Source organism: Benincasa hispida, chromosome 8 (assembly GCF_009727055.1).
Source record: "Benincasa hispida cultivar B227 chromosome 8, ASM972705v1, whole genome shotgun sequence".
NCBI classification, from domain to species: domain Eukaryota; kingdom Viridiplantae; phylum Streptophyta; class Magnoliopsida; order Cucurbitales; family Cucurbitaceae; genus Benincasa; species Benincasa hispida.
This window is the reverse complement of record NC_052356.1, coordinates 24,441,583-24,513,671: the sequence shown is the minus strand read 5'-3', so window position 1 is coordinate 24,513,671 and position 72,089 is coordinate 24,441,583. Positions and strand designations below refer to the sequence as shown.

At 33.4% G+C, this 72,089-nt stretch overlaps 4 protein-coding genes and 1 non-coding gene across 7 annotated transcripts; 2 read left to right on the top strand and 3 right to left on the bottom strand.

The window, feature by feature from the left end:
• The first annotated feature begins 33,849 nt into the window (after positions 1–33,849).
• Positions 33,850–37,161, top strand: LOC120083696 (SNF1-related protein kinase regulatory subunit beta-2-like). Its single transcript, XM_039039536.1, has 4 exons — positions 33,850–34,651; positions 35,243–35,421; positions 35,514–35,676; positions 36,404–37,161. The coding sequence occupies exons 1-4, from the start codon at positions 34,406–34,408 to the stop codon at positions 36,728–36,730; spliced, it is 915 nt and encodes a 304-aa protein (XP_038895464.1). The 5' UTR covers positions 33,850–34,405; the 3' UTR covers positions 36,731–37,161.
• Positions 37,162–43,575: 6,414 nt separating this feature from the next.
• On the top strand, positions 43,576–46,184 carry LOC120083784 (WAT1-related protein At1g09380-like). The gene is made up of 7 exons (XM_039039654.1): positions 43,576–43,831; positions 44,459–44,521; positions 44,604–44,720; positions 44,831–45,080; positions 45,178–45,339; positions 45,572–45,723; positions 45,850–46,184. The coding sequence occupies exons 1-7, from the start codon at positions 43,650–43,652 to the stop codon at positions 46,034–46,036; spliced, it is 1,113 nt and encodes a 370-aa protein (XP_038895582.1). The 5' UTR covers positions 43,576–43,649; the 3' UTR covers positions 46,037–46,184.
• LOC120083783 (ABC transporter I family member 20) lies at positions 45,235–51,323 on the bottom strand. Of its 3 annotated transcripts, none has more exons than XM_039039653.1 (8): positions 50,928–51,321; positions 50,717–50,850; positions 49,857–49,976; positions 49,505–49,600; positions 49,152–49,304; positions 48,985–49,062; positions 48,659–48,894; positions 45,235–45,369 (listed from the first exon to the last, which is right to left on the bottom strand). In XM_039039653.1, the coding sequence occupies exons 1-8, from the start codon at positions 51,085–51,087 to the stop codon at positions 45,366–45,368; spliced, it is 981 nt and encodes a 326-aa protein (XP_038895581.1). In that variant the 5' UTR covers positions 51,088–51,321; the 3' UTR covers positions 45,235–45,365. The 3 variants fall into 3 exon arrangements, with proteins under 3 accessions (XP_038895581.1, XP_038895579.1, XP_038895580.1); XM_039039651.1 differs by lacking the exon at positions 45,235–45,369 and adding an exon at positions 45,698–45,892 and having other exon boundaries at positions 50,928–51,323; XM_039039652.1 differs by lacking the exon at positions 45,235–45,369 and adding an exon at positions 46,193–46,256 and having other exon boundaries at positions 50,928–51,322.
• Positions 51,310–51,383, bottom strand: TRNAI-AAU. Its single transcript has one exon. It is a non-coding gene; the product is annotated as a tRNA-Ile (tRNA).
• Positions 51,384–54,603: 3,220 nt separating this feature from the next.
• Positions 54,604–56,281, bottom strand: LOC120082626 (galactinol synthase 2-like). The gene is made up of 4 exons (XM_039037879.1): positions 55,911–56,281; positions 55,471–55,791; positions 55,239–55,373; positions 54,604–55,140 (listed from the first exon to the last, which is right to left on the bottom strand). Exons 1-4 carry the CDS (start codon positions 56,199–56,201, stop codon positions 54,922–54,924), a joined length of 966 nt encoding a protein of 321 aa, XP_038893807.1. The 5' UTR covers positions 56,202–56,281; the 3' UTR covers positions 54,604–54,921.
• Between the last annotated feature and the right edge of the window lie 15,808 nt (positions 56,282–72,089).

The window sequence follows — 72,089 nt, the reverse complement described above, 5'->3', positions numbered from 1 at the left end:
AATTTGTTCATGGTCCAAAGTCAACAAAGGTAATTTGAAGTATGTTGGAGTCCCGATATGGAGGAGATGATGTTGGTCGCAAAAAGTACGTCGTTGGTAAATGGCTACAATTCTAGATGATGGGCGAAAACCAGTAGTTGAGCAGATACCTAAATATGAAAATTTGGTGGCCAACGTTCTGGTTGAGGGCATGAAAATGTGGGAAATTCTCCAAGTAAATGTGCTAATTGAGAAATTTCCCTCATCTTGGAGTGACTACAGAAATCATCTGAAACCTAAAAAGAAGGATCTGACACTCCAAGAGCTGATCAGTCACATGTTCATGAAAGAAGCCAACAGGCTAAAAGATAAGCTAATTTCTGGAAATTTAAATTGAATTAATGCTAACTTGGTTGAATCTTCTGCTGTTAACAAAGACATGTCTAAAAATCATAAGAAGCAGTATGGAAAGAATAATTCTTCTCAGAAGAAGGGACGTCACAAAACTATTGGTGGGAAGATTGAAAAGAAAAATTGATTTGCTATGTCTGTGGCAAACTTGGGCACAAAAATCTTACCAATGCAATCAAAGGAAAGGAAGGTCAAATCAGCAACCCATACCACAAGCTAATCTTGTTGAACAAGATGATGTAATCGTTGCTGTTGTGGAAGAAAACCTAGTGAAAAACAAAATTGACTGGATACTTGACACTAGAGCTTCGAGACATTTATGTTCAAACTGAGAGCTCTTCCATGACTACGAGAACAATGCTGACGAAGAATGTGTGTTCATGGGTAACTCAGCCACAACAGATGTGCTTGGAAGGGAAGGTTCTTTTAAAGTTAACCTCTGGAAAAACTTTATCATTAAGTAATGTATTATATGTACCTTCCTTGCATAGGAATTTGGTATTTGGGTGTCTGTTGAATTGGGTTGGGCTTAAGGTTGTCCTAGAAGCTGACAAGGTTGTCCTCACAAAAAAAGGGAGAATTTATTGGTAAGGGATATCTTGTTGATGGTCTTTTTATACTAAATATTGTCATTGTTACAAATATGATGAATGCATGTGTTTCTAATTCTGCTTACATAGTTGAGTCTCTTGATATGTGGCATGGTAGACTAGGTCATATGAATATTGAATCAGTTAAGAAACTTAAGGATTTAAAATTGATAAATGCATCTGAAACACATGAAACTAGTAAATGTCCTGTTTGTATAGAAACAAAGTTCATTAAGAAACTTTTTAAACCTGTCACATCTAGAAGTACATAATTACTAGAACTTATTCACTCTGATTTGGCTTATTTCAAAAACACCACAAGTAGAGGTGGAAAAAAATACTACATTTCTTTTGTTGATGATTTTTCTAGATATACTAAAATCAATCTTCTAAAGACAAAAGATGAAATTGGTAGTATGTTTTTGAAATATAAAGCAAAAGTAGATAATCAATTAGATAAGAAGATTAAAAAGTTAAGATCAGACAGAGGTGGTGAATACAGTGATAATACACTTAAAGAATTTTGTGAATCAAATGACATTATTCATAAATTTACTACACCTTATTCACCACAACAAAATGGTATAGCATAACTAAAAATAAAACTCTTAAGGAAATGATGAATGCTATGTTGTTAAGTTCTGAATTGTTTGATAACATGTGGGGGGAAGCTGTGCTTTCTGCTTGTTTTATTCTTAACAGAGTACCACACAAGAAACTAGATAAGACACCTTACGAACTCTGGAAAGAATATGCACCCAATCTCTCTTATCTAACGGTATGGGTATGTTTGGCTAAGGTACCATATCCTGCATTCAAGAAACCTATAGTAGGATCTAAAACTTTTGATTATGTGTTTATTGGTTATGCACAAGATAGTGTTGCATACAGATTTATGTGCTTGAATGATAGATCCGTATGTGAATATAGGGATGCAGAATTTTTTTAGCATATTTTTCCATTGAAAAAGGGAAACACTTAATCTGTTCGAACAACTAATTGTGAGAATGATTTTATTTTCATGCCTTCCTTATCTAATAGTATGCATGATATAGCTTCTAGTAGTATGTCTGACATTGTAGATGTTAACACCACAAATAGAATGCATGACTAACCTAGAAGAAGTAAGAGATAGAGAACTGAGCAAAATTTTGGTCCTAATTTTTAACTACATTTTTAGTTGAGAGGCCAAATGATATTGATATTCAGTTTGCATATATGTATCTAATAGATGAGGATCCTAACACTTACCAAGAAGCCTTAAGTTATTTAGACTCTAGCTTATGGAAGGAAGCTATTAAGAGTGAATTGGATTCTCTAATCATGAATCAAATTTGAAACTTAGTAGATCTTCCAAAAGGAAGTAAACCTATTAAGTATAAGTGAATTTTCAAAAGGAAAATGAGGCCAGATAGTTCAATTGAAAAATACAATGCTAGATTGGTAGTAGTAGGGTATAAACAAAAATGAGGTATTGACTACTTTGACACGTATTCTCCTGTAACAAAAATGGCTACTATTAGAGGCTTGATTGCACTGGGTGCTATCCATAGACTTCTAATTCACCAAATGGATGTAAAAACAGCATTCCTCAATGGTGATCTAGAAGAAAAAAATCTATATGATACAGCCTGAAGGCTTTACAGTTGCCGGTCAGGAAAACAAATCTCTTTATGGTCTTAAACAAGCTCCCAAACAATAATATGAAAAATTCAATGATACTTTGATAAACAATGGGTTTAAGGTAAACTTCTTAGATACATATGTTTATTCAAAGTTGTTTGGAGCTGATTGTGTGATTATATGTTTATATGTTGATGATATGTTCATCTTTAGAACAAACATAGAGACAATATGTAATACCAAATTGTTATTATTTTCTCATTCGAAATGAAAGATTTGGGGGAAGCTGTCGTAATACTCGGTGTTAAGATAAGAAAAACTGAAAATGGTTGTTCTCTGTGTCAATCACACTACATTGAAAAATTACTAAAGAATTTTGACTGTTTTGATGATCATTCTACAAGAACTTCTTATGATGCTAGTATAAGTCTTAAGAAAAATAAAGGTGATTGTGTATCTCAGTCTAAAAATGCAAAGATCATAGGTAGTGTTATGTGTTTAATGAACTATACTAGACCTGATATTGCATATGTTATGAATAAATGAGTAGATATACAAATAATCCTGATAAGGATCATTGGAGTGCTCTTTATCGTCTGTTAAGATATCTTAAGAGAACCATGAACTTTGCTTGCATTTTAACAAATTCCCGGTTGTAATAGAAGGTTATTGTGATGCAAACTGGGTATCTGATATTGATGAGGTCAGTTCTACAAATGGATATGTATTATTTCTTGGAGAAGGAGCAATATCATGGAAGTCTGCAAAAACAAGCTTGCATAGCTAGATCCACTATGGAATCTGAATTTATTACTCTAGAACTTGAAGGAATGAAATATCATGCAACGGAAGACTACAGAATCAATAAGAACTTAAACTACATTTAATTTGAGTTTTGAGCATGTTGTACATATGACATTCAAAAGAGGGTTTGAAACACATATTACCTTTGAAGATTCCTCCACAAAATCAGTTGAAAACTGTTGGCGTTGATGCCCTAAAGTCTCGTGTTCTGTAGTTTGTAAACAGCTTGTACGAACGCTTGTGATGTATAATATATGATATTTACTTCATCTCTTCATTTTGCTCATCTAAATGTTTTATTTGCTTTACCACAAACCAATAAACTAAAATCTCTGGTTATCTTTATGTATCTTAAGCATGTATGCGGTGACGTACAAGTGGATCATGTCTTAAGTGATAACCAAAATGGTCTGTAGCATATGGATATAGGAGGGAAACCTTATCCTAGTAATTCTACAGATGCGGCCCGCTTTATGGAATAGTTACAAGTATTGTGACTTATCACATATGGTCTGATCCTGATCATTCGTGTAGGGGACATCCTATACAAAGAGTTTGTATAAGACCTAACCACGAAGTGTTAACATCTCGTTATAACACCGTTCATGACAGAGACTTCACTTCACTAAAATGACTATAGGTAACATGACCTCAATCTTGAGAGAGTTGGGAACTCCTACCATTGAGGGCGGTCATTTTATTTGCATGGTGCGAGTGGCCAGGCCGCCAACTCAAACCTACCACTTTGGGGATTCGTCTGATTTGGGAGCTAGGAACTCAGTTACACAAGATGAAATTCACTCCTTCCCTGAAGATGGGGTAAGTAGATAGATAGCTCTCTTAAGGGCTGATTCCAGAGGTTGAACGATGTGGCACCATATGCCTTCTCATGGCCCAAGAAGTGTTCACACATAGTTGGACTATGTTGTATTGTTCATTAGAGGGATCAGTGGTACTTAAGAAGTGAGATGTAACTACAGGGGTAAAACAGTAAATTGGCCCAGTTGTACTTACGAGCATCTGTGAAGCGTTTTCATACTTATAATTGGTTATATCCGATGGACACAGAAATATATCTATGGTAAGAAGAGTTTAGTTGTCGTTCTTTAGTGGAATGCCTGGCAGTTAAAGGATGGTGGATCTTATGGCTAAAGAGTTTAGTCAGCTATTCACGTACCATTGGAGCTTCGAGCCATAGGTCCATAAGGTCCCCTTGGTAGGTTGGATACAAGTTGAGAATCAGTTTTTGGGTCAGTTTGAAATGTTCAAATTGATGAGAGGAAGTTCGATTATATATGATATAATTGAACTAGTTAATTATATATGATATGATTGACTAAATGTATGAGATACATTTTTTCGAGGAAATTGGATATAAATATGATTTATATCAAGTAGAGGAGAAAACACTATAGTTGATATATGATATCAAACTAGAGGTTAAGAATATAATATGATTATATTCATTATTTTATTAGTTGGGCGGTTATGAGATAATTGGCCGAAGTTTTCTCCGAATTCGTGCGAAAGTGGGAAGTTGAATTCAGTTCTAGTCACTAAAGAATAAAATGAAAATAGTTTTCATTTTGCAAATGACAGGAAAAAATCGTTCAAGGTGTGAAAGTATTGTATCGCTTAGTGTTAATCGCCTATACGATAGTGCCCGCCTACTAAACGATCGCACACCCATGTTTACTTAACAATCGCCCCCGATTATCTAACCGTTCGCTTACCTTTGCTAGACGATCGCTTAGCACGCCAAGCGTATCTAAACGATTTCTTACCTTTTGATAGACGATCGTTTAGCATTTATTACACGATCGTGTACCCCAACCTAAACGATCGTTTAGCATTTATTACACGATCGTGTACTCTAACCCCGTTGCCTTGTGTTCGTGCACTGCTGTTCGTGTAGATGACTGTGGTGCTGCTAGGCAATTGCTTGCTGGATGAGTAGGATCGAGAGGAGTTCATTCACGTTGGAGTGAGTTCTTGTGAAGAAAGTATTCAACTGGTACGTTCTCTCGATCTTTTGTTTTTATCTTTTATAGCATGTCAGTAATTAGTGTTTTCAATACATATCTGTATGTTAGAATGTATGTGTGAAAATTCTGTCACAATGAAATTGGAAAGATCCAATTCCACTCATAGGTACTCTTGTATAAGACTTCCTTCAATTGGTATCAGAGCCAGGTTTCTGATATTCCAATTTCATGGATGTAAAGAATTGCTTCTCTCTCTTCTTCATCATCTCCTTTAACCCTCCCATGGCGAACCTTCCACTATGGTCTCACCCATTGCTACTGTTGTCGCCCAATGAAGAATGTCGATAGTTGTCACCTTTTCTATTGTCGTCATGCTTCTCTAGGTAAGACACAATGGAGAAGCTCCTTTATTTAGATCTGAAGTTTCCTTTGTTCTAAGAAGGGAGAGACCATTTGTAAATGCTTTGAGGGATCAATCAAAGCTCAAAGTGGCCTTCATTTTTTTTTTTAAAAAAAAAAATACCCTAAACGCTCTTATTCGAGTCGATGATTTATGTTTATTTCAATAATGATGGATTTCCTGTATTTTCCTAACTGGTATTTTTCGTGTATTTTTCTTTTCTTATATTCTTAGTGTCTATCTAGTCTTCCATTCACTTTGTAAAGATATGCTGATTATGCTGATTTATTCAATAAAATACACAAAACAACATGGTATCAAAACCATGCACTAGGATTTTTGCACCACTAGCGATCTAGCCTCCATAAATTTGCAACTGTTTTAGTAGATATGCACTTGCCGATAAACCCCAACCTAGATCTTCTGTTTTCCCTCTACTCTACTAGGGTTTTCTGTCATGCCTTTGTACTACCAAACATCTTCATTTTCCGGATCTAAATATCTTAAATCCCAAATCTGAAAATCATCCTCCACCATGTCTCACCTCGTCTAGCATGCTTTGTGAAATACCGTGTATGTGTCTTTCAACTTGACTTAGTTAGTATGGTTAGTTCATCTAGTTTGACTACATTTGGTTTAATTAAAATTTGTTTGGTTTGGGTTGGTTCTGGTTTGTTTCAATTGTTTCTGCATTGGTTTTAATGGCCACCATTTATGAATCTCGTCCCTGCACGAATTGCTTCATGGGTTTCGTTTGCATGCCGAAATTCACTCTGCTCAATCTGTTTTTTCATGGGTTGCAGCCTTTGGTTTTTGTTTGTGGGTCTCTATTTTGTTTTCATATTTTCATTTGTGGGTCTCAGTTTTATTTTCAGATTTGCATTTGTGGGTCTTTGTTTACAGCTTAGAAGTTTTCATTCATCGTGCATCTACCGACAATGGAAGTAAACATGTTAGTAACAGAACCTTCTTAAAAAAGGTCTAGGGGATAAGCTACATAAGCAATATATTGATTTTCTTCTCCAGGAATAGGCTTGATTCCATAGCATTGTCCTTCGTAACGATCAAGATTGGTAAGCCCATCGGTCCACTTAGTTTTCCATGTACCAGTAGAAGATTCAACAGCTACGATCCCTTTGTAGGTGTTACGAATGTTGTAAAGTGCTATAAATGATACTGATTATCCATGTATTAGACATGCGAGTGGAGATATTCTATACAAAAGAGTTTGTATAAGACCGGACCACGAATTATTTAGTCTCGTTATATAACACCGTTCATAATTGAGACTTTCATTTCACTAGGATAACCATAGGTAACATGACCTTAATCCTGAATGAGTTGTGAACTTCTGTCTATAAGGGCAGTCCTTTGATTTGTATGGGTGAGAGTGACCAGATCGTTGACTCAACAAGCCTACCACTTTGGGGATTCGTCTGATTAGGGAGTTAGGAACTCAACTACACAAGATGAAATTCACTCATTCCCTAAAGTAGGGGTAAGTAGATAAATTGCTCCCTTAAGAGCTGATTTTGGGTCTTGAACAATGTGGTGCCACACTCTCTCTTGGCCGAGAGGGGTTTAGTCATAGTAGGACTATAATCTATTGTTCATTAGAGAGATCAGTGGTACTTAAGGAGTTAGATGTAACTATAGGGGCAAAACGGTAATTTGGCCCAACTATACTTACGAGCGATTTGTGAAGGGTCATCATATTGTTGATTGGTTATATCCAATAGACACGAAAATATATATGTAGTGTGAAGAGTGCAGCTGTCGGTCTTTAGTGGAGTGCCCGACAGTTAATAGATGGTGGATAATATGATTAAAGAGTTTAATCAGTTATTCACGTACCGTTGGAGCTTCAAGCTACAGGTCCATAAGGTCACCTTGGTAACTCGATGAATTTAAGTTGAGAGTCAGTTTTTGGATTAATTTGAATGTTCAAATTAATAAGAGGGAATTTATATATGATATAATTAAATTAATTAAATTATATATGATATAATAAATTATATAATATTATTTGATACATTATTGTTTATTTGGAGGAACTAATATTTGAATATGATTCAAATATATTTTCTATGAATTAGATTCATAGTTATTAAATTTAATATAAATATGATTTATATTAAATGCCATAAAATAGAGAAAAAGAACTATGATTTATATTGTATATATTGTATATGATGCAATATTAAAACTATAGTTTATAAATATAATATGATAAGTTAGTTATCATATTTATTTATGATTTATTAATTATTTGATAATTAACCCTTTTTCTTTCTAACCACCTCTTAGTGGATAGTTATTTGGTTTTATGGAAAAGTGGGATAAATGAAAATGGTTTTCTAATTATTTCATAAGATAATAATTAACAATCGAGTAGCTACACGATTGCTTCTTGAGAGACTAAACGATCGAGTAAGCTTGTCTATGCGATAGACTAGTTCGTCTACACGACAGTACTATTCCTTCTTGATCTTCTTCCTCTTCCACATCAAACTTCCCCTCTAACCAAAATTAGCCAGAGCCCATGATTCTTGGATTCTCACATTGAGAATACCAAGGTCACCAAGTGGTAGTGTCCGGTTGGTTCGAGGATCGAGTTGTTGCTTGTTGCTTGTTCGAGGAATGTTTGAGTTGTTCGACACATTCGTGAATGAGATAGATTGAGGGATTACTTGAAGAAGGGTTCTTCAAAGGTATAGTCTCTTGATCCTTTGTTTTTATTTCAAAGCATGCTGTAATTTAAGATTTATGCATAATATATTCTTGTATGACTGTAAATGTATGCATTCAATCACAATGGGATTTGGACGATCTACTTCTGCTCAAAGATTCTCTGTAAACAGAGTTCCTTCAGGTTATGGTTTGTTTCATTTGTTTCTGCATTGGTTTTAATGGCCAACATTTATGAATCTTGTCCCTACACCAATTGCTTCATGGGTTTCGTTTGCACGTCAAAATTCGCTCTACTCAATCTGTTTTTTTTCATGGGTTGCAACCTCTGGTTTTTGTTTGTGGGTTTCTGTTTTGTTTTCATATTTGCATTTGTGGGTCTCAATTTTATTTTTAGATTTTCATTTTTGGATCTCTGTTTACAGCTTAGAAGTTTTCGTTCATCGTGCGTCTACCGACAATGGAAGTAAACATGTTAGTAGCAAAACCTTCTTCAAAAAGGTCCAGGGGATAAGCTACATAAGCAATATATTGATTTTCTTCTCTAGGAACAGGCTCGATTCCATAGCATCGTCCTTTGTAACGATCAAGACTGGTAAGCCCATCGGTCCACACAGTTTTCCATATACTAGTAAAAGATTCAGCAGCTACAGCTGCCCCTACTTCCTCAAGCCTTCGTTACATGATTTCTTCTTCATATAGATAGATATAGAATCTATGGAGCAATTACTTAGAAGTAAATTTTGTGCAACAGCCCTTCCTATCTGATAGAAAAGGATCCCATGATCCTAAATCGATCTTACCTGGGATTGCAAATCCCAAGTTTATCTATGAAAAACAGATAATTATATTAGTGTCTATAATTGATTCTTCTGCGTAATACTAATCGATAGGGCCTTATTGGTAAGTGCTACAAGATATCTTACATTGGAACCCATGATTATGAAACCGAATCCATTAGTATGGAACATTTTCTTTTCCAAGTAAAATCCCCTAGTATATGAAAAGATCCTTCTTTCTTTTAGGGTGAGTATTAATAATAAGGGCTCACCTTCGCCTTTTGGATCGTCCTCTGGCCTAGAAGTTTTTGTTTTCCATGGATCTCTATTTCCAGCCTAGAAGTTTCCGTTCTTTATGAGTTTTTGTTTCCAACACAAAAGTTGTTTGTGTTTATGCTTTGTTTCCAACCTAAATATACATGATTTGATCTAGAAGCTTTCTTCAATTTTCATAATTTGCCACCTTATGTTTCGCTCAGTCACTTCACAAACTCGAGTTGGTCGCGATCCAAACTCAAGTTGGTCACGATCCTACCATATCGACCAACTTGAGTTTGAGAGAGAGTATTAATGTAAATTATGATTTATGTTTATTCCAGATATGAATTTTCTGTATTTTTCTAATTAGTATTTTCTTTTCTTGAATTCTTTGTGTCTATTTCTGTCTTCCATTCACCTTTGTAAAGGTATGGTCATTATATTAATTTATTCGATAAGTATACCCATAAATCTCTGAAAAAAATTTCTACATTTCTCTAGAATTCAATTTTTTATTTTTGGGAATTTCGGAACCACCACAAAGTAGAATTTCTCTTGCCATTTCTTTTCAATTCTATTGAATTTCTTTCTGGAATCTTGCAAAACAGACCCAAATCGACAACAAAAACAATTTGGATGATGAAATCATTCTTCAGTTGTGTGGAACTGAAGAAATAGGCGTAGAGAAAATTAAGATCCAAATGGAACAGACAACCAATTTCTCAAAGTGCATTTAGTTTAAATTTGCAAATGCCTAATTAATAAGGAAATATTCCATGGATTCTCAATCATTTAACGACCACGTCATTTTTTCATTAGTCAACTAATGGTCTAAGAAGTTTGAAGATCATTGAATTATTTGTCATACCTCAAAGATTAGAGTATTCATTTTAAACCTTCCATAACTAAATTAATATAAATTTTAAACATGAGTGACAAAAAGTGCATCTCTCACCTACTTTTAAAAGTTAAGTTTCACCTTTAAATTTTAAATTATTCCATTTTTTTATGAAAAAAATGAATAAAAATCGATATAGCATTTGATATATGTAATAAAAATTTAACGCATGACATTATTTAGAGCATCATTCACATAAATTTACCTAACACAATGTTATGCGTTGAAATGAATAGTAACAATATTAATCTTTTATATAATTGAAATTGAATGATAAATGAAATTATGTATATATTTAATAAATATTTAGTGTTAATTTATGTCACTCACACTACTACTAATAAATAAATAAATAAATAAAAACTTAAAGTTTAGAAATAAATTGTAATCTATTAGCTAAAGTTGATATATATTTTTATATAATTGAAGGTAAAAGAGAGGGTTGAAAGACAATTCATGATATTTAGAAAGAAAAAGAAATGAAAAAGTGTGGAAATGCTTGGAATTGAGTTGAATAACATTAGAATGAACTTTAAACTTTGAACAAGCATGACAAGAAAATTACAATTAATTAAAACAGGCCTTCTTGGATTTGGAATTAAGCATTGAATGAATTTGGCATTAATAGATGTTTTGAGGGAAAGAGAGAGAAATTAGAAATAATGACACTTTTCATAGAAAGCAATCATGCACCAAACATGAAAATGAGTTTTCAACCACCACCTCACATTTTTTGGACCATATTACTTCTTATCAAATCTTCAATTTATGAAATATGCCACTCATAATTATCATTAGTAATAACTCAATTAAATTAAGGGTTGATATATACAAAGTTTACTCTTTGTTAAATAATTAGTAACTTTAATTATTTAAATGATTGAACTATGTCACTCATAATTTCAGCTTTTATTTATCTTATCTTCTCTTACTTACTCAATCTTTAAAAGTTTTCATCATTTATTTGTAAATATTAATTCTAGATTTTTATAATTTTCCCTTTAATTATAATTAATAAATTTTAATTTTGTCTCTTCAACTTCGAATTATATTAAAAGATATTCTTAAAATAGTTTTTTTAATTAAAATAAAATGAGAATTGACGAAAGTGTTAATGTATAAACATTAAAGTGCATATATGATATTATTTACAACATCGTTCACTTAACATAGCAATTATTGATGTATTCAATTCGATTATATAAACAGATTTTCTATTAAAATAAAATGGGTTAACCTTAATCTTATGTTTCTATATAGTTATGAAAAATATCACATCTGTTATAAAATGGAAGGAAAGAAGAACAAGAATAAGAACACAGTAGAAAATGGAGAGAAAGAAGTAGAAGCAAAGGTATTACTATATTGTTGTGTGCAATAAGATATCTCTACGACCTCTATTTGTAGAGTTGTGAGAATAGTGGTTATAAGAACAAAAAAATAAAGAGAATATATGTCTCGTTAAAACCTTATTAGGAAAATTCTAATAAGAAAAAATCTTAGTGAAGAAAAAATAGTACATTATTCATATAATTTAATTAAAAATCTTGTCAAAAAAATCTAGTGAGGAAAAACCATAGTCAAGGAAAAAAAAAGTGCACATATTTACTCCCTCTCGTAAAAACATCATTTAAGATTTTGGGCTTGCATTCTAGCATTGCAATAGACGATGTCTTCGTAAATAGTTATGCTAGATGATATATCGAGAAATTTGTTGAACAATGATATCTTCATTTTCTCCAAGAACAGTGATATGCTTTGTTTATCTCTTTGAATATATTCTCCTTTGATTTAAGCTATAAATATTGTATTGTAGACGATTTCATCCTCAAGATTTCAACATGATTTGAAGTGTTTGTTATAGTCAGCTTCATTTACTATCATAATAGAACACATCTTGAATGTTCTAATTAGGTTGCTTAAGATTTAACTTTATATATATCATCTCAACAACTAATTAGATAAAAATTAGATCTATTATAGTAAAATAAGTCATTATAAACTGATTCTCAAAGATAACATAGTATATATTTAACTTCATCTCCAATAATTTTTTTTGTTAGAGAAATACTATATATGCTTATAGAAAATAAGATACAGTTCATGTATTATATTAGTAAAGATACTTTAAGTGCACTTAATGTACTAAATATGGTACTTCAGAAATCAAAAGTTATTCATTGTCTTTTCAAAGTTGGATGATGTATTTTATTCACATTAAATGAATGAACTATCATTTAAATGGTCAATAGACGTCTTATGCCCACATAAAATATTTTCTGTATAAGTGAATTGATAAAATTTCATATGCTAATTAATACTTAATGTGTAAATGTAAAATTTTGTTTTATGAGATCTTTAATTTGAATTTCTTTTCTAAGATATTGTCTTTCAGAACTCTTCAAGTCATCAACATATATATAAGTAATAACAAATTTGATAGTGATTTTTTTTTTTTTTTAATAAAGATACATGGACAAATAATGCTACTTTTTTCATACCTCTCTTTCTACAAATATTCAAACGATTATATCGTCATGAATGTCTTAATTCATATAAGAATCTTTGTGATAATTTTCTATCATTTGATTTGTATGATTCTAGTATCTTTAATTCTCTGGAGATTTTCATATAACAATAGTTATCAAGAGATCCATATAATATGTAGTGACGACATCAATAAAATGCATATTAAACTTTTCATACACAGTCATTTCAATTAGATATCTAAATTATATTACATCTGCCACAAAAGATCATCTCTTCTCATAATTAATACTGGATATTTACAAGAATTCTTGTGCAACATATCTCGCTTAAGATCCCACATGTTTGATATCTTCTGGTGTTTTGGACTACTAGTCTAAAATTCTCATGTTTTGACAATGAGTTTAATTATGTTTGAATTGCTTATTTTCATATAAGCAAATCCTTTTCATGTTGACATTGTTTTCGAAAAACTCAGGTTCAAAATTTATATTTAATATACCTTAAGTAACTTTATAGGTAGAAATGTTGTCAATTTCCATTTTTCACATTATTCTAGTTCCGTCATTTTCAAGTCAGGACACAATTGTCAAATTTGGATTATTATCCTTAGCGTTTTTCCCTTTAATATTCTCATAAATAGTCATGTTAAGGATTTCTTCTAGAATATCTATATAATTTAAGTTATTAACTATTTTTCTTTTGGATGTTTTTTTCTTTGAAACTCATTGGTCTACCATTCTTTAGATATGTTGTGGACTTATTAGTAGTAACAACATATTGAGTTGGGATATTAATTCTAGATGATACATTTGTATTTGGTATATATAACTTAATAGTCTTTTAGCATTCACAAATGTTTTGTAAATGCATCTAACATTTGATTTGATATCTTGCAAATGAGCTTTCTTTTGAACTTCTGGTTCTTATTTATTTGCATGAGTATCTAAATGAGATATTAACAACACATCTTGTTAGAACAGATGTCTGGAATAGATGTCACTAAGTGTTGTTGCGTCGTGGAGAAACCACTGTCCTGAAAGTAATTACGCCGTGACCTTGGTGCTAATCGTTTACACCGATTGCTCCTCAAGGTTAATGCAACCTCTAAATTTAGATGCACACTCGTCGGAAAATGGACAAGAACCAGTGAGAAGATTGCTCATAACAGAAGAAGAATTTAAGGAAATAGAAGATGAAAATCGAGTTTGTTGTGTCTCCTCTCTCAGGTCTGATCTGAGTTAAATAGCTAAGGAGAGGAGGATACCAATGGATAGAAACGAACGGTCAGAATTTGAACGGTAAAAATGAACAACCAACAAAATGATAATAAACTGATTTAATAATAATTTTATTAAAAAAAAAATAAAAAGATAAGTAATAAAAATTTAGTTCTTTTTTGGGCAAGCATGGTTATCTAAACTTGCCCGTCCGACCGAACAGATGACGGTGGTGACACGCGCATGTGGTGAAAAGGTTATACTTCCACCATCAACACACTTTGAATTCTTAACTAGATTGCCTTGGTATTTATACCGTCTAGGCAATTCTAAATCTATCCATGTGGGACAAAACTTCCTACCCTTCTTAACTTTTCCTATGGGTCTAAGCCTAAAAATCATTTCCAACAATCTCCCACAAATTACTGTTACAGAAAAGTTAACAAGTAAACAATATAAAAGATTATTTGAAAAAAAAAATGTTCCAAGCAAATAAAGGAGATCAAACTTAAACATCAATATCTATTGATTTGAATTGATGCATAGTAAAGTAGGGCAACAACCTTGTTAGAGAGAGTGAGTTACCTCTTAAACTTTCAATAACACTGGTTGAGACCCCCACAACATATTTTACTCCTAGACCTTCTCCCGATTTTGTGATATAAAGTGTGCTTATTATGGCCATACACATAAACCTCGGGTCACCGTGAAAGTTCTAGAAAGAGACCTTTAAACTCTTTCACAGAAGGCGGTCACACCTTCCTATCACATTAGATGCTTCAATAGGTTTTTTCAAACAAACCACTCAAACTAAGCCATGAAGACTTAGACATTTAGTCCGTGTCAGGACCATCTTCGTCAAGTCTGTCAAAGACAAACCACTCAAATACTGAGCTATGAAGATTTCATCACTATCCATCAAGTCCACATCAGGATCATCCAAAGAAATGGCTATGGATCACTAAAAGATTTTAGTATTATCCGTTAAGTCCATCCTAGGACCAATCATATAACGGACTACGGACCATCAAGTCTATCGCAACATACCACCCAAACAAAGCGCTATAAACCATCTAGTCTATCACAATAGACCACCCAAACAAAGGGCTATAGAATCCTATAAGGGTTTAAGCTTCATGTTTACTGATGATTCTAAAATTATTTTCCTTGTTAGGCCTTTGGTCAAAGAATCAGCCAAATTTTTCTCAGACTTCACAGATTCCAAGGAAATAATTTCTCCCTTTAACAACTGTTTGACAGCTCCATGTCTAAGACATATATGTCTTCTTTTGCCATTATATACACTATTCTTGGCAATACCTATGGCAGCCTATGAATCACAGTGAACAGAGACTGGTACTAATGCCCCCCACAATGGTACATCCCCTAGTAGGTTTCTAAGCCATTCAACCTCTTATCCTGCTAATTTTGTTGGGAATTTCCTAGAACTCACAGTTCATGTTAAACATTCTATTTATCAATAAAATATTATTGAGTATTTTATTCAATAAAGTTGTTGATTTTGCACTCTATTATGAAAATACGATAAACATATCCATGGCTATAGTATGAATACTTTAACTTTATGTAGTGACATAAACATGATCAAGTTAATAGTATATAGCCTAATATATTGGTTCTATAGAGTTATATGGATTGAAATCTCGAGCTAATCTCTAATCTTTGTCTTCTGTTAATGGTTACACTATTTGGATGGGGCCCATTTTGTATAGGTAATATAATAATGTGATCCACATATCATTCATGTAGAGACATGTGAGTGGGGGCATCCTATGCAATGAGTTTGCATTATAGAACTGGACCACAAAATAGTTACTTTTTTATAACGACTGTGTTTACGGGTTAAAACTGACTATTTCATATTTAAGTAATCTAGGATACTCGATCTTATCCTGAACTAGCTATGAAACTCTCGTTTATTCAGAATTAGTCTTTGATATGCAGGGTGAGAGCAGTCCAATAGAACTGCTCAATAAGCCTTCCATTTTGAGGATAAGACCGGATGAATAGCTGGGGACATAACCCTGCAAGATGGAATTCACTCCTACCCATTTTAGGGTTAGCAGATAGGTTGTTTTCTTAAGTACTGATTCCAAGTCTTGAACAATCGGGGCCCCACCTTTTCATGATAGAGAAAGGAATTGATTCATAAGTAGTATTATGAATCGAATTATTCATTAGAGGGTCAGTGAGAACTTAAGGAATGAGATGTATTTACAGGGATAAAACGGTAATCTTGACCCAACTATGATTACGAACAACCTGTGAAGGATCAGCTAACTGATTATGGTTTATATGGATATAAATATATCTACAGTGAGGAGAGTGCAACTATTGAGCTATAGTGGTGTGTCTTGATAGTTAACAAATAGTAATTAATTCGATAAAACTCTTTAATCGAATTAAAGAGTTTTATCGAATTAATTACAAATCGTTGGAGCTCATGATCTGTAGGTTCATTAGGTCCCTCTACTAGCTCATTAAATTGGAATAACAAGTTGAGTATTGATGTATGAATTTAGGGTTTTCGATTGATTGTATATGATACAATTATAAACGTTCATTTTAATTGAAATTAAACGAAATTGGAAAATCAATTAATATTTAAATTATGATTTAAATATAAAATTGATTTATTGGTGATATTAATATTTAGATATTAAATTAATATTATTTAAAAATCAATTAAAATTAGTTTTTATTTAAATTAATTATTTTGAATTAATTTTATAAATTAATTTAGATAAAATGATTTTATGAAATCATTTTATGTTAATGAGTTTTTCCAATTTTATGAAAAACCCACAAACATGTATTATGGAATATCATCGAAATCCATTACTAGTCTTCAAGCTGAAGCTACTCAATATGCAACTTGATACATTTGCATGATTTTTACCTATATATAGAAGCTCTATGCATGAAGACCAGCAAGAGATTGAAAAATAGAAAAGTTCTGAATTGATGACCCTGCTCTCGTTCCTCATCAACTCAACTTGGTTAAGTGTTTCCACCACACATTCCAGCTTGAGCATAATAGAGAAGATCTCAGTGGTAGTCCTCTCGGTAATTCAAGTGAGATCTTGGTGGTTTTTGAAGGAACTCTTATACAAGAGTACCTATAAGCGGAAGTGGATCTTTCCAGTTTTATTGTGACAGAATTCCACACATACATTCTAATATACAGATATACATTGAAAACACTAATTACTGGCATGCTATAAAATATAAAAACAAGAGACCGAGAGAACGTACCAGTTGAAGACTTTCTTCACAAGAACTCGGTCCAACGTGAACAAACTCCTCTCGATCCTACTCGTCCAGCAAGTAATTGCCTAGCAGCATTATGGTTGTCTATACGAACAACAATGCATGAACACAAGGCAACGGGGACGACACCACCACTCGAAGCCCTCAGTATTCTCGGAGTGAGAATCCAAATGGTGGACTTTGATGGAATTGGTAAAGGGGAGGAGGAAAAGCAATCGTGTACTACGAACAAGCAAGTGGGAGATAGGGAAGACTATTGTATAGATGGGTGCTTGATCGTTTAGGTTGGGGTACACGATCGTGTAGTAAATGCTAAGCGATCGTCTATCAAAAGGTAAGCGAGCGTTTAGATATGCTTGGCGTGCTAAGCGATCGTCTAGCAAAGGTAAGCGATCATTTCGATAATTACAGGCGATCGTTTAGTAGGCGGGCACTATCATATAGGCTCTCAACACTAAGTGATACAATACTTTGACACAATGAACGATTTTTGCGCGTCATTTGCAAAATGAAAACTATTTTCATTTTATTCTTTAGTTACTAGAACTGAATTCAACTTCCCACTTTTGCACGAATTTAGAGAAAAATTTGGCCAGTTATCTCATAACCGCCTAATTAATAAAATAATGAATATAATCATATTATATTCTTAACCTATAGTTTGATATCATATATCAACTATAGTGTTTTCTCCTCTACTTGATATAAATCATATTTATATCCAATTCATCCAAAAAGATGTATCTCATACATTTAGTCAATCATATCATATATAATTAACCAGTTCAATTATATATGATATAATCGAACTTCCTCTTGTCAATTTGAACATTTCAATCTGACCCAAACACTGATTCTCAACTTGTATCCAAGCTACCAAGAGGACCTTATGAACCTATGGCTCGAAGCTCCAATGGTACGTGAATAGCTGACTAAACTCTTTAGCCATGAGATCCATCATCCGTTAACTACTAGACATTCCACTAAAGACTGACAACTGAACTCTTCTTACCAAAGATATATTTCTGTGTCCATTGGATATAAGTAATCATGAGTATGATAACCCTTCATAGACGCTCGTAAGTATAGCTGGACCAATTTACCATTTTGCCTCTGTAGTTACATCTCACTCCTTAAATACCACTGATCCCTCTAATGAACAATACAACATAGTCTAACTATGTGTGAATACCTCTCGGGCCATGAGAAGGTGTGTGGCACCACATCATTCAAACCCTGGAATCAGCCCTTAAGGGAGCTATCTATCTACTCACCCATGCTTTGAGGAATGAGTGAATTCCATCTTGTGTAGCTGAGTTCCCAGCTCTCAAAGCAAACGATTCCCCAAAGTGGTAGGTTTGAGTCAGCGGCCTGGCGCTTACACCCATGCAAATCAAATGACTGCCCTCAATGCCAGAAGTTCCCAACTCACTCAGGATTGCGGTCATGTTACCTATGGTCATCCTAGTGAAGTGAAGTCTCTGTCATGAATGTTATATAACGAGACTTCCTAACTCACTCAGGATTGAGGTTATGTTACCTATGGTCATCTTAGTGAAGTGAAGTCTCTATCATGAACGGTGTTATATAACGAGACGTTAACACTTCGTGGTTAGGTCTTATACAAATTCTTTGTATAGGACGCCCCCGCTCGCATGTCCCCTACATGAATGATCAGGATCAGACCATTTGTGACAAGTCATAACACTTGTAACTATTCCACAAAGCGGGCCACACGTTACTAGGATAAAGTTTTCTTCTTATATCCATATACTACATACCATTTTGGTTATCACTTAAGACATGATCCACTTGTGTGTCACCACATACATGTTTAAATTACATAAAGATAACTAGAGATTTTAGTTTATTGGTTTGTGGTAAAGCAAATAAAACATTTAGATGAGCAAAACCAAGAGGTGAAGTAAATATCATATATTATACATCACAAACGTTCATACAAACTATTTACAAACTACAAGACACGATACTTTAAGGCATCAACCCCAACAATCTCCCCCTTGTCCTAAAGCGAAGTGGGGTGTACAAAAACAAGTACAAAACAATAAACTAGGGCATAAAAGCCCAGTACAAGAAATCTTCCACTTGTTCTAGTTCAGCCGTGGACGGTCCCGTAGACCCATGCTCTGAAGGTGACCCTTAAACACTGTAGTCGTGAGAGCCTTCGTAAACGGGTTAGCAACATTGTGCTCTAAAGCGATATTCGTGACGATCACGTCCCCTTGATGCACTATCTCGCAAATTAGGTGATACTTTCGCTCTATGTGTTTATCATACCTGTGACTTCTAGGATCTTTGGAGTTTTCCACAACCGCACTATTGTCACAATAGAGGGTGATTGGGCTAGACATATCTGAAACAACTTTCAGTTCTGTCAAGAACTTCCTGAGCCAGACGGCCTCCTTAGCAGCTTTGCAAACCGCTACGTATTCTGCCTCCATAGTGGAGTCGGTGATACACCCCTACTTAGTGCTTCACCACACTATAGCCCCTCCTTTAAGAGTAAAGACTGACCCTGACATGGACTTGCGAGAGTCCCTATCAGTCTGAAAGTTAGAATCCGTGTATCTAGTAAGGATCAAATCCCTAGATCCATACACGAGCATGTAGTCCCTCGTTCTTCAAAGATACTTAAGGATGTTCTTCACTACAGTCTAGTGACCTTGGCCTAGGTTAGACTTGTTGAGGTTGATGCCTTAAAGTCTCATGTTCTGTAGTGTGTAAACTGTTTCTACGAACGCTTATGTTGTATAATATATGATATTTACTTTACATTTTGATTTTGCTCAGTTGTATGTTTTATTGCTTTACCACAAACAAATAAACATAAAATCCCAGTTATCTGTATGTAACTTAAGCATGTATATGGTGACATACAAGTGGATCATGTCTTGAGTGATAACCAAAATGATTTGTAGCATATGGATATAGGAGGGAAACCTTATCCTGGTAACACTACGAATGCGGCCTGCTTTGTGGAATGGTCACAAGTGTTGTGACTTGTCACAGATGATCTGATCCTAATCATTCGTGTAGGGGACATGTGAGCGGGAGCGTCCTATACAAAGAGTTTGTATAAGACCTGACCACGAAGTGTTAACATCTCGTTATATAACACCATTCATGACAGAGATTTCAATTCACTAGGATGACCATAGGTAATATGGCCTCAATCCTGAGTGAGTTGGAACTCCTACGATTGAGGGCGGTTCTTTGATTTTTATGGGTGCGAGTGGCCATGTCGCCGATTCAAACCTACCATTTTGGGGATTCGTTTGATTTGGGAGCTGGGAACTCAGCTACACAAAATGGAACTCACTCCTTCCCCGAGGCAGGGGTAAGTAGATAGATAGCTCCCTTAAGGGCTGATTCCTCTCGAGAGGTGTTCAAACATAGTTGAACTATGTTGTATTGTTCATTAGAGGAATAAGTGGTACTTAAGGAGTGAGATGTAACTACAGGAAAAAATCGTTAAATTGGCCCAGCTGTACTTACGAGCATCTGTGAAGGGTCATCGTTTTCATGATTGGTTATATCCGATGGACACATAAATATATCTGTCGTAAGAAGAATTCAGCTGTTGGTCTTTAGTGGAATGCCTGACAGTTAACAGATGGTGAATTTCGTAGCTAAAAAGTTTAGTTAGTTATTTACGGACCGTTGGAGCTTCGAGCCACAGGTCCATTAGGTCCCTTGGGTAGTTTGGATAAAGTTTTAAATCATTGTTTGGGTCAGTTTGAAATGTTCAAATTGACAAGAGGGAGTTCGAATATATATGATATAATTGGACTGGTTAATTATGTATGATATAATTGACTAAATGTATGAGATACATTATTTTGAAGGAAATCAAATATAAATATGATTTATATCAAGTCGAGGAGAAATTACTATAGTAGATATGTAATATCAAACTCTAGGGTAAGAATATAATATGATTATATTCATTAATTATTAAATTGGTTAATTATATGATAATTGGCCGAAAACTTCTCTAGGTAGTGTGTTAGTGGGAGAATTCGAAGTCAGTTATTGTGACCGAAGAATAAAATGAAAATTTGTTTCATGTTGCAAAAAAGTACGAAAAATTCGCAATGGGTGTGAAAACGTAACGATCGCCTAGCTTGATAGCCTATACGATAGTAATTCATTGTCTAAACGATCGTACACCAGTGCCTAAACGATCGCACGCCTGTCCCTAAACAATTGCTTAGCTTTCCTAAAAGATCGCATAGCGTGCCGCATTTTCTAAACAATCGTCTACCTTTTATTAAACGACCGCTTAGTAAAACCTACATGATTGTGTAACTTCTTCTAAACAATAAGCACCCTTACTATACGATAGCTCTTTCTCTCCTACTTGCTTATCGTCTACATGATTTATCTTTTCTCCGGCCTCTACCAAATTCACCAAAGACCACACTTTGGATTCTCACTCCGAGAATACTAAGGGCTCCAATTGGTGGTGTCGTCCTCGTTGTTTACTTGTTCGTGCTTGTTCGAATTGCTGCCGTTCGTGTAGACGATCGTGTTGCTGCAGCCGACTGGTTTGCTGGGTGATAGAGTTCGCGTAGAGGTGCTTCTGCTGCTTCTGAGTTCGACGTTTGAAGAGAGTCTTCAACTGGTATGAGAACTCTTTCCCTTATAATTTTATTGTTCAAAGCATACCGTTAATTAATGTTATTTTGCATAACTATCTATTGGAATGTATATGTTGTATTTCGGTTACAATGAAATCGGAAATATCTGAATGCGCTCATAGATGCTCTTCGTTAAGAGTTCCTTCAAAACTGATACCTACTGACAATGCGCACCGCGTAGCAGATGTCTGGTCCAGTATAGAGCATCGCATATATCAAACTGCCAATGGTAGATGCATATGGGACCCATCTCATTTCCTTAACTTCTTGAGGTGTCTTAGGAAACATGTCATTAGACAAAGCGACTTCATGCCTGAACGGCAGTAGGCCCCTCTTTGAGTCTTGCATCGAGTACTTGAGTAACATCTTGTCAATGTACGATGCTTGAGACAGTGCTAGGACTTTGTTCTTACGATCCTGAAATATCTGTATACCTAGAAAAAACTGAGCCTCTCCCAAATCTTTCATTTGGAATTGGGTTGCTAGCCAGTTCTTAATTGTAGTCAATAGACCTACATCATTCCCAATGCGTAGTATATCGTTTACATATAACACTAAGAAAACTACTAAAGCGTTGATAATCTTCTTGTAGACACAAGGTTCATCATGTTCTGGTCAAAGTCATACGACTTGATTGCAGTATCAAACCATATGTTCCAAGATCGAGACGCCTGTTTCAGCCCATAAATGGACCGATTCAGTTTTCAAACTTTTTGCACTTGACCTTGGACAATGAATCCCTCGGGTTGCACCATATAAATGGTATCCTCAAGATTTCCATTCAGAAAGATCGTTTTGACATCCATTTTCCAAATTCATAATTATAATAAGCTACAATGGACAAGAGGATGCAGATCGACTTTAACATGGCACTAGGCGAGAAAGTCTCCTCGTGGTCGACTTCCTCTACCTAGGTATAACCCTTTGCCACAAGTCAAGCCTTGAAGGTTTGCACCTTTCCATCAGCACCCCGTTTGCGCTTGTAGATCCATTTACAACCTATAGGTCTTACTCCATCAGGTTGATCTACAAGATCCCATATTGAGATGAAGTAAATCGACTCCATCTTGAGATCCATGGCTTTGACCCATTCATCCCGGTCAACATCCTTCATTGCCTTTTGAGAAGACAATGGATCCTCAACTTCGTCATCTGCTACCATAGTAAGGTTTTCGTGAAACCCAGATAGCGAACAGGCGGGTTACAACCCTCCTACTGCGTCGAGGTTCCTTCAACTCTCGTGGTGGAATTGACCTACTAGATGAACTATCATCAACAACTCTTGCTGATGCTGCAGGTCCTTCAACAACTCTAGTTGAAGTTTCAGTAGTTTCATTGGAAAGCTCACGCAACATGACTTTACTACGTGGATTGTGCTCCCTTATATGATCCTCCTCCAGGAAAGTAGCATTCGTGGAAACAAACACCCTATTTTTTGACGGATCATAAAAATAACCCCCTCGTGTGCCTTTAGGTAGCCTACAAAGAGGCATAACCTCGACCGTGGTTCCAACTTCTTGGGATTTTCCTCAAGCACATGTGCCGGGAAACCCCAAATGTAGAAGTGACGTAAACTAGCTTTACGCCTGTTCCACAACTTCAGAGGTGTTCTCGCAACACTCTTGGAAGGAACACAGTTGAGTATGTATATAGTAGTGGCCAAAACGAGTCCGGTAAGGAAGCGTAACTCATCATTGAATGAACCATGTCCAACAAGGTTTTATTTCTCCTCTCCGCTACACCATTCTGCTAAGGTGTACCTGACGCTGAGAGTTGGAAAACGATTCCATGTTCTATCAAATAGTCCTGGAATGCTGAGTCCAAAAACTATCCACATCGATCTGATCGAAGTGTATTAATCCGTCTATCCAATGCGTTTTCAACTTCAGTCTTGAACTCTTTGAACTTTTCAAAGGATTCAGACTTCCGTTGCATCAGATAAACATACCCATACCTAGAGTAATCATCAGTAAAACTGATAAAATACTCATAGCCACCTCGGGCTCGCACATTCATAGGACCACAAAGGTCAGAATGTACTAACTCAAGAGGATCTTTGGCTCAATAACCTTTTCCATTAAAAGGTCTTTTAGTCATCTTACCTTCAAGGCAAGATTCGCACACTGGTAAAGAATTTTCTTCTAACTTACTTAGAAGGCCATTCTTCACCAATCTCTGAATCTTATTGAGATTAATGTGCCCTAATTGAAGGTGCCAAAGTTGGCCATTTTCTTTGGGAGAAATTTGTTGACATTTAGATTGAGTTACGACAATTTTAAACAACTCTGTATTATGGAGGGAACTTAAGGCTAATGGTCTTAGCACATACAAGTTACTTTCTAGATAAGCTATACAAATTTCAACACCATCTTTATGAATAAATACTTTATCCACATTAAAAGAAAGCATATATTTACATTGTAATAGACACTTTGCAGAAATAGAGTTCCTCTTAAGTTCAGGAACAACATATACATCTTTTAAAACTAGAAACCTATTCTGTAAAGATAACTAAATGCCTTCCACTACCATAGCTGAGACGACGTGCCCGGTGCCTACTCGCATCGTCATCTCACTAGCCTCCAGTTGTCGCCAGGATCTAATCCCCTAAAAAGAAGAACAGACGTGATTAGTGGCACTCAAATCAATTATCCAGGTCGAATCATCTTTCTCCACTAAACATGTTTCTAGTCCAAGTAAATCATATTTAACTTTGTCTGCCTTGGCCTTAGCCTTGGTGGCCTTCTTTTCCTTCGGCCAATGAGGACAATTCCTCTTCTAGTGTCCATTCTGCAGTGGAAATATTTTTCCTTTTCAACCGGCGGCGGACGTCTTTTTGGGGCGACAGGTGGCGGGTTAGCAGGCACTTTCCCTTTGCCCTTACCACCCTTCTTCTTCTTCCCATTTGCAGAGTTAGAAGTAAAAGGTGCAGACTTCATTCCTGAGGTCGAACCTCAATGGAATGTCCTTGAGGATGAAGCAACATTTGCCTCAACCTTTTTTCTCTCCTTACTTTTCAGTAAAGATTGGTATGTCTGCAACTCGTTGAGGAGAGTTGTAAGGGTGTATTTCACTTTGTTAAGAATCACATTGCTAACAAAGTGCAGGAAGCTCTCCGGCAAAGAATGCGGAATTATGCTAATCTGACTACCCTCATCGATAGTAGACCCATTCAACTCCGGCACATTGAAGTGGACCATCATGTTAAGTACATGTTCATGAACAGAGGCTCTTTTCTCCATTTTAGAGTTGAAGATGTATTTAAGAGCATCGTGCTTGAGCTGATCAGACGGTTGTTCAAATATCCCACGCAGGGACTCCATGATGTCACGTGCTGAGACCATGGGCTCATGCGTCTTGGCGAACACATCATTAAGACTTATCAAGATATAGGCTCGGGCCTTCTCGTTTGCTCGTGTTCATCACTCGTACGCCTCCCGAACATTTTGAGCGGCGTTGGGAGCTGGAATAGGAGGATAGACCTCCATAAGGGAAAACATGAGATCCTCGATGATTAGTATCATCGTGATCATATGTTTCCATGTTGAAAAGTTGTCACCAGTAAGTTTCTTGGCGCTAAGCAAAGGTAAAGTGGTTGTAGCCATTTTTAAAACTTGTTGCTGAAAGATGAACAAACTTTTATAAGATTTTGCTAAACCACATTTTAACTAATTAATTTTAGCAAAACAGTTTCAAATACCCTAAGTATTTAAGACTTCTATTTTGCAATGATGCCCAGCGAGGCAGGACAAACGTCATTGGTGGGGTGATCAGATGCCCCTTTACTGGGATGAGACATTCTTAACCATTAGGCAAAACTAACTCTTGGAACTAAACCTAACACCCACCATTTATTTGGTTCAAAACTGTTAACCCTTAACAACTCCCATAAATGTGCCCTCGCTTTCGGTGCCAGAGTCCCGCCTTAATGAGCCCACCGTAGGGAAGAAACAGATTAGGACAAGAGACTAAGTAACCTTATCCTCTTATAGAAATTAAATAAAGAAATGTGCAAAACTGCCATCCTATAGGGGGACACTCCCAGGGTGCTTCGAGACGATACATAGAAACTTTATTCAATCCAATGAGGGAGACCGTGGGATATGTTGTCGCACTTCTCGCTCCCACTTACTATGAACATTCTCTCCATCCACCTTGATATTGACCTACCCAAACACCAGCCTTTAGGGGTACACTCCCAAGGTGCCACGAGGCTGAGGGTAGATCTCACGGTGTGGACTATAAGGGAGAAATGTGAAAGGTTTAAATGAAGCATCATATGCCCCAAGTGCCTCCCACTGAATGTTCTACCTAGGGGTTCATTAACCTAGACGATCCGACTATTGATTTTAGTCTAAGTCGTCTTTTTAATTCCCACTCATAAACAAGGTTTGTCAATGAAATATGAACAAGTTCAAGTAGTCACATTTAAACACTTTAATGAACTATCCTTAACTTGCATGCATGCATCAAATCTATCTAATTCACCTTTCCAGGTAGGGGTGTTACGCTTCCGTCAACTTAAATACCCCAGCCTAGACAGAACCTGCCTTAGACCAAAGGTCCCTTATAGATAGATTTGCTACACTTTAACCTTTTATTAGTCAATTTAATCCTATTAAACTGATTAAAAGATTAAAGTCTAAGGGCTACTAACCATATTAGACCGTGATCTTAGGTCTATGTCATCCAAGTTTTAAACATTTTAAAACTATGAATTAAACCTAAGTGAGCATGCATGCCTATCTTATTGCTTTTAGTTCTAATTTCTCTTTAACCTTTAAAAAGAAACAACTAAAACACATTGCAACATAACAATAACTTATAAAGTAACCTATGTATCATGCTTCATGCAATGTCCGGTCATTACTACACATAACTTTTATATACAAGTAATAACCAAGCAAACATGCTTTCCATACATCGTTATACTATAACAATTATAATATAGAGACGATGCATGTTAATGCTTTTATGCATGCATAAATATAACTCTTATATTATATGATGCATGAGCATGCTCTTACATAATTTAAATCATGCTTCTCTAGATTATAACATTTATAATAAAGAGATGATGCATGACCAATGTATAACCTAAGGTGGGATTTTCTATATGTGCATACCATATGGCATATAAATAAACATACATCTCATGTATTAAACCAAAGATTAATGGACTGGGATGAACCTACACAAAACTAGAATGAAAAATTCTATCTATTACATTTTTCCATCGAGCAAACCGGTTCACAGGCGAACTGGTCTTGAATCACATGGTAAAGCTCCATCGTTTAGTAAACGCCTCCAGGTAAACGATTTCTTAGTGCACACTAGAGGATAGCGCAAAAATCTAAACGATTGCTTAGACGACAATGAGGCTGCGAAGCCTGATCGTCTAAACGATCACTTAACACGTGAAAAAGTAAACGATTTACCGTGCGATTACTCCGCGATTGTATAGTCAGTTACTAAGCGATGAGGCTTGTTGAGCTATACGATTGTCTGATGCGCGCACGCACTAAACGATACCCAAGCATCCGATACTTAGTGATCATCTACACAACCCGACCAACTCTTGATCGTCTTCTTCCTCGAAGAACAGAAACTCTTGCCTCGAAAATCTTCACGAACGACTCCTAACTCAAACTAGCTTTGAAATTACAGACTCGATAGCAATTAATTATGCCCAAAAACGCAGAGACCTTTACAATTAACTGGAAATGTAAAAGAATTTAATCAAGCCGAGGTTTCATCCCATAAAACTCCATTAATCCACACATCCATAAACGATTTAACAATTAAAACGAAGGCATGCATGCTGCACTCACCGAGAATGTATATGCAAGATGTAACATCATTTTAAAAAATTAAATTAATAATTTTAGCCAAATCATCTAGCTAGGAGTGTTCAAAAAATCTGATAACCCAAAAAAATCGATCAACCCAATCCAACCCGTACGGTTTGGGTTGGGTTATCAACTCATTTGGTTGGGTTGGGTTCAAATAAATGAAAATTTTATGGATCATTAGTTCATGAGTTCATCTAATATAACTCAAATAAACTCGAATCAACCCGAATTTATTATTAATTTTAAAATATATTTTTTTGTTACTTATAATACAATTATTTATACATATATTGATTTTAATTTTATTTAATTCCAATATTTTTTTAATAATTTATTTTTCAACAACTCTTAAAAGTAGTTTTTTTGCATTTTAGAAATAAAATTTTCACTATATAAATTGAAGTTGAGTAGTTAATCTTAATTCAATATATGAAAATAATTAAATTAGATTTTTAAATAAATGATCCGATTAACCCGAACCAACCCAACCCAAATATTTCATAGTTGGGTTGGGTTCATTTTTTAGTAAGGATGGGTTGAAGAAATTTACAATCCGAACAATTTGGTTGGGTCTAAAAAATCTTTCAACCCAATCCAACTCAACACATGAACACTTCTACATCTACTAACTCATCATTTTATAGTCACATCATTTTTTCGTTAATCAATTAATGATCGGAAGCTTCAAGGACTATTTATAACTATTTCTCGAAACTTGAAGACTAAAATATTTATTTTAGAATTTCAGAAATCAAGTAGACGTCAACTTCAAACCTCGAAGACTAAAACTGTCAATTCCATTGTTCTTTTCGTGTTTTTGTATTATGAGCTCTTGTAGATCTCGTCTTGATCTACATCTTTTTAATGTTTGATTTCTTCCAATTTGGCTTCCTTTAGTGTCAAAATTTTGTGTTTTGAAAATCAATTGGAAAAAGTTATATATACCTGAGTACTTTTGTTCTTTGGCTTCTTCGTTTCCAGTTAAACAATGAGAATGAGTGAAAAGTAGAGGGATTTGTGAAAATATAGGCCAAACACAAATAACATTAACTTCCTTGAGTATATACACTTGAGAGAGTGTTGGAATGTCATTTTTTTCTTAAACGGTTTTTGCAGCAAAGTTCAAAGAAAAAATAAAGATTTAAGGACGAATCCACTTGAAGAAGGGAAGAATGATAGGAACAAAATCATATTATTCATGTGTCGAAGATTACGCTAATTAAATTAACCAAGTGATTGCGAGTCAAGCAACAAATTCAAGAAACTACCCTTCAAAATACTTCAAGTGAAGATTCATAACATGGGAGGTTACAAGACTTTCAAGGCTTACCAAAATACTTAATTTTTCGAATTTATGATATCTATTGAATGTATCTTCTGTTGTAAGTCTTTTTATTTATGTTACATTTATATCATGACTAATTATAGTTATAAAGTGTGAGAGTTACAACCCTAGAAATGGCCCATGGATAATCTAAGGTTTAATTTTGAGGTTATATGAAGCTATGTAATATGTAATCATTTGCATGGAAGATTGGAAAATGTATGATTCGAAAGTTTTTAAACTTTGTGTCTTATGCGTTTTTGTTATAGAATGCTAGAATATTTTGAGCTATGAAGCATAAACACAGAAACGGCTATACAATACAGATACGATTGGATACAGCGATTCATCAATTTCTAAAATACTAAGATACGGATACGTCTAAGGATGCATCATTTTTTTTTAATATATATATTTCTAAAAAACGAGGATACTGATACGTTGAAGATACATTTTTTTCTTTAAAAAAATCTAGGATATAGATAAATTTAGCATACAAGTTAATAACAATAGCACAAAATAGAATACAAATACTGAAATACAATACAAAAAAAGCAACATATAAGATGTTGAAGTATAATAGTTAATAAAATGCAATAGAAAAGTGACTCATATTGCAAAGAAGAAGAAGAAGATTAGAGAGAGAAGTATGAAGATAAGCGAAGAACTTATTGTTGAAGATATCTAAATGGTTTATATTTTGGTGGACTTTGTGAGGACTTAAATGTGAAGATGGAGATTAGATGATTCTAGTCTAGGGTTTGGTCTGTTATTTATTTATTTTTTCTTTTAGTTTTGGACTCGAGTAGTGAGTTTTTTAAATAAGTTGCCTAATTTTAGATTGAGAAAGATTAGATGAGTTACTTGTCTTTTTTCTTAAAAAAAAAAAAAAAAAGTACGCAAGAAATAGATACTCAAATCGTGTGTCAGATACGTATCTGGAAAGTATCTGAAAATATAGATACGTCAAATCGCGTGTCAAATACGTATTTGGGAAGTATCTGAAAGTATCGGTATCTGATACGTGTCTGATACTGATTATTTGCCTCACATGAAGTATCTATGCTTCATAGATTTTGAGCATTCAAATGAGGATGGATCTATCATGTTCCTGGAGTGATGTGAAGATTAAGAGTTGATGGGAGTTTAAAGTTTTGTTCAATCCTTTGTTCGTTTTATCATTTAAGTAATCTAGCCTATCTTAGGAATGAGATCAAATCAATTTTGGAACTATTCGGATTGAGTTCTTTGGATCTTGTTGTTCAACATAGTCCTTAAATCCGATGTTTAACAAAAGAACTAAAACGAATGGGAAAGTTCATTTTAGATTCGAAACCAAGGGAAACTTCTCCCTTCATTTCAATATATATTTTTTAACGTATGATTTTTTTTTCCTTTAAACGGGAGAAGATTGGAAGAAAGGATGGGTGAGGAAAGAAAATGAAGAAAGGAAAAAAGAGGAAAAGAAGAAGAAGAAGAAAATAATGTCGGTGGCGACGGTGACAGACAACCATTGAAAAAAGTATTTTGTTACTGTAAGATGAGTGACTAATTTTTTTACAGGCAAAATGTTTATCTTCTTGTCTTGATGGATGTCAAGCATCTTGTTTCTCTCGGTGCAGAATCTATCTAGAAATATTTTTCTTATTTGTTAAAGCATTCTTACAAATTAGCAAGAGCTGCTTTTCTTTTCATGCAAAGAAGATTATTTTCGTTCTTGAAGATATTCTCAAGACTGTATCATATATATTCTATGGGTTGTCTATTTTAGGGTTAGCTCTTTTAAAACCAATTGGAGTTATGTTTTATAGAGAAAAATCTACAGAGAGTTGATTAATGTATTGTTAGAAAACGCTATGAACCTCATTGTTGAGGTATCACCAATAGTAATTTAGATTAGGCTAAAGTGTATATTTTTATGTTGTTTATCACTTGAGTGAAATCGAGGTTATCTCATTTTTAAGAGAGCCTAAATTATTTTGTATTGAAACGATTTCATGCTTAACTTTGGAGAAACTATTTCATAAAATTGAGGAGCTTCTATGTAAAGTTTGTTTGAGTGAATCTCAAACAAAATTTGGAAAAAGCATATTTATGAAAGTGAGGGGATCTCAAACTAAAGAAGAACTTAAGTTGAAACTAAAAAACAAGGTGTACGTGAGTCATTACAGAATGAGTTTAATAAATAAGTATTTCATCGTAATTACTTGTTTAAGTATTTTGATAATGAAGTTTCTTTTCACCAAATATCTTACTCTTCAAAGTACGCCGATTTTTTTTATTTCAACATGGTGCTTGACTTGTGTGCCTTATGTATTAGATTATTTTAAAATTTCATGTTTTTTAGGTTAAATTACATAAAATAACCATGAGTTTGGTTGTGTGTAAAAAAAATCTTTACTAGCTCACAAGTAGACACCTGGCTTATACGTACAAGGCTTTGATGTGGCTAATGTGGTTAAGATTTCACCTTTATTACGAAAATACCCTTGGTTAAAATTTGTTGTTTCAAACACGCACAACAGTCACAAAACCAAGCGAGGACACGAAGGTTTCGAAAAAACAAAACAAAAAATAAACGGTAATTACAATTTGTAGCATTTTTAGGAATAATAACCAAGTGTTATAACATCATTTAAAAATATTGTAAATATACATAAGTTTAACTACTATAGTTGATAGACTATTACTCTATCACTGATAGCTACCACCAATAATATGATCTATCATTGATAGACTATTTAAATTTAGTCATATTTGTAATTTTTTTTCATTATATTATATCTGCTAATATTTTGGGTCTAATGTCTATATTTACAATTGTCCCAAAAACAAAAAAACAAAAAACAAAGCAAGCTCAATGCACGGTTCTTTTTTGTGATTTTGGATTGTTCAAATTGAGTTATACAACATTTTATGAAATTTTTTATGGAAATATCGGTAAAATATTGATTTCGATCCATATTATTTGAGAAATTATAAAAACAAAAAATAAAAAGTAAAATTTAAATTATTAATAAACTTTTGAAGAGTTTTAAACAAGTTAACAAATCTATTATTTACATCATATTTACATTAGTGATATTCTGTTACTTATTTTTTATGTTTCATGAATTTTTCTAAGATACAATAGAAATATTGATTCAACTCTCATGTCGATATCGAAATTATAAAAAGGTTAAAATATCGGTAGAAATATCGACATTTCGACGAAGATTTAATACTATGATTATACATAGATTTTCATGTGATCAAAGCTTAAGGATCAAGGAACATCAAATTTGACTTCAACCCCATCCTTTCAAATAACCAAATTTGATGCAAACCTTACAATACATCCAACTTTTTTAGGGTTTAAGCATTCATTTCCCAGGATGTTCAACAACATTAGCTACACTCTTGAGTTATCTCATCTTTGAAGTCGCTCATCAACAAAATTGTTCATCCTTTAATCTCAAGTTTTCATTTTCCTTGTGTGAAACTTGGGCTTTTAGAATTTTATTTTATTTTATTTTATTTTATTTTATTTTTACACCTCAGCCTCCACGTGGAACGTTTCTTTTATGTCATATAACTATTCATCCCAAGTTAACAATCTACCTCATTTTTCATTTGGTTAGTTAACGGCGAGAATAGTCTTGAACATGTTTTTAAAAGTTTATGAGTATTTTTAACACATACCGAAAATTTAAGATATTTTTCTTATATAATTTAGTGCTAAAAATTAGACTAAATAAGAATAGGTATCATGTTAGCTTTCAACATAAAAGCTTATAGAAAAAGAATGCAACCACGTGTAAACATTAGGTACAAGATTGTTGAGTTTGAAATTTTATGGACCCATATTTAGCCTAAACAGCCCTAACAAAAATATATATATATTTAAAATGTCAGCTGGATAATCATTTGGTTAATTATGTTTGTTTTTCACAATCTTCTCATTTTTATAAGTGAGATTTTCAAAAATAGAAAACTAAGGAAAACTATTTACACAAATAGCAAAATTTAATTATCTATCATAGATAGACCTGATAAAAGTCTATCAGCATCTATTTGTTATAGAAAGTGATACAAAAACTTATACAAGTCTATCATTGATAAAGAATAGAAGTCTATTAATATATATCACTATTTTTTTGTTGTTTTGTAAATAGTTTGACATTATTCCTATCTGCGAAAATTTCTCTTTTTAGAATTTAATTAGGAAATCAAGTGTTTTTTTGTGGTAAATAAAAATCATAAGAGATAGAGAATAATCATAAATTGTCAACTTTAGGCATAACTCTTATGACTTTAAACCAAAAAATCCCACACTAATGGAAATAGTCATTCTCACTTATATATGAATGATTTTCTCTTTATTTAACCAATACGAATGTTTAGTCATATTTTGTACAGTGTTGACATTATAATTCATTAGCTTAGGCAGGGTGATGTATATAAAAGTTGAATTTGTACCAATAAAGAACTAGTGAGTAGGCACAATTTATTATTATTATTTTAATTGATGAATTGGTGCAAGAGTTTTTGTTCAGTAAGTCCCAACTTCAATGATGATCTTGCTTCGAGTAGAGTAGAGAGTAAAGAGAGATAAAAGCGGCAAGAAAACAAGACCAATCTCACTTTCTTTTCTTTTAATTTTCTTTAATTCTAACTTTTGTACTCGTGTGGGGTGAACCTTCAACCCTGAAAATTACTACCATCTGACCAGATAAACAGATTACACATTCAGTAATGGAGTTGGTGTAGAGGCCCCATCCATGGCCCTCCACTCTCCATTGAATCAATTCGAAGAAACGTCCATGGCTGCCTACTGAAGCCTTTCTTTCATTGATGACGTAAGGAGGGAAATCCCCACTTTCTTCTCCCAACGCACCTCGCTTGGGCCACCTCTGGATCTTCCCAAGTCGTCGGAGAATTTTATTATGCTCCATTTCACTGCTTTTTGGGCTTTGATTCTTTTTCCCCTTCGTTGAAAACAAAGTGGGGTTTATCGATTCTCCTTCAATATGGATTTCTGTTGACCGATTCTTCTTTTTCTGGGTTTTCTTTCTATGCTGGGTTTGATTTTGAGATTTTGCAAGTGGGTTTGTTTTGTTCTCGCTCTTTTCTTCTCAAAAGGGGTTTTGGGTTATACTTTAATCTGATAAATAAAATGGGAAACGTGAATGGGAGAGAGTATGTAGATGAGAGTCCATCTGGGTCTGTAGAAGAAGATGAAAATGAAGAAGAAGTAGTAGAAGAACAAGAAGATGCTTTAATTGTGCATGAGGGCGTCGCCATGGCTGATGAGGCTCATATTCAGTGCCACCCTCAAGGTGTTTGTTCGAAGTTGATGGGCGGTCAGTCCCCTCCACACAGCCCCACGGCCCCTCGGTCGCCATTGATTTTCACTCCTCAAGTAAGTAAGAGAGGAATTCTTTTTAGTATCTCATTGCTAATTGCCTATGCTGACTGAATGCATTTGGAGAATTGATATGACCTCTTTAAGATATAACTTGTGTGACAATGGACAAATGTTGGTTTTTGAACATTAAGTTTGATACAGAGATTTGTAGTTGCCTGAAAGAAGTTGGAGAAGTTTTAGATCGAGGGGGTTAATTGAAGGTTTTTGCCCACTTTTTCTATTCCAGAAGTCGGTTCGAGGCAGTTGCTTTTGCTTAAACTAATGTGGTTCTATCATTTTCTTTATCTCAATATATATACATACATATATATATTGGGTGTATCTAGCTGCTCGTTCAGCTGTGACTAGTGAATGTTCAATCTCCAGAGACATAAATATACTTAACGTTGTCAAACTTTAATAAATTCAAGTTACAAAGAATCAAGAGGAGTTGATTGAAATGGTCCTCTTTTCTGGAACCTGTGGTTTCTTTCTCAGTTGGTTATTGGTTTTTCTTCTTTTTGGGGGGTTCCAGGATGGGTTGTTGTTTACTATCATCTTGTATTAATTCTTTGTTAGCATGTTTCTTTTACATTTTAATCCCAGGTTCCACTCACTCCTCTACGAAAAGCGGATGAAATGCTCATACTTAGCCACTCCCCAATGCAAAGTTCCTTGGGTTATGAAGAAACGTGCAATGAACAGAGCATTGCGACCATGATTACATGGAGTTATGGTGGCAAGGAAGTTGCTATCGAGGGATCATGGGATCGTTGGAGAACAAGGTTTTCTTCTCTATTTATACCATCCTGAAAAGCGATTATCGTTTCTGAACTGCTGCCTATATATCTGATGCTGGTTCTACCTCATTAACCAGAATGCCCTTGCAGAGATCAGGGAAAGACTTCACTTTAATGAAAGTGCTTCCTGCTGGGGTTTATCAATATAGGTTTCTTGTAGATGGACAATGGAGGTATGCTCCGGAGTTGCCTTGGGCCCAAGATGACGTTGGCAATGCTTACAATGTTTTGGACTTGCAGGTAACCAATAATGTAGGATATGCAAGGAAAAGGGCAAAGTTAATCGACTTGGAGATAAATTGCTGTTGTCTTGTAAACAACCATTAAATGTTTTAAGCTACTTTAATGCCTTTTGCCTATGAGGCCAGAAACTTAACAATTAATAGTCTATCTACGTAGACCATCTATTCTTGTATGTCTGCTGCTTTCTTCTCTTATATTCCACTTGTTCTTCATTCTTGTTGTTACTATTCTCACCACCAGTCTCTGTGTCATTGTGTTGTTTACTCTTGTATCAACTTGATCAATGCCTACCTCATTTTATTGTGAAACAATTGTCTGGGTCCAATCTGGTCCAAACCCTTATTTCTCCAGCATAAGATCCATAAGTTTTCTATTTTTATTTTGATTTCTTTTATACATATTATAAACTATAAAGATAAATTGGAGGGGAGAAAAAAAAGAATACAAGCACATACGAAACAGAATTCAATGAAAGAAGGAGATCCAAGCAACAAACTAATGTACATGTCTACAAATTTCAACAAGCCTACACTGTTATTTGCGTGATCTTTCTCATTCTTTGATCTACTTTTAACTTCAAATTTTTCCCATCAATCTTCATTTTCCATATACTGCTTGTTGAAACGGCTGGACCAATGTTTTGCTGAAACCAGTATAAATGAATATTGGCAGCCCCATGCCTGCATTAGACCTAACATCATTCGTTCATTTGTCAATTATGCAGGATAACGTGCCTGAAGATATTGAAAGCATCTCTAGCTTTGAACCTCCTCAGTCACCAGACTCGAGCTATGACAATCTTCTACTTGGGTCCAATGAGTACGCAAAAGAACCGCCATTGGTTCCTCCACACCTACAGAGGACACTGCTTAATTCACCGGCATCATACATGGAGATTCCAACCTGTCTGTCAAGGCCACAACATGTAGTATTGAATCATCTTTACATGCAGAGAGGGAAGGGCGGTCCATCGATTGTAGCACTCGGAACAACACATCGGTTTCTATCCAAGTATGTAACTGTTGTGCTCTACAAGTCTTTCCAGAGGTAAATCTTTTACCTATCTTATGAACTCTGCTATTCTGGGTTTTCTGTAATCATAAATTTGGAAGTGCCAACGCCAAGTTAGTTGATAAAATAGTTGAGAAGATGTATTATCTGTCAAACCAAGTTTGTGCTTCAGATAGGGAAATTCTTTCAACACACCTCTAGACCCACCCTGTCATCTTGGTATGATTCTTCTCCAGTTGACACTCATTTTAGAAAGATGTGGTTTAATGTTAAAACAAGTCCGGGTTTGCTAGCTTGAGGTTGGGAAGCTTCGGTTTGCCTGTACAATTGTTATTTGAGTTTAATGTAGCTGATTAACACGTCCATGGCCTAGGTAAAACACATCCCTGTAATAATTTATAAATATGGTCTTGATTCCTTAAATTACACCAATTAATCTATGTTGATAGCTTAGCATCCTTTCTAGTTCTACTCAAATGGGAGACTTTTTTTTCTTTTTTAATATTTAATTTTTTTTAATTTATTTTATAAAGTATTGTAGTTTTTGTCTGGGCTATTCCAAGTCCGTCTCTAGAGATGAGAGACGACTTCATTGTTGTTGAAATGAAGTCATCTCTTGAAACTACTATCTACATGTGGCAAAATCATCTCTTAGATAATGTTGTATAGCGACGTGGCTAGGTTGCTAACTCAAGGATTGATGAGCATACACCAAGAATTCACACAAAAACTTTGGATTAGGCTGCTGTCTTTGTTTTTTGTTTTTGTTTTTGTTTTGTTTTTTATTTTTTTATTCAATTGGACCCTACAGCAATTGTTAAGAGCTATTCAGACCAATGTTAAGTTGGGTTGATTGAGGAAGAGATTCAATAGTCTTACTTTTTATTCAGTTGTAGCTCGTTCTTCCATCTTAATCTCCTTGACAAATGTTGAGTTAGGTTGATTGAGGAAGAGATTCAATAGTTTGTCTTATTTTTTATTCCTTTTTCCATGTTAATTTCCTTGACAAATGTTGAGTTGGGTTGATTGAGGAAGCGATTCAATAGTCTGACATTTTTTTATTCGGTTGACGTTAATCTCCTTGACAAATGTTGAGTTGGGTTGATTGAGGAAGCAATTCAATAGTCTGATTTATTTTTTATTCGGTTTCCATGTTAATCTCCTTGACAAATGTTGAGTTGAGTTGATTGAGGTAGAGATTCAATAGTCTTGACTTATTTTTCATTCGGTTTTCCACGTTAATCTCCTTGATAAATGTTGAGTTGGATTGATTGAGGAAGAGTAGTCCGTCGTATTTTTTATTCAGTTATAGCTTGTTCGTCCACGTTAATTTCAGTTAAGTTTTATTAGTTCCTGTTTGGTTCAGTGTTCTATATTCTCCTAATCTTCTTTGACATTACTAGCCATATACTTGTTTCTTGATGGATGGTTATCAAGACCTTCAATCAAATGAAATTTATATTTTACCGATCCAGGAGACTAATTTGCACTAATTAATAGTGGTTCGAATTGAACCACAGGGAGCCTATTCTTAGCTTCTCACTAGTCACTTTTCAAGGGGTTATAATCTTCTTTTATTTGCTCTCTTTCATCGTGCTTTTAACAATCATTAATTTGACTATCCAAACATAATTTAATAGATAAGACATTAATTATTATCTCTTAAGTCAATGGTCCAATCGTTCACTATAAATTATTGTAAGATAATAAGATGATTGAACAATTAAGCAATCCATCAAAGACAATATTGTCATATCGATTAAACATATGACTCATCTTGTAGTTATAACATTTCACCAAATTCAAAAAAAAAAAAAAAAAAAAAACATAGGATAAATACTAATTATAGTAGAACTTATTAGCTTTGTCACTAAAACTAGTATAATTTTTAACTAATTCCAAAGAAAAACAAAAACAAATAAACAAACTAGTATAATTTTTCGTTCATTTAATTTGTTGCACTAATAAGATGTTATCGAATTAGACCACAAATTCAAAATGAAGCCCGGCTCGCGAGGCGTCCCTCCTGCAGTAGGATTCCAAACCTCGCTTTCCGGTTAAAATTCAATATGGATAGTGCTTTCAAGAGGAACCAAGCCGTTGACTTATAGGCAAAAAGGTGGAAAATGAGAGGGATTATAGGGAAAAAGTAGAAAAATGAGAGGGAAAACAGTCCAGATTGTATGCTAAGGTCCCTAAGCAATCGCTTAGAGGAAAAGGAAGTGTCTCGGTCCACGGTGGAAGGCTCCGCAGTTGAGGCCAAGCTCCTTTAGAGCAAGGCTTTTCCGGCTCTAATGTTGGAGTGCGTATATTTTGTACGGACTCTCAAGGAGCTGTTTTTGATTTCACTATTAGGTGGGTAAAATCTTTTGCTTTATCAACTAGTATTTACCTTTCAAATGATTTTCTTAAAGAACCAAAAAGTTCATATGAACGAACCTTCTAAAAGTATCTCGTAGTTAAAGGTGAAATCTTCTGTTGTAATGAATCCTAGATTAATTTTTTTATTTTTTTTATTCTTTTTTTAAGGACAATATAAGGTGGGAGAACTCCAACTACGTTGAGCTAAGTTCAGCTTGGTCAAATTAAGTTTTGATATTATTCCAAATGCCAAATGTCATTAACATATATTTTGGGTCGGTTGAGCTTTGGTTAAATTAGGATTTTTTCTAATTTGATATTAGAGAAATTATTTCAAATGGTAAAACTAATTAAAACATTTATAAGATATAGCAAAATTTTAGAACTATCAATGGTAGGCGCTTTAAGAGATTAATAGACTTCTATCGTTGTCTATCACTTCAATTAATATTGATAGTTCTAAAATTTTGTTATATTTTGTAAATATTTTAATTTATTTTTCTATATTTAAAAATAACCCATTATATTATTTCAAATGCCAAATTTCACATTGTATTAATTTATTTTTGTTGCTTAGTCAATATTTGTTTATTTCAAGAGTAGAGTAGATACCTCTCTTTTCTTTTCTTTTCTTTTCTTTTCTTTTCTTTTCTTTTTTTTTTTAATTGAATGTACCTTTATTTTACTTCTGTACCTAAATGATTTATGGTGACTAAAGGAAATCACACTCGTTATTTCTAAAACGCACCATAACTTTAGTTCAATGGATTTTCCTACTCTTTTTCTTAAAAAAAAAAAAAAAAACAATAAGTGTATTTTTAGTAAAGAAAATAGCATAATTTTGGTTAAAAATAGCATAATTTAAATACTTTTGTTGGTAGACTTCCATACAAGTAACCGTTTACTCTCATATTTCCGAATTTGTAACAATTTAATCTCTATGGTAAAAATTCTCACTAAACTCAATTGTCTATTTTGATTTTACAATGACTTAGTCTTAATAATGTATAAATAAATGTAACTCATTTGGTTGCAAATATGTCATTTGAGTTATACTTGGTTTGATATCGATGTTAAAAGTTATTTCAAAAACTAATTTCATGTATATTCTGTTAAACCAATTTTCTTCCATTAAAACTAAAAAAAAAAAAGAATTATCCTTGATTGTTAAAAGCATAAAGCAATCTTCTATAGGCCTTTGTCTTTGTATACACTTACTTTATATGGTTTTAAATGTTTGATTAAAATGGATAAATTCTTGACCCATAGCTTTTATCCATTCTCACCATCCAAAGCTTACAAAGATAGGAATTTGGCCTTTTGAAGTTCACCACTACAAAAAGCAACTTACATAATAACCCATAAGCAACATGTTTAGAGTTAATGAAATTTAAACAATACAATTGAATACAGATTTATTTTTAAATTGGACCAAGTTTAAAACTTCTTTTGATGGAATTTGAAAAGTATTTCAAATTTATGTGATTAAAAATATAGTATGGCTCCCTAAAACTTGCCTTGTTTCTAGTTTGGTATAAACTATATTGGATTTTTGTGGAGTCTAATCATCAATTCAAGACCTTTCTTTTACTCTAAATCAAAGCCCAATTAATTAAGAAGCTGGACTTTAAATATATATATATATATATATATAGATATCGATATAGATATAGATATAGATATAGATATGTTTTGTAACATGTTACAATCATAATATTAAATTTTCATCGACATGTCGATATTTTTACATTTCTATGGATTCAATATTGACCATGAGGGGTGAATCGATATTTCTATTATATCATAGAAAAATCCACGAAACATAAGAATTAAAATATAATATAAACAATAGACATGTTAACTTGTTAAAAAATTACAAAATATTTATTATCAATTTAAATTTATTTTTTGACTCTTTTTTTAATTTTTCAGAAATATCCATCAAAATTGAAATTTTATCGATATTTCCATCGAAATTTTCGTGAAATTAAGATATTGATATTTCTGTCGACATTGACATTTTAAACATTGATTATAGATCATGATTAAAATAATTGTAGATATGTCAATATACCTATTGATATATCCCTAAATCAAATAGTCCTACATTGATATTAAAGATTAATAGTCAATATTCCTAATATCTTTTAAAAATATCTATAAAAAATATAAAAAAATTAATTATTTATCTCAATAGGAACATAATTATTGAAACAAGATCTATGACTTAATTTGTAAGTAAAAACAACTTGATTGTTAGTTCAAATAACTTTCATAATTTTTTTATTTATAAAAATATTTGTTGATATCAATATATACATCCATCGATAATACCTAACATTGAAATCTTGATAATAATATTAGCATCAATCATCTACAACTAGTAAGGGTGTTTAATAAGTCATTGAGGTTTTTTAATTCCACAAATATATTAAATATAAATAGAAAGTGTTTAGTTCTCTTAAATATAAATAAGATTAATATATTAATCAATTTTTAAAATTCAGCTATGTCTAGAACTTATTAGTTAAAGGAATCGAAAGTTTAGAGATTTATTACACACTTTTAAAAATTTAAGGACCAAATAGATGCAATAATAAAAAGTTTGGAATAAAAATCACTATTTAGTCAAATCTTATTGATATAAATGTGAGAAGGTACAAAGAGTTCAGAGAGAACAAAGCATAGCCCACATTTGGAGTGTATATGAGAAAGGGAAATTTAGGTCTAATTTTAACCACCTAAATTCCCATCGCCTAGAAAATCTAAGGGCATAAAATAACATATTTAAACTTGACCCAACTAAACCAGGTTAAAAACTTTAAAGAACATGGGAAAATTTTTTAAAATAGAAAAATAAGAGAAATATTTACACAAAATAACAAAAGTTTGATCTTTTTTTTTATAGGGATTGATAGAAGTCTATTAGTGTCTATCAAGTTTTTTTACAATTTCTGCAAATAGTGACATTTTTTCTAGCAAAATTTTCCAAGAACAAGTTTGTTTATATTCCTCTCGATCATGATTTATATTTACCCAACAATTCAATATTGTCATGTAGTTCGTGAAAATAGTTTCTTGGGAAAGTTACTAAAGTGTGCTCGGTTTTTGAGTTCTAAAAACATATCTTTCTACTCCCTGGTCATTTAAAATATACATTTGGCCCTCAAGTATTCAAAATATATCTTTTCAATCTCTAAGTTTTTAAGAATAGATTTAAAAGGTTTTTGAAGTAATTTATTGATTCAAATAACTATATGACATTTTGAATTTCAAAAATAAGTTTAAAGAATAATTTTAAAGAAGAGACAATTGTTTAAAATTATTAACCTAATTTAGAGTAATAATTAAAAGAATATATATATTATAGAGACCTTTCAGAACTATTTTTGAAGGTTCAAAGATTAAAAAAAGTACACATTCTTAAAAATTTGAGAACTAAGTCTGGTTAATTTCCGGAGTTCTTTTAGCTCAACTCTCTCCAAAGAGTAGAAATAAATAATCTATGGGAAAAAAACTATACTTAACTAAACATTTGGATATTCGTTCTTATTACATTATTATTCCCTATACTTTCAAACATTCTATTTCGTATTAAAGAAAAAAAAAACAATATTCAAATTAGTACCACTAAATTTTTGTATCGTATGCTTATTTTTGAAAAAAAAATGAATGAAAAAAGAAGGGTGAGATATTTGTAAGAATGAGAAAAAAAGAAAACAATCCCATTAATCCCATTATAATATAAACTCGTATACGTATTCCTATAATTCATGTGCATAAGAGAGAGGGGGCGTAAAAGTAAAGAACTCCTCCTTTAACGCATTCTATATGATATTAATGAATACGTAGATTCACTAAACATATCTCAATTTTTCTTCTTTCTAGAAAATCCAATCACAAAATGCAGCTTCTTAGTGCCACAGCCAACATTTTCCTTTACCAAAACCATCATCTTTTACCTTTAAAAGCAAAATATCCTCCTTGAGTTAAATCTACTCACAATCCCCCACCTTTTCCTTTTGTCGTGTTCTTCGACGGGGACGGATATTTTGGTACCAACATTTCCACGGTTTCGTTTTAAGTTTTCGAATGGGAAACAGGTAGGATTTAGAGATCATACATGAGTCGGGAAGATGTAACATTATTGAAAAGATATAAGGGAAGACTTAGAAGAATGGCACATGATGAAGCAAGTAGCAGAAAATGTTCCAGGTTACATGGGGATGGGGTGGGGGTGGGGAAAAGAAATCAGTTGCTTGAAGTTACAAAATCTGGTGAGGCCTAAGAGGACAAAAACAAATTTAAGGCTGTTTTTATGGTGTAAGCAGTAACCTGTGGTTTTGGTCCCATGCAAAATAGCCTACCCTTTTTCTCCCAAGAAAAAAAGAAAAAAAGAAAATACATTCTCATTCTCATTCTTTTGCTTTTGCTTTTTTCAATGCAAAAGATTTTTTTTAGAACTTTCTGTTATTGATCATCTTCTTCTTCACTCCTCAACTATATAAAATGGCTTCTCCACTCTCTAAACCACTCAGCCTCTTCAGCTCAAACAAAGAAACAGAAAAGAGAGAAACAGAGAAAGAGAAGTGAGAGCTATGGCTGCTGGTGGTGATTTCTTGCCCCCCTTGGTTATGGTGGTTGTCCAATTCCTCTATGCAGGCTTAAATATTACGTCAAAGTTAGCCATGGAGTTTGGGATGAATCCACTAGTTTTAGTTGCTTACAGGCAGATGTTTGCTACCATAGCCATAGCTCCTTGTGCTTACTGGTTTGAGAGGTATGTGTAGTCTACATATCATTTTACTTCACGACTTCTAAATATAACTTGTCTAACAAATGAGTTGAACTTTCGTTCTTGAGCGGGAAAAAAAAAAAAAATCCCTTTAGCGTCACAAATTAGTCTCAACCTACCAAACAAGCCAGGAGATGGACCTAAAATCTAATTTGAAGCCTAACATCCAAAATGGGATTGTTGGATTTTCTTATATCCATGTGGGGACTTTGGTTTATAACTTCTTAAGCTAGCTCTAGAGGTGAGGAGAAGCACTGACAATGATAATAACAATTTTTCATCTTCTAGTTCTAGTTCAAAGAAAAAAGTTTTCAGCTAACCAATAAAGTGCCAAGTTCTTAAAAATGCAGATTTCATAAGCCAAAACAAATAATATGCTTTCTCCTCTACTTTCACCTGAGGGGTGCGAGATCAAAGAAACCTTTAATATATTATCAACAACATAAGCGATGCAAGTTCAAAGAAACCTTGAACTCTTTTGCTCTAATATACCACCTGTTCACAACTCAAAATCCATATGGATTACAAGGAACCTTTTTCATTTTATGAAGTTTTCAAGTTCTAAACTTGTAACTAACAGATAGCATAATAACAAACAAAATCACTGTGCAGAAAAGGGAGACCCAAGATTACAAAGCCTATACTGTTTCAAATTCTACTCTGTTCCTTAACTGGGTAAGCCAAGCTACTTTCATTCCATTTCCATGTCTAAGCTTTGTTAAACTCTAAATATAATATTACACTCTATTATATGCAGGGCAACAGCAAACCAAGTCTTTTACTACGTTGGGTTAAAATATTCAACCCCGACCATCGCATGCGCATTGACCAATGTTCTGCCTGCTGCAACTTTTGTCCTTGCTGTTCTTTTCAGGTACCTAAAAATCCTCTCTTTTCCCCATTTTCTGATCACAGTGACAGACATTTCTGCACTGTTTCTACTATGTTCCCAAGTTCTTCATACAATCATTTTCTGTTTGATAGACAAGAATCTGTGGGGATCAAAACAAGCCCAGGTGCAGCTAAGGTGATCGGGACTGTTGTGTGTGTTGGAGGGGCAATGTTGCTGTCGTTCTACCGTGGGCAAACGATTCAGCTAGGTGAATCTGGGATTCATTGGAAGTATGCCGAGATAATGAGGGGGGGAAGTTCAACCAACCAAGGCAGCAGCATCTGGGGCTCCCTCTGCTTGATCATAAGCTCTGTTGCTTGGGCGGCTTGGTTTGTTATCCAAGTCAGTGTCCTCAACTTTCCTTCCCTTGACTTTCTTGTTCTCAGAGGCCATGTTTTTCCCAGAGCCAAATCTATGACTGAAATATTAATTCCTGCAGGCGAGAGTGAATGAGAAGTTTCCAGCTCCCTACACCAGCACAGCTCTCATGACTTTGATGGCAACCATTCAGTGTGGAGCAATCGCCGTTGGTGTTGAGCACAAGACTGCTGCAGCTTGGTCATTGAAAAGTTCAATCAGGCTTGTCGGCGCTCTCTATGCAGTATGATCATTCTTCAACTAACCTTTTCATCTAGAAAGAGTTAAGAATGCCTAACATCAAAAATCTGATGAAGAAACCTCAATTCCTAATTCCTCTTCTCTTAATAATACATAAGATTCTCAACATCACAACACTAAAATTGTCCATTTATGCTAGAACCTACACGAAAAGCTTAATACTAAAAATGAACTCATTGTACTAATTTACAAGGCAACACCAATTACACTTTCAGGGAGTGGCGTGCTCTGGCGTGGCATTTTGCCTAACCTCCTGGAGTATCCAAAAGAAAGGTCCTCTCTATGCCTCAGTTTTCAGCCCCTTCTTGCTCGTTATCGTGGCTATTTTCAGCTGGGCCTTTTTTCAAGAAAAATTATACGTAGGAACGTGAGTACAAACTTCCACCTACAATTTCTTATCGACGAAACACATTATATATTGGACTTGTGTTGAAATGCCAACCAAAAGCATGTTGTTAAGAGTAGTTTGTGTTTTGTTGGTTTCTCTTCTCAGTGTTGTAGGGTCATTGTTGATTGTTGTTGGGCTATATGCTGTCCTGTGGGGAAAGACCAAAGAGGTGAAACTACAACAACATATCGAAATGGTGGCAGCAGCAGAGGCAAAGCTAGACTGTAATAACAAAGAAGACTTAGAAGAACAGTCCTATGTGGTTTCAAATGCCATTACTCTCCATAAGTAATAGCTGAGAGAAAGGAGTAAGAAAGCTAAATATTAGCTTGGTGTGATATTTGAGAATTGTATTGAGAATACAGATCAAAATCCATCCATTTTCAACAGATAGAGTCAAGAACATGTTTAAAGGATACATGCATCCCTGTTTATGAAATGAAAATTTTACGTTGTTCGAGTCTCAATATTCACTTGCTCCAAAGAAAAAGTTCCAATATCCATTTAACATTCTGTAGAAGAAAAAACATCATGTGAAAAACTTGATTGTAGTTTATCAAATTACAATAAGAGTTTATTGTCCTCCAGAAAGTGCATCTCCGAGATCATAATTATTAACTAATCAAATACCGAGGGAAGGCTGCAGAAATAGAATCAAAATCTTTTAACTGTGCAGAGAATATATTTGTTTGGGTTGTTTCTGTCTGCAGTAAGTAAAATTTTAGAGAAAAACACTAATTTAATGTTTCTTTTTCCTACAAAAATATCTATAATGAAAATGTTCTGTTAAAAGACAATGCTTCCAAAATCTTAAGGGTAAAATTGTAACATTTTGACACGGGATTAAATTGAAACTAAATTCAAAATTTAAGAATTAAATGTGTAACATCTTTTAAACTTAAGAGTCCATTCCTCAACAACTATAAATGTTAAACTTCTCAAATCTCAACCTACTCCCAGAGTTAACTTTATGATGCTTTTGACAATGCAAAAGAGAAGTGACCATTACTTAAACAGAAACTAGAGACCACCTATATTAGCCAAGCTAGGCTTGGCAGAAATCTGTCAACTTTTAGGGAAGCCTAAACTTGATGGATGATGGAAATTATTTTTTCCATCTCATCCACCCAGAATGCTCTTACTCGAGCCAGGACTCTGATTGTGCTACAAGTCCATTGACGGTCAAGGAGTTGTGCACTACTGTACTGCTTGCATGGCTATAGAGTTGGCACTGTGACCAAAATTTAAAGTAAAGAAGATGACAATGAAAAGGATCCAATTCACCTTCTAATAGCTTTTCGGGTGATATGCGTAAGGGAAAATGGAGGATTGATCAAAATAGAAGCAATTCTGCTGGGTGAAGAAGAACAACTTGGGGAGAAACAAACAAGAGACTGCATTACTTGCAATTGATAGCAACAGTTTTTAAATGTCCTCAACAGGAATGCCACACATAGAGAGAAAAGAACAAGAGACTCCATCATTTGCAAGTTGCAAACTGGCAACTAACAACTTGCATTACTTGCAGTTTGTATAGGCATGACGAGAGCACTGGTCGGGCTTCAATATGTCAGCCAGTCTAATGACTCTGTAATAGACTATGGGGTAGTGAGTACTAGAACATTGGATTCAGCTTTATGATTCTTTGGACAAGTATTAGAGAAGAAGCAACTTCTGCAATATGTAAACTGGATGCACTGGAGCGCTGGAATTTAGTATCAAACTGATATGGTATATATATTCAACTGAGTCAGAGGGAAGCCTCCTACATGAACATGTCCACATTTTTCTATGTAAAGGAGTATTAGTATCAAAGAGAGACCCCAAATCTAAAATTCAAGGAAGAGAGGTAAAGAATGTAAGAGAGGCATTGATCAGGGATGGATTGGAACTGATGACATTTTTGTTTTAATCTCTCATGTATCTCTCTTCATCCATTGTAGAATTTTTTTTCCATTGAGTTCATCCATTCTAGATTAGTTTTAGAATTTGTGTCATCTTTATGTTGTATTGAAATCGTCCTTTAGAGTAATGATCGATCTTTGTTTGCTTCTTTAATTTAATACCTTTTGACTTCCCCTTCCTATTTTGGTCGTTTAACCAAATTGTGCAAAAAATGGAGTCTAATTCTGCTTTAACTGATAAGATGCTTGGTTGCTTAGGTTCCAACAATTAGCAAGGAAAAAATTTAGGTTAACCATAATAACTTAAAGTAGGATCTACAAAATCGAGAAGTAAACAAAACCTATGAGACATTCAAACAATAATAGTTAGAAATCTTCCTTAGAAGACTTCTTCCTTTGCTTTGCTTTTGTTTCTTTTTATGTCTTAATCTTTTGAATTTATTACGATTCAATTATCTAAACAAAAGTTAAAGAGATATCCAATTACAATACCTAAAAGAAGTATATTCTAATCTTAGCAGATGGCAACGTCTTTCTTTTATTTAACTAAGAGTTAACTTCGTACATTGTCAGGTAATTATATCCCCAATTGTAGAAGATAACAATTCTATGGAATTTCCACTTTTCCACTTTGTCTCTTTTACTTTTCCAAAGTGAATGCGATCCAGCTTGTCTCAACTCAAACCATACAGAAGTATATGAAAAACAGTTGGCACCCAAGAAGCATTCAACTCACAAGAATAAATTTTCTTCATTTAACAGCAATTCTACAACACTGGATCTAAGAAGATCCCTTTCTACTCGAGGTAATATTGTATAAAAATCTATATCATATTAAAATAAGAGCTTACTAAAAATAATAATCAAATAAAATCAAATAAGAGGTCCAAAATAGGTATAGAAATTAAATCTTCCATGAATTTTGTTTCACGTCTGACTATTATGATGGGCTTTGAGCCTTTTCAAGCTCTTTCTCTAAATTTTTCAAAGAGAAAAGGAAGACTTCTTACTGTCTGAGAACTCTGTTTGAGCTGAACAAGAAGTTCTCTTCTCCGGCAATAGTGGAGTTAAGCCGTCCTGCTGCCCAACCGTTGTTTATTACTCGAACAGCAGAGCGGGCTGGGTCCCCAGTCACACGGCTTTCCTCTATTCTTTCTTCAAATTCAGGCAGACCATTTGCCTTTCTTTCCCTTCTCCTCTGTCGTTCCTCATCCCGCTCCTTCCTTAGCCAACTCTCAACTGTTCTCTGAGAGTAAAATTCAACAAGGCATTGTTAGAAGCTTAAGATTTAAACTAATGAAACACTTATTAAATTTGCTCACTTTTCTGTACTAACCATAAGAGATAATTTGCTAATCTCTTTAATTTTATCCATTGGCATGGAGATCTGCAACTTCCCATGTGACACATAGACCTACCACAACAAAGTAGTAGTCTTTTAAAAATAATATAACATCAAAAGATGTAGAGAGACAAGAAAAACAAAAAAAAAATTGAGCATACCATGTGTGATGGCCAATCTTCAAGACCATCAAATATATGTGTGGCGTAAATTATTGTAGCCCCTCGTTCCTCACATTCCCTTTTCAGAAACTTCAAAAGGTCAGCCCTTGCCAGCACGTCAAGATCCACAGTTATCTCATCAAGAAGAAGAACCTAGAAGGAAAAGAGCAAAATCAACTTTGTTTAACTATATAACATTGCAATATCAATATTTCCTTGGGGAATAAATAAATAAAAGTGACCCTATTATAATAGCAAATGTGTTTCCATATACTTATAATAATTGATCCTAAAATGTAAGACGATTGTAAGAAATGTGTGATAAGGCAGGAGAAGAAGAAAAAGTAAAATACCTTGTATGCCTTGAGAAGACCCATGCATATTTGCACCCGTCTTCTCTGACCATCAGACACCTTGTGCATCGTCCATGATAGATCAATGTCTAAAATCTAGAGAGCCAAGAAAAAAAAAAAATTGTGAGCGAACAGGAAGAAATTGACACTCATGCTTAAACTTTATGGGAACATTGTACAGAATAACGAGAACCATTAATTCACTTAAGATGAATATATCAAAAAAGCACAGCAATCTGAAATTCACTTCTGAATGATAGATGATTTTAACACAACCGTCTTGAAGAAGACTATGGGAGACCAGAAAACTAAGTTTACAGAAGTGAAGTATGCAATTGCAAGACCATCTTACATTAATGAGTTCAGCTCTCCTTTTCGGATCAACCCCACCTACTCCAAAAATTAGTTTCTCTGCAGATACAGCCATTTGAATGGGAACCTCAAATCCAGCAAAGGCCACGTCTCTCCTCCACTGCAGGAAAGGGCTCATCAGAATTTTCGCTATCTTTTTCATTCACACAAGCAAATAGGAAAAGAAAAAGGGTACTAGACTTGGACATTCATGTTCAGCCAGCCACAGTAAGGTTCATTTGATACAAAATTTCGAAAGACAGAAGTACAAACTTAGACGAACACAGCACTCGATTTTGGAGTAAAGCAAGAAAAAAGTTCAAGGCACAAAAAATCAATAAAATTGCTGGCAAAATTAATAACGATTCCTCAAAAATTAAGTTTTTTCTTAAATCACCAATTAGCCCAAAAGCTTAAGCTGATAGGTGAAGACAAATTTAGTATTATATCATCTAACACTGTTATTACTTTGTAAACCCGATAAACTCAGAGAGCAACTACCTAGATTTAACACCAACACAGTCGTAGCTATGTTAATCTTCAAAACAAAATGTTATTACTTCAAAAACCTTTATGCCAAAAATGGTCAAATTTTGTATGGTTTCAAAGTTAATTGCTAATTAACTTCCCATTCACAAATTACGACCAAAGAGCTACACTAGAAAAATGCTTATGATCCACAAAATTTATCCATTACATTCCTTACAAATCAGTCTTGTTCCAAAACACAAAAATAACGAGATTTGAAATACATTCCAACATTTCTTGATTCCACAAGCAGCTTCAGGAAAACACAGAGAGAAACATATAGCAATAAGAACAAAGAAACAAAAAGAAAAATAAAGAGAGAATAAAATGAACCTCTCCTCCTAGATAACAAAGATCACCAGAAACAGTCAAAGCAGTATCATGAAAAGCCGACCTTCCAAGCACACGAACCATATGCGGCTCCACCATATGCTTCCCTCCCAAAATCTTCAAGATCGTGGTCTTCCCTGTGATCAACATCAAAACTCAAAAGAATTAACAAAAATCCCCTCAATGAAGAGATATATCTACAATGGGGACTCACCAGCGCCATTGGATCCGACAAGAAGGCAACGATCACCAGCATTGAGGGTGAGGGAGAAATCTTCGATAAGTGGGTTGGAACCGGGCGGAGGGTGGCCGTCGATTCCAGGGTAAGTGAATCGGAGGCGGTCGATAACGATGGTGGGGTCGGAAGAAGGCATTTTGCAGAGTGGAGGATTGAAATTGGGGACTGAGAAATGGAATTTAAAAGAGGATTTGAAGGAGAAAGAGATGGAATTGAGTAATTGAGTTGGTGGATGATGGAGAAAGAAGACGAACTGAGGCGTGGCATTGTTTCAGGCACTCGATTCTTCAACCGCCATTACTTTTGCAGATCCAGATTACTAGAAGAAAGAGGACGAGGAAAAAAAATAAAAAACGTTTGGCCCATGAAGGTTTCGAACCTGCGACCTTCGCGTTATTAGCACGACGCTCTAACCAACTGAGCTAATAGGCCTTCACTCTGTTGTTCTGATTTTTATTTTTTTATTTATTTAATTCTATTTTTATCTAATTAGCACGTGGCGGTACTTGATTGGACTGGTCATGTATTTTACAGTAATTTAAATACACCAATACGATATATATTTTTTTTTTCATCATTATTTTAAATTGATGAAGTAGAAAATTTTATTCATATTGTTATTGACGAATATTTTCGCAAATCAAAAGATTTATAAAAAGGATTTAGATTGAAATATTAAATTATTTTTAGTATATTTCCGCAAATCAAAAGATTTATAAAAAGGATTTAGATTGAAATATTAAATTAAGTAATAGATATTATTAAATATATTTACTTTTCCTTGGCGCTTTCGTAACGGGATGGAGAATTTTTGTTTTAAGGGAAGAATAGGAGGGAATGGGAGAAAATTTCTAGGAGCTAAGTAGGGAGAGCTAAGTAGGGAGAGGGACAAAGAACACATTCTCCATCTAGTTTCCCGTTCCATATACAAATCTTAGGGATGACTTTCAGTAATTATTCTTTCATCTCCTCTCATTTCACCTATCTCTTCACTCTCAAAGATTGCGTATAGCTAGACAACCTCACTTCATCGTTCAAAAAGAATAGAAGCAAGTATTTTCCATTCAGTCGATAATAAATTAATACGCTGGGAAATTCTCTTCTATGAAAATGACAAATATTGGAGAAAATTTGTGATATATAGCAAAATAAGTACAATCGACTAGAAGAATGACAAAATATTAATTTAATCAACATAATAGCACACACGCGACTTGCACATGAGATTCAATTTTGGTAATCCTTTGATAGATATATAGACTTGACGTTTGAAATACGGTGTAACTATTTTCTAAAATTAGATTGCATACTATTTTACTAATGCTATGTAATTATATTATACATGGACAGTTTACCATATCTCGTGTGTAAGATTTTAAATGTTCAAAAAACATGATATTTGCTTATTTTTTGTGACATTTTGGATTTTGAGCGTTATCTTCCGTTTTTGTTGAATTTTCAAATTAAAAAGTCAATTTATTCCAATAGATATGCACCTCACATTTGAAATAGGGTATAACTATTTTCTTGATGTCGATAACTATAAGGAATAAATTTAACTTTCGTAATATTAAAATTAAATTTGAAGGACTAAAATTATTTTTAAGTGACTTTAAAAATAGCAAAAATAACCGTAAACATTTCAAAATCACTCTAGATATAAAATTATTTTCTAAAAGGTATATTTTGGTCATCAATGTCGAAGCATTCATGATGAGGACATTGAAACAACTAACAAATCATTAAAGAGAATATTTGGGGCGAGAAGTGGAGTTGTGAATTTCATGGAGTTTTGAATGTCATCAATGAACTTGCTCTCTTCTCTGGACATGTAAATTTCTTAGTTGGCTCTTGAGCTTGTCGATCAAGATTTTTTTTTTAAAAAAAAAAATGTTGTTCCCTAATGTTATGTTTTTTATTTGTTATTCTCAACCGAAAAATAATAACAATAATAAATTGATAATATATTATTATATTGAATCAAGCCTTTAGGATATCTAATGAATAGGATCACATACAATTCAAATGGATTTGTCTAAAGAACCAATCCAAATCAACTCAAGAACTCATCAAAGGTTTATATCTAAATCGAATAGGAAAATTGTATTATATAGCTAAGAATAAATATCAATAATGAAAAATTCGTATTGTTTTGTATTCTCACACCCTTTACTTCTTAAAATCATCGATTTACACAGGTTCATAATCTCTTTATTGGTTACTCTCCGTAACTATATCTTTGTTTTAAAATTATTTTGGTAAATCATAGATGTCAATCTCCTTTATTTTTTTATCTTAGAAATATTAAAATCACCCTTAAAAACTTATTAATATTTGATATCCGATCGATAAAAAATATACATATTGATATTAACAAAGGCAAAGAAGGAATAGAAGCAATGAAGAATCTAGCTTACATTGTAAATACTTGTGTATAAAAATAGATGTGTAATGATTTTGTCTATATGACCTCGATATATACTCTAGTATGATTAAATTAATATATCTACTTATATATATTAGCAATACAATAAAATAGAATATTTATACCTCGTTAACGACTTCAATAACATCAAACTATAGTTTATATGGATAGACAATAAATTTATACAACAAAATATAACATTAAAGTTTAAAAATTAACCACAAATCGGTAGTCTAATTGTTTAAAAATGAATTGAAGCAAGCCAATGAGCTTTGACCTTAGAAAATGTTGGGCTTGGGCCAACCTTAAGCATTTAAGCCCAATGATGGGACTTGATTCATAGCATATCAATTTGTCGGGCAAAGTAAAACATAAGGGTTACATTACCTTTTTTTTTATTCTTTTCAAATCGATCCAATTATTTACTCAACACTCACTTTTTTTAAGTAAAGATTGTTTAAATTTTCATGCTTCCTAATCAAATCAAATTGTCTTGGAAAAATTGTACAAAGACCTAAAAATTCGTCGTAAATTTCATATTCAAATTATAAAAAAAAAATGTCAAATGATCATTTATTGACATCAAATTCGAGTGAAATTATCAAAATAAACTTATGCATGTGGAAGAGTCCAACTTGCGCTCTCGATGATGATCCATTAGCGAACGTATAATTTGAGATCACGCACCGCAGAGCACATGTCACCACAAAATGGGTTTCCCCCTCTCATTGAGAGATGGAATGGAGGAAGATTGTCGATTTTTTGCCAAATCTAAGTATGAAATGGAGGAGAATCGTCGATTTTGGCCAGATCGGAGGAAAGTCATCAATTTCAACCCGATTTTGTTGAGGAATGAATGAGCATCGATCGTCAGCACCATAGAACGAAGGTCGTGCTCAGTCATTAAACAAGGAGAAAGGTGGAAATGCGTCGAAGAAGAAGAATGGAGAGAAGAAAAAAAAAATCGCATCGAAGAAAAAGGAAAGAGAAAACAAAATGATAAATTTGTAACTTGATTCATATGTAACATCAACAGAAAGTCATTTGACAATTTTTTTAAACATGGAATCATTTAACATTCTAGACTTAATTTTTGAATCATCCATGCTAATTTTCTAATTGTGTTATCATGCCTTCGAAAACTTGATTTTGAAAATAACTAGCTATACTCAATATTGAGAGAGAGGAAAAGAAACTTTTTCGAATTAGCTCATAAAAGAACACATCTTAGCTTGAAATAAAATTTGTTGTACATATTTTATATACAAATACATAAATAAATTTAAAAATAAAGAACCCCCAACGGTTACAAAAGAAAAGTAATACATAAAATCCTCCCAAAGCACTCTAATTTACATATTAAAACTCTCATATTAATAATTCCCTACCATAACAACAATCTCTCATTAATACAAACTTAACATTAGTTCAAACTGAACTATGCTCATATTGGAAAAAAAAATAATTAACAAGATACACATATTATACCAATAATATGTTCGTATATTTTATATGAATGTTATTAAGTCAAGCTCAAACATCAAATTAAGCTGCGGATGGGGCAGTGTGGTAATGAACGAGTCCAGCTTCCGACAGTGCCGCTAGGAAAGGCTGTCGGGCATTGGTATCACCATCATCGGTCTTATAGTTGATGAAGTCGAGGGTCTCGTCGTCGTAAATTTCCCACCATTTCTTGACGAGCATCTTTACGTCTTCCCTCTCCATGTTCTCCTCCTTGCCTGTGTACCTCCATGGCTTCGAACCCTACAGGACAAAATCATTAGTTAATCAATTACTAAATATCATCAAAACGAAATGGATTAAACTATGAATTATTGTTGTTACAATAATATAATACTTACGGCAGCGCAGTAGTGAACCACCTTGACTTTGTCGAGCTCCACGTTTTCTGGATGGCGCCATAGCATCGCCATCACCAGGTTGTAAACCGGTGGAATTGGCTTGTATTTCTCCTTGAAGAACATGTTCAAAAAGTCCTGCCAAATAATGAAAAACACACCAAAATTAATTATTTAACATTTATTAAGTTGCAACTAAGTATTGGTCAAAGAGAAAAAGGAAAAGAAAAGAAACCTGTTCGGCGAAAGGGGTGGGAGGGGTAAGGTTGAGAGTGGAGAGGAGAGAATGGTAAGTGCTCAAATTGGGCTCATAAACGAACATGCCGGCGTTGAAGTAAAGAGGAGGCTTGGGGCCTAACTGGGAAGGCCATTCAACCTCATTCGGCCTTTGCTGGCAATACCCAATCTTATGCTGCGCCGTGTGGCTCCATGTCTGCTCGCAGAAACAATCCATCACTGCGTAAAAGAACGAGTCCTCCATCTCGAATAGATGATCTATATTCTCCATCACTTGAATGTCCCCATCCAAATATATCATCTTCTTATACTCCACAAACTGCACACAATTCATTTCCCCTTTCATACAAATATATATATATATATATATATATATATAAATCGATAAAACCAAAGCGACTTTTGATACGAAAAAGACATAAAGAAGTAAGAAGGTACCTCCCAAATCCTTAGTTTGGAGTAGTTGATGACATAGTAAGCCATAGCAAAGTGGGTGTGATTGTGAGGTGGGTGAACAGGTTGGATCTCTTTGACAAGACACCCCTGCCACCTCAGCAATTCCCGGTGCTCCTCCGGCACGTCCGGCAGAACCGCCACCACCAAGGGATACTTAGCCTTGACTTTGCGCAACCCCTTGGCCAGCCCCACCACTCCCTTCACATAATCACCATTCCCAGCCAAAAACGTTACATATCCTCTCTTACCACCGCTCAATAATTCAGGAGCCATTCCTAAATTTCTTTTTTTCTTACTAAACAAACTGTTGTTTTGTTACGTTCTTGCTTATCACAAACTTAAGCGGTAGAGTGGATGGATGCCCCTTTTATAGGCAATTTTAAGGGGATTTTTTCCCTTTAATTTTTTTTAGGGAATCTGACCGTACGTGTGGTGAAAGGAATGATCTAACGGTGGGAGGATGAAGGGTTGTGGATTTCGACGGTGGGTTTGGTTTGGTCTGGTTTGGTTTGGTTTTTTCTTTTTTCTTTTTATATTGATCTGTGATGTTGTGGATAGAAATGGACGGCTGAGATTGCGCCTGTTACATTAACGAAGCAATTAATTACGGGTGTCCTCTTTAATGTTTTCTTCTTCCTTTTTTTTTTTTTTTTTTTGCTACAAAGACCATGCATTAATGCATTTGCTTTGAAGCTTCCTTAGCGCTTTGAAGATAAAGGGCTCATTTTATTATTATTTTTATTTTCTTTTAATGTCTACTTACGTCATCACTTTTACTATTTTTGTATTTCTTTTCTTTTTTTTTAATTTTTATTCTTTTTAGTGGTCTTCATGGAAGCATCCACTTTTGAGATCAAAATCAGTGTTTAACACGTTAAGGTCTCGTTTAGTAATTATTTAGGCATTGTTTGATAACTATTTATTATTATTATTTTTTTTAAATTAAGTTTATTTCATCCATATTGTTTATAAAAATTTACATTTTTGTTAAGTACAATGGTTGAATTCTTAGTCAAATTTCGAAAACAAAACCAACTTTTTGAAAGCTACTTTTTTAATTCTTAAAATTTGGCTTGAATTTTGAAACTGAAAAGTACTTTTTTAAACCATCGATAAAAAGTAGATAATAAAGTAAGAATTTTAGAACTAAAGGTAGTATCCATAGACATAATTTTCAAAGACAAAAACAGAAAACAAAATGGTTATCAGACGGGGTCTTAGTTTTAGATTTTTTGTTTTTGAAGATTAAGTCTATAGATACTACTTTTACATCTAAATTTTTTATTTTATTGTCTACTTTTTACCAATAGTTTAAAAAACTATGCCAAATTTTAAAAACTAAAAAAATAACTTTTAAAAACTTGTTTTTGTTTTTGAAATTTGGCTAAGATTTCAAAGATGTAAATTATTATAAGAAATGAGGAGAAAATAAATTTAATTTTAAAATGGTTATCAAACGGAGCCTAAATTTGGGTGGTTTGATTTAACTTTTTAAGTATTTAATTTTGAAAATATATAAGTAATTTTGAAAAAAAAAATGAAGTGTTTGTGTAACGACCCAGATTTGTACGTATACAAGAAATTAAATGTCAAATATTAAGCAGGACGAAATTTTATTTAAAGGGGTGGAAATTTAGAAGAAGAAGAAAAATGAATAATTGGAAATTGGAAATTTATTCATTATCCAAAAATAATGAATAAAGGAGCAGAATCAGGGAGGATTAGTTGGAAGATTGGACGATAGCCAATTCAAGAGACAATGGGCAGTAGATAACTTTTGTTTGGACACTACTCATTGGAAGAATTAGAGGTGAATGCCCATATACTCTTAAAATTTGAAAGAGTTAAAAAGAGGAAGTGGAATCCACAAGCAGTGAAGGCAACCATGCGTGAAAACTAGCGAGATTAGAGAGAACATTGGAGAGAGCGAGAGTAAAAAGAGCGAGATTCTTAGCGAGACAGTAGGAAAGAGCGGAGGAGCGGGAGCGAGAGCGAGACCGAAAACGAGAGCGAGAGCGGGAGCGAGAACAAGAGCAAGAGCGAGAGCGAGAGCGGGAGCGGGAGCGGGAGCGGGAGCGAGAAAGCTGGCGAGAGCGAGAGCGAGAATCGCGAGAGCCAAAACAGAGAGAAAGCTGGCGAGAGCGAGATTCTGAGAACAAAGAGAGCGAGATTTGGACAGAAGCATGGATTATACGTTGAATTTGGCCACGATCTTATAGATTATACATAGAAAAACCCTAAAATTGAATACAAACAAAGAATGATGACGTAAGGGCAAACGTTAGCCAAGAATTAGGTGTCTTATTGAGAGGAATCCTTAAACCCTAAGTAATTTTAAAGAAGCCACCTGTAGGATGATTTGTCACACTGAGAATAGCTGAAAACTACTATAAATAGGACCCTTTGTCGAAGATTTAACCCATTCTCAAACAAATCTTAGTAACAAAGAATCGTGTGAAAGAGTAAGTGTGAGTGAGGAAGTTCTGTGAGGCTAAAAGAGAAAAGCTCGGGTAAGGTACTGCCCAAATTTCCTTCTAGTTTAAAAAGGGAAAGCTCTACTGATCAAATCATAAAGAATAATAAGGAATAACTAGATCACAGTAAGTAGTTTATCTCACCCTCTCTTTAAATGTTCTATGGTAGTGTACCTTTATTATGTTGCATGATTATGTTAATTGTTATATTGCATTACATGTTTAAAATACGTTTCTCTACAAGGGACCCTATGCATTATGTTTGTTCACGATTATGTTAAAATCAAGTTTTAATTAGTAGTAAGTTATGCTTCCAGTCTAATCTTATGTTTATGCTAATGGTTGATGTTGGATGCGACTCTAGCCCTACTGACTGTATGACCCGCTAATCATCAGATGGGTTAGTTTCCGCTTAAGTCCTCATTTTCCTATCAGAGCGGAAAAATTTATGCTTTCAGGGCTGGCAGGGCATGTATGGTTGCACCCCTCTAGTCTAATATTACGTTTATGCTAATGGTTGATGTTGGATGCGACTCTGGCCCTACTGACTGCATGACCCGCCAATCATCATATGGGTTAGTTTTCGTTTAGGTCCTCATCTTCCTATCAGGGCGGAGAGATTTATGTTGGAAGCATAACTGACCACCACATGTTATTATACGTTTTCGGTCCCAACCATATGTTTTCATGACATGTTGCTTGTGATTGTGCATTTGGTCACTACCCTACGTAAGAACTACTTACTGGGTATATTATATACTCATCCTATATTTTTATAGACTTTGTAGGTAAGGACATAGTGTAGATGGCAAAATTGGACGTCGCTCAATGGCCAACCATCAAACTCACTATCATAAGCATATGCATTTTTGTACCACCACGCTAATGTTTTATGGATCCCGGTGTTTTGATAAATAAACTTTTTATATAGTTTTTCTATCTAATTAATAAAATTTAGATATGTTCTTTGAAATTTTTACCAGAACTCATCTCATGATAGAAAAGTCTAAGTATGCATGTCGTAGCGGTCGGATCATAATGTGTAAGGATCCGGGCGTTATAGTTTGACCACTCAAAATATCCAATCATAATATACATATTAACTTTAAAATTGTTATTTTGAAAGATGAAAACTGAAATAAGACAAATTAAGATTTGAAAAAGTACTTTGGTGTATCTCATTACATTATCCAATCATAATTCACCACGTCATAAATTCTTCTTATGTATCTTTCTAAAATATTTTAATTATTTTTTATGTATAATGAGAATAGAATGCACGAGATAAACACATCTTGAAATGTACTCAAATATTATTCTTAAAAAATTTAAGTGTAATATAAATTTATGATCTATTGGAGCCACCTAGCATTTAGAAAATCATTCAGTATAACTACTTAAATTTAAAATCTCATTTTAGTCTTTGAACATTTAAATCGTTCACTTCCTTTTCATGAACTTGTTTAATAATGTTTCATTACTTGTTTCTAGTTTCCGTTTTTCATTTTAAAGAAAAAAATCATTATTTATTAAACATTTAATTTATTGTTAGAAACATTTTAAAATTTATAGAACAAATTTGAGAAACTACAATAAATATAGATATATATATATATAATATATATATATATATATAATATATATATATATATATATAGTATATTATTCTATGAAATTTTTTAGACATAATTTTTTAATGTGAAAATTTAGTACGGAATACAATAATCTTTTTATCCATTTAAAATAGTAATATTTGATATTATTTTAAAAGTAATGAAAGAAACAATGATAATTTTGTAATAGCCTTAAACCAATTTACAATTAATAAGATTAAAATCTTTATAACATAAAGCGTAGGGCAAAATATATATTCTGATTTAATAGACTATTTATTATGTGTAAAGGATAAATTGTTTACATTAAATTTAAAAATAAGGAAAGAGATATAAAAATAAAAATAAAAAAATAGATGGACAAAGTTAAAATCCAATTGAACTAAAGTAATATATCGAATCTATCAATTTTCACTATTTAAATTAAGAAGACATTAATTTTTTATATTATTTAAGCTTGTATAAATGGCTAGGTGTGTACTGTCCTATTTAATTTATAGGGGTGGAATACATTTTTTATAAATCATGTGTAATGACATTTTTTTATAAATTAAAAAGACATTCTGAAATTTGATAAATTTCATGTGTATTGACCTTTTTTTTTTTGTTTTTTTTTAATCTTGAAGAGTAGTGCCAAACCGAATGGTTGTGTCCTAGTGGCACTTAAAGATATATAGGAATGCGGTTTATTTAGGTACTAAAATGTAAATTTATTTTGTCGTAGGCTTTTTTTTTTTTTTTTTGGGATTGGTGATTAATAAGAAAATTGTATTTTTCTTTTTACTCGTTTGGGTTTTTTTTTTTTCTTTTGTGTTATATGAAAACAAAAATGTAACGATGATGATAGACATGATGAAGGAAAATAAATTTTTTGCTTTCTAGAGGACTATCACTTTAACTCAAGTTTTTATTTTGTATCAATCTTTTTACTTCCTTGGTTTTTTTCATTGTTAGTTTATTTGATATTTTGAATTCCTTTTTCTTAAGGAGAGACGAAATTATTTTTTTTAAAAAAAAAAAAGCATTTGGTCGGGATTTCTTTTAAAGGTGTGTGGGGTTGCAATTTTTTACACTACGTCCTCTCTTACTACCCACATTTAATATAGTTAGATAAAGACTAATTAGGGTTGTTTTTAAATATAGAAAAATGAATCAAAATATTTACGACAACTGCGATAGACCAGATAGATAGTGATAGAATACTATCTTTGTCAATTTATGTCATGATAGACACAAATGGTAGTTTATCACGATCTATCATATTTGCTATTATTTATAAATACTTTTAGCAGTTTTGTTATTTAAAATAATTTTTCTTTTCCTTCTTCTTATTATTATTTTAGTACATTTATTTCTTATTATTAACCAGCTTTACTTATTCTTTTATATTGAAATATTTATTATTTTTCCTCAATTTTTTAGAATTTCAATTTTTTTCATTGAATTTATCATATATTTTATGTTTATCATTATTTTGTAAAAATATATTCTTTCCATTTTTGAAATTTTATTTGTGTATATACTTGTTTAATAAAAAAATGCCTAAATTTTCAAAGAAAAATAAAAAATAATATTTAATTAAAAAATGTGGTATGCTCAATTGTCTATCCTTAATTAAATGTCTAATTACCTAGTGAACACAAAAATATATATCAATAGCATGTTGAGCAATAAATTAATGGTTGTTAAAATGTTGCAAAGTTTGCCAAATAATTTATAAATTAGTCTAATTAAACTAACTCGTGTAAATTGACACCACTTAAAATGAATTGGCTAAAGTGAGAATTGACCTTGAATGTCAAACTTGAACAACATTTGATAGCTACAATTTATTATTATTATTGTTTCATTTTGCTTAAGGGCTAAAATTGTGTTAAATATAAGGGGAATTTGTACAAATCATCCATGAACTAAGAGATTTGTTAAAATGATAATCTACTCCTAACTTTTAACAAATTATTGAGAATCATTACAAGAAATTGATTACTAGTGACAAACTTTTAGCTGTGTATGCAATTTTGGTCACTAAAAACTAATTTATAGTGACACCTTGTAAAAATGTCATAAAAAGTTCATTATTCGCAACGTACTTAAATCAACGTCACTAAAAGAATTAGCAATGTGACTACTAGCACTACTAAATATTGAATACTTTTAGAAACATAGGAAGGTGTCACTAAATATATTTAATTTTATAAAAAAAAAATAAAAAAAATAAGGTTTTTTTTCCTCTCTCTTTCTTCCTTCCTATTATTTTCCCACTTCCATTTTCTCCCCTTCCATTTTCGACCCACTCCCTCTTTCCACTCTCCAATCTCTCACTCTTTCCCTCCCTCTACACTTAACCTCACTATTGGCGAACGGACGGACTGCTGCACCTGAACAAACGGCGACCATACTTGCCCCGACGATTGCTGCACTGTGAATAGAGGAACACAAACAGACGGATGGTGACCATACCTACTACACCTAAACAGACAGGGTGACCCTCTCTGACGCGATTAGACGAGCTGTTGCATAGGATTTGGATAGAATGCAACTACACATAATGAAACTCCAGCGAACACGAATAGGACCCCGTTTGCAAAGAACCCGTTCATTTTCAGGTATTTTTGTGTGGTATTTCTATCAATTGATGCACATTTAACCTTGATTTCAAAACTCACACATCTTTTCGACAATTTTCACCTTCAACAAACCACAAGCCACTTATTTTCAAAGAATCCACACATATTCAGGTGATTTTTTGTGTAAAATTTCTATTGATTAATATATATTTTGTTACTATCTATAGCCAATCAATTTTCCATCAATTTCTAAAAGTTAACCAACCAAACAAACAATAATAATGAGGATGCTACTAGTGAGCAAGAATTTAGGTCGATAAATTCAAGTGTTTAGGGTATATGTTCATTTCTATGAATAAATCTTCTAGCTTCCTATAACATTAGATGTATTAATATTGATATTTCTCATGCAGGTTCCATTACTAAAACAAAAGGGCGAGGAGTGACTAGACTTAGAAATATGTCAAAGATAATGGTTGCATTGCTATTAACATTGAACTCGAAGATAGAAAATTGGTTTGTAAGGACTCGTCCAAATTGAACTCTCAGATTGGAAAAGAGGTACGTGCAATAGTACCTCTTGATTATGAACATTGATCAGATGTCTCCAAATAGGTGAAAAGAGAGATAGTAGAAAGACTTTTGGTAAGCTATTTAAGTTTACTTTTCAAAAAATAAAATGTTTATTTTAGATCAAATAGAAACTAACTCGTTTTGTCCATTAATGTTGGAATTACTTTATTCTAGACTTGAATGATCCCTTGGTACAAGATTACTTAATCACAAGATGAGTGTACTACATAGAGATTTTCGTTGTTCACTCCACAAAACCTATAAACAGTACAACTCTCTAGTTGAAGCACGAAAACACCACGACAAACAAGCGACACGAGATTCAGATTGGGCTCATTTATGTGATAGATGGGAAAGAGACATTTTAAGCGTATTTTCAAAGCAAAACTATGGCTCAAGCTGCTCTTCCATTCACTCATAGAGGTGAGACTGTGAAATTTTTATGGCATACGCGAAAAAGATATGTCATCATTTTTGTACCCTACTAAGTACTTGTCAATCTTATAACTTTGGATATATCATTTAGAAAGAAGAGGGTATAGAGTTAAGTGAGATTGACTTATTTCAACACACTCATTGTAATGCAAAGAAGGGGTGGGTGAATAAGGTAAAAATGAAATATGTAAGTGAAATTGTGTGTTTATCATTATTATTTTTCTTATTCTACAACATATTAATACTATTACGTAATTATGTTATAGGATAAAATGGTGGCATTAAAAACTATTTCATCACAAGAAATGGGTGAACCTCTTCTGGAAAGAGAAATATATGAACAAGTGTTGGGTAAAAGGTCAGGGCATGTGAAAGGACAGGGTTGGGGACCAAGACCAAGAAATGCTAGAAATGAAGCAAGTTATCAAAATGCAAAAGAAACAAATGCATAGATTTCACATTTACAAAGTATAGTCGAATTTCAACAAGCCACAATTGAAGAAATCTTAAGAATATTGCCAAGTCAAGAAGTTACATCTAACATAGAAAGGAGTTCATATCAATTTAATAACAATGAACAGGTAATTTCTACAAGTCAAGTAGGTGTTTTGTTTAAAATTCTAGTTTGATAAGAAGTGTTGGATTAGATTAGTATATGCAAATTTAATATAATTGAATTTCTATGACTATCATGCAGTTATGGTAGTCATAGATTAATTTTTGCTATGTTATTGCTCAAAGCTTTTTTATCGTTTGAGTTCTTGATATAAATGTTTGGAAGTACTAAATTGTTTGGTATTTGTTTTAGAACATGGTTGTGACGAAAATCAAGCATGAGGATTTCCACGAGTAGCGGAAGGATTATTCCAAATTCTATTCAAATTGACCATAAACAATTATGGTACAAGAACAGAAACTAACAGGTCATGCACAACACAAAATTACAACATGCTGACAAGAGTATCAAGGGATAGAGTATGCATACCTTTGAAGAAACATTCTGCAAGAATCCTTCAATCAATCTACAAGCGTCCACAGCAACACGAATGTAACGAACAAACTGCTACCAATAGCACGAACACAACAAACACAACGAACAACCTCTACAAACCCAATCGAGTCCTACTCGAATCACGAAGTGAGTGAGGACACCACCACAATAGTTACCTTGGTATTCTCGATGTGAGAATCCAGAAGTTGTGGGCTCTGTATGATCTTGGTTTGAGGAAGAGACAGAAGGACAACGATCGTGTAGACGATCAAGCAAGTGGGAGATAGGAAGTTGTCTATCGTATAGACAATGTGCTCGATCGTTTAGTAAATGGCAGCCTATCGTATAGACAAAGCCACACAATCATGTAGCTACGATCAACTGAATGACTATCGTATAGTCAAAGCTCTACGATCGTTTAGTCTCTGCACAGCTATCGCTTAGTGAAAAACTTTCAGATAACTTATCAGTGAGTTTTTTCCGAATGAGGCAACTCCTAAATTTAGGAAATCATTTTTTCTTTCATCTCACGGTTACCATAAAACCACCAATAACCTCCCACTCAATCGATTATTAGAGAAAAAGAAACTAATTATCATCTAATTAATATATTATAAATAAATATGATAACCAACTTACCGTATTATATTTATAACCTATAGTTTTAATATTTCATCACATGAAACATACAAACCATAGTTTTTTTTCTATTTTATGGTACTTAATATAAATCATATTTATATTAATCCTCCACTTGATGTATCTCATACATCACATCAATTATATCATATATAATTGAATTTTCTCTTGTATGAACACTTCAAACTAACTCCAAGAACTGATTCTCAACTTGAATCCATTGAGCTACCAAGGGGACCTTATGGACCTGTAGCTCGAAGCTCCAATAGTACGTGAATAACTGACTAAACTCTTTAGTCATGGGATCCACCATCCATTAACTGCCAGACACTCCACTAAAGACCGACAATTGCACTCTCCTCACTACAGATATATTTCTGTGTCCACATCAACCAATCAACAGTGCGATAACTCTTCACAGATCGCTCGTAAGTACAACTGGGCCAATTTACCGTTTTGTCCCTATAGTTACATCTAACTCCTTAAGTACCAGTGATTCCTCTAATGAACAATAAGTCATAGTCCTACTATGATTAGGTCCTCTCTTCAAAAGAGAGGATGTGGTCACTATGTTCAATACCCAGAATCAGCTCGTAAGGGAGCAATCACCCTTGTTTCGGGGAAGAAGTGAATTTCGTCTTGTGTAACTGAGTTCCCAGCTCTTCAATCAGAAAAATCCCCAAAAAGGTAGGCTTATTAAGTTGGCAATATGGCCACTCTCACTCATACTAATCAAAGGACCACTCTCAAAGGTAGGAAGTTCCCAAAACACTTAGGACTAAGATCATGTCACTTATGGTCGTTTAAGTGAGATGTAAGTCTCAAGTATCAACGGCGTTATATAAAGAGACGAATCATTTCGTCGTTCAGTCTTATACAAACTCTTTGTATAGAACACCCCCGCTCGCATGTCTCCACATAAATGGTCAGGATCAGACCATCTGAAGTAGTTCACAACACTTGTAAACCTCTACAGAGTGGGTCGTATCCGTAGTGTCATAAGGATAAAGTATCCCTCCTTTAATCCTTATACTACAAACCTTTTAGGTTATTACTTAAGGCATGATCCACTTATATATCTCATATATATGCTTAAGTTTATATACAAAAACCATGGATCTTTGTTTATTGGATATAAGTAAATGCAAATAAAATAACTTTTATTTTATTATTAACAATGTGTACAAAGTTTACAAACTACGAGACTTCGGGAGAATTAGGACACCAATCCCAACGGTTGTGCCTTTTGGTACCCCCCCCCCCCCCCCCCTCCCTTCCCTCCCCCCCCAAATTATATTTAGGATGCTCACTTTGATTAGTCCCTTTAGTATGATTTAATAAGTCATTGCTTAAGTTGTTGGTTTGTTTGAATTACTTTGATAGTACTTATTCCTATACCTTTTTGAAAGAAGCTTCCATAATTTATTTTCTTGACAATGTGTTCATGGCCATGCATTAAATATGTGTTTTGCTTCTATACTATTGAATTTTCTTGAATTCGAAAGGTGTAGGAATGGTTTGATGTTTGTTTTAGAATATGGTTGTGCTTTTGACCCTTCTACCTCCCCCAAATTGTATTTGCAATGTTTAAGAGCTTCCATAATTTGTTTAATATTTGCTTGCAATGTCTAGAAATGGTTTGGTGTTTGTTCTAGAACATGGTTGTGCTTTTAACCTCCCCCCTTCCCCCTCCAAATTGTATTTAGGATATTCATTTTGATTGGTCCCCATTCAGTATGATTTAAGAAGTTATTACTTAAGTTGTTGGTTTGTTTGAGTTACTTTGACGGTACTATTCCTATACCCATTTGAAATGAGCTTTCATGATTTTTTTTTTTTTTTTTGACAATGTATACATGGTCATACGTTGAATATGTGTTTTGCTTCTATGATATTGAGTTTTCTTGAATTTGAAAGGTATAGTAATGATTTGGTATTTGTTTTAGAACATGATTGTGCTTTCGCTTGCTCATTGCTTAAGGTTTTTTATGTTTGAGTTACTTTGATGGGTTTTGTTCAATTCTTTATTCTCACGTGCTTACATTTTCACTTCTTTATTTGTCAGATTTGACGTCTCAATGGTATTTAGGACAAAATTCGAAAGTTGAATTTTTTATGGAAATGGAAAGAGTTTGGAGTTGGTATTTTATACTTTTGTTTCAAAATGATGTTTGCTTCAGAGACCTTTTGTTGAATATTTGTTATGCAAACTTGTGATAGTTAGTGTGGTACTAATTTTGTTAATCTTTTAGTTGACATAACCTGATAATGATAACTTTGGTTGATATTACTTGAACTCACTTATTAGAAAATTAACAAATTGTCATGTAAACTTGTGGCCAAGTTGGTATTATTTCATTTTGTTTCAATGATAGTATTGGAAATGTGTATCCTCACTTGTAATTATTGGTTTAAATATAAATTGATTAGTTGATTCATAATTTGTTCAAATGATTATTATATTTTAAAATTTTATAACAAGTTTATATATTAATTCAAATATTATTTTTTATTTAATAAAATATTTTTACCAATGTTTTATATAATGTCAGTAAATCGTTATTTTAAAATACTAGTTTTTATAATGGCACAAAATATTAATTTTACCGATGCTTAAATATGTTGCAAAAAGGTACTTGTAATCACCACAAATGAACATTTAGAAACAGTTTTATATGTTGCTAAAAGTTAACTTTTAGTGACGAATAATTAGAGTCACTGTATAAGACAAATAGTGACAAAGAATGTGTTGCTAAAGGTGTGCATTTAGTGACGCAAAAGTAGTATTTTAACAGCAAGCAATAAATATGTCACTAATGTTGGATTCAGGAAGCAAGCAACAGAAGTAAAACAAGATCATTAAGCATTCTAATTCATTAATTTTGGCTTCAAACTAAGCATGCTCATAAGTTAAAAACAGAGCTTCAACACTAACCTTCGAAATACCTTTGATTCACGATCTTCAGCTGCAATCTCCTTCTTCTTTGGATGTGAACCACCGCAAGATCTTCCCTCCTATTCTCTTTGAGCCTTAGATTAAGTTGTGGGACTCAAAATAAGCTTGAATCGAGGGGAATTGGAGAGGAGGTTACTGGTTTTACACAGTGTGAAGAATACTTCTTCAAACACAAATCTCAGCTTCAGCAACGATTTCTCTCTCTCCTTTCCACTCAAAATTCCAGCTTTATATTGCATGACTTTCGTGGAACTAACAGCCTTGCATGAATCACAACTCATGCTTGAATAATTGAGCTGAAGAGAAATGGAATTATGTGTGAGTTGCTGAAATTTGAAAGTGGAAAAATCCAACTTTTCCATTGCCAACTTTCTTCTTTTAATTTTGATTTCCCAAAATCAAAAACCATTTTAACCAAAAAAAAATGAAATTTTATTAATTTTACAAAATTAATTTTCTAATAAAATTAATAAATTAATTGAACAATTTAATTAATTTAATTAATTTAATATCAAATATTAAATTAATTCGTCACCAATTCCATTACCATGAATCCTTATTCATGAATTTAATATCTAAATCATATTTAAATATTAATGGATTCTCCAATTTCGTTTAATTCCAAAATTAAACGTGTAATTATATCACATATAATTACTAATTCCCTTAATTCTAATTTGAACGTTTCAAATCAACTTATCACGCTACTCTAAGGCTAATCCATTTGTGAGCTAGTAGGGGGACTTAGTGAACCTACAAATCATGGGTTCCAATGATCCGAGATTAATTGGCTAAACTCTTTACATTGAATTAACCCTCATTCGTTAACTACTGGGTCATTCCACTAAAGCTCGTAGTTGCACTCCCCTCACTATAGATATATTGTATCCACTCAATATAACCATGATTAGTAAGTTAACTCTTCACAAGTTGTTCGTAATAACGGCTGAGTCAATAGACTGTTTTACCACCGAGATTATCTTTTGCTCTTTAAGTCCTACTGATCCTCTAATGAACAATTGGTTTGTGATCCGATCATCAAACCGAGAGGGGTCAATGAGAGGGTGGGGCCCCTTGTTCAATACCCGGAGTCAGCACTTAAGGGAACAACCTCTCTACTATCCTTGAAAGCAGGTAGGAGAGAATTCTATCTTGCACCCTATGTCCCCAGCTATCTACCCAGTCTTACCCCTAAAATGGGAGGCTTATTGAGCCAGCACTATTGAGCCAACCCTCACCTATGCAAATCTAAGGATAATCCCGAATAAACAGGAGTTCATAGTTAGCTCAGGATTAAGGTCAAGTTACCTAGGTCATCGATTTGAAATAATCAGTCTTAAATAGTAAGCAACGTTATAAAGTAAGAGTGACTTATTCGTGGTCTGATCTTGTGCAAACTCATTGCACAGGACGCCCCCACTCCTCATATCACTACATGTACGAATCAAGACCACTTCGTTTGTAGCACTTTACAACTCCATGTAACAACTACAGAATGAGCCGCATCCAATAGTGTTACCAGAATAAGGCACCCAACCTTATTCATATACTATAGATCATTTGATTATTTACTCGAACTTGATCCACTTTTATGTCTCCACATAAAGTTCAAGTATTCATGTAATAGTCATAGATCTTTTAGTTTATTGGATTTATTTCTAAAACGAAATAAGCAATTCATATATTCGATACAACTTTATTGAAATTACATAATGAGTTTATTGTTTACAAATCACGAGTTTTAGGACATAAAACCCAACAACTAAAACCTTTAACTACGTGGATATAACAACATTCTTAGCGACGTGTGTCTCTGCATTGTTGATACTTTTAGTAGCGCTTTTTTTAGCTTTAGCAACGCATTTTGTTCCTTACTAAAAGTTGATGTTCTTGTAGTGATTGATTGTAACAATTGACAAACTGCATGGGGTTAATTAATCAAATTGAATGTTCAGTGGTGTAATTTTGACAAACCATTAGATACCAATATTTCATATCTATGTTTTAAATTACACCCATACATGGAATCTAACATTGCAACATGAATAGCTGTAATGTGACAAAGGATGTGGTTGCGTTTAAATATATCTCCAGTGTTAGATCATGAATTTTCATATCTATGGTTTACATCACACCCATATAAGAAAAGATATACTACTTCAACCCGAATAGTTGTAACTGAGAAAATATGTGAATGTCTATTCAAACATGTCTTTACTGTTAGATATGTATCATATTTATGGTTTAGATCATGCTCGTACATTAAAAAAAATACACCACTTCTCATGTTAACTACCTAGACATAAAATAGTTGTGACAAATAATAAAATATAAATCATGAAAAGTTATCAGAGCAAAATATGAATGTAAGAATTCTCTTAATATATATTTATAGTTCGTTTATTAATATTTTTGTTTCCTGTTTTTTGTTACCCATTTCTTTTTTCTCATTTTTTAAGAAACAGACATTTGATTATCCATCTCTTTTTTATTTCTAAAATTTGAGAAACGCTTTTAAAATTTAGACTAAATTTTGAAAACCATGAAAAGTAGTTTCTCTATGTTGTTTTGTTTATAATATATTATACTGTTTCATTCATAATACAAACATGTCATTTACTGGGTTGGTTGGTTAATCAGATGCAGATGAATGAACTTCTATTCTTGTCTTTTTTCTTTTTCTTTTTTCATTATTATTATTATTATTTCTTTTATTTGTCTGACCTTTTCATTTTATTATTTCTTTAATTTTTTTTATATTTTCTTAAATTTGCAATAGTTATATTTATATCTTAGTTTAACTTTAAAATTTTAAATTTATAATATTTAGATTTATATTTTTTCACATTTAAAATTTAAAATTTGTATATTAAACAATTTTTTAATTTTTAATTTTATAGTATGCATATTTATTTATTATATTTAATTTTAAAATTTTGAAACTTGAAAATTTTAATACATTTGAAACCAATTAGAATTTAACAATATATAAATTATCTTTACTAAAAATATTCACTTTACTTCACTTTTAGTATTCTACCACATATTTATATAATAATATAATTGAACTGATTTTGAGTTGACATCATTTAAGATGAATGAATCCAGTGAGAAATAATATTGCAAATTAATTTGAGCAATATTTGAAAAATATAAATAATTATATTATTACTGTTAATTTTGCATTGAGATTTATTTGTGTAAAAATTTTTATATCTTAATGCATGCTTTATTTTTTAATTTATATAATTAAATTATATCTAAACAATAGCACGAGGAAAATGTAAAGAAAAAATATAATAAATAAAAAATAGTTATCAAATAAGTTTTTATTTCTATTTTTTTTAAAAAAAAAACAAAATTAAAATATAAAAACGTTATGAAACGAGTCATTAGAGTCTATTCAGATAAAATTAAAAGCTTACGGTAGAAATTGGTAAAAAAAAAAATAAAATGGAGGGATGAGATATTAAGAAGCACCGACTTGGTGGCACCGACCAAGAAAAGAGAGAGCCCACAGTAGTCGGAGAGCAGTATATACCTCCACACGGAATTGCTGATAGGACAGCCACGTCCAGGGTCATAGACACGTGGCGGTTGCACAAACGTCATTACCGGTTCTGTATGGGCCACTGCCACTTTGACCCTGGATCTGTCCTGCGGGGTCCACGATTTTGGTTTCAGCACGTACACAAATTCATATCCACGTGGCGCTCATACAGAAGTCAGATATATATATATATATATATTTATTTATTTTTAATTAATTTCATTCAAAAGTATGGGCCCGTTCGACTCGCATTCACTGTATCTAATATCTTCATTTTCAAAAACAATTTGTCGGGTTATTTAGATTTATAGGGGTTTTGAAAGTTAATTGGGAAAAAAAGGGAAGTTTGAAATTTTTTAGGGG

Coding starts and splice junctions, on each gene's coding strand:
- LOC120082626 (XM_039037879.1), bottom strand. CDS start 56,201: ATGGCTCCTGAATTATTGAGCGGTGGTAAGAGAGGATATGTAACGTTT. Junction 55,374..55,470: donor CCACCCCTTTCGCCGAACAG/GTTTCTTTTCTT, acceptor ATTATTTGGCAG/GACTTTTTGAACATGTTCTT. Junction 55,141..55,238: donor TGGTTCACTACTGCGCTGCC/GTAAGTATTATA, acceptor TTTGTCCTGTAG/GGTTCGAAGCCATGGAGGTA.
- LOC120083783 (XM_039039651.1), bottom strand. CDS start 51,087: ATGCCTTCTTCCGACCCCACCATCGTTATCGACCGCCTCCGATTCACT. Junction 50,851..50,927: donor TGTCGGATCCAATGGCGCTG/GTGAGTCCCCAT, acceptor TGTTGATCACAG/GGAAGACCACGATCTTGAAG. Junction 49,063..49,151: donor AAGATTGGCCATCACACATG/GTATGCTCAATT, acceptor TTGTTGTGGTAG/GTCTATGTGTCACATGGGAA.
- LOC120083696 (XM_039039536.1), top strand. CDS start 34,406: ATGGGAAACGTGAATGGGAGAGAGTATGTAGATGAGAGTCCATCTGGG. Junction 34,652..35,242: donor CATTGATTTTCACTCCTCAA/GTAAGTAAGAGA, acceptor TTTTAATCCCAG/GTTCCACTCACTCCTCTACG. Junction 35,677..36,403: donor ACAATGTTTTGGACTTGCAG/GTAACCAATAAT, acceptor TCAATTATGCAG/GATAACGTGCCTGAAGATAT.
- LOC120083784 (XM_039039654.1), top strand. CDS start 43,650: ATGGCTGCTGGTGGTGATTTCTTGCCCCCCTTGGTTATGGTGGTTGTC. Junction 44,721..44,830: donor GTCCTTGCTGTTCTTTTCAG/GTACCTAAAAAT, acceptor TCTGTTTGATAG/ACAAGAATCTGTGGGGATCA. Junction 45,724..45,849: donor GAAAAATTATACGTAGGAAC/GTGAGTACAAAC, acceptor TTCTCTTCTCAG/TGTTGTAGGGTCATTGTTGA.